Here is a 60,948-nt window from a genome sequence, read left to right as displayed (position 1 = left end):
GTCGTAAGCAGATTGTTAAAATGTAGTGAAGGTCCAGTGGTATAAAGCGCTACAATTCACTGAGTTGCTCTGTAAAGATTACGTGGTCTAATCCCGATTATAACCTTGGTTTGTCAACACCATACCCATACTCGTTGGCATTACCAAAGAAATATATGTCTACGCTCTTCACGGTGTCCTTAATCCAAATCATTCACTAAAGCACACCCTTCTCATACATAATACATACTATCTAACATGCTTAATCTACTTTTCAGTATTATTCTACAGCTATGTATGCATTTGTCTGTGTTACCCTCGCAGCCCTCGTGGGGTCAACCTTTGCTCAAAATGGCAACGGCATGGGATTCGTAAGTAATTCAATTTGTTTTTACCGTATTCGACATAATAAGCGCCCTGGGCGCTCTCAAACTGAGAAATATGGGGCTCTGATCAGAATTTTATTTGGTGAAAAACAACAGAGTTGAAAGATCGTAAATTTCGTGGTTTATGCTGACAGCCTGAAATGTTTATATACAACAGATATATTTTTCCAGAATTTTATTTCCTATAATTAAGGATGTATATAACACACGTAATATACAAGAATATATAAGTCTTGTGTACATTGATCAATCGGAAGGGGTGCTAATCTGGATTGTTCACTAGCCAGTATATTAGCAAATATCGCCATCGGCGCTTATTTGAGCGGGGCGCTTATTACGTCGAATACGGTAAGCAAAATTCCTTTTTCCAACCTTGAAATGTTGCTGTTGTTAGCCAATAAACGCGGCATACAGCAGAATTCCAGCTACAATACGATAATGGAATCTGGACCAGTCACTGACAGATAAAAGTCACTCAACCTCAACCAAGTAACCGAGTCCTACCATTTGATTCATTTGGTTTCCTCTTATAACCAGTATTGGTGGCCTAGACCTGTTTGAACCAAGACTCCAAAAGGGGACAGGATTTTATGTTGTCTAAATTTATTTATTATTGATATATACATTGTTCTTGTACCAATATGGCTGACAAAGTGCCGATGTGACTTTAAACTCACTCATATGTTTAGAACGAAGAACGTTAATAAAACATATCATTTCAGTGTCTGAATCAAGGTCAAACTTGCAACTTGGCTGGTGGTAGAAGTTGTTGTACAGGTTTCTCCTGTCAGAATTCTATGGGGAACATGCGAACATGTCAGAGAAACATCAATGGAGGAAGTCTGGTAAGACCTCTCACTGGTTGTCCAACCCACTTGAACATAACGATCTTGCCATTAATAATGATAAAAAGTCAAAATCTAACCATAGGATTAACAATGGCGTGTAAGCCTATTGAAAGAATGTTTAGTTGAAGCAATATGTAGCATCGGCGTTTCCTTAAATAGATTTGCCAAGTTTAAAAGATACCGTTTACATTTGCATTGAAATGAAAGTGTACCACTTGGTGGTACACTAAAACATACAACTAAACTGTTACTTCGCAAAATCTACAGACTTGTCTTATACTGTTGATAACGGTTATCTCGATAATTCAATAATACTTCATATTGATGTTAATGCAATATCATTTGATCGACGATAAGTATTTTCATACTGTACATGTCTTTACCATTTTAGTGTCTGAATCAAGGTCAGACTTGCAACTTGGCAGGAACTAGAAGTTGCTGCACAGGATTCTCCTGTCAGGCTTCAGTCGGAAACATTCGCACATGTCAGAGAAACATGAATGGAGGAAACAATATGGTAGGACATCGGGCTGGTTGTCAAGAATAGCTCCTTTTTGCAGATAATAATTTCATTGCTACAAATATGATAAGTCTATATAGAAGTATTGAGGTAACAGTAGTGTGTAAGCTAACTGAATGATATTAGATTACGCATTTTAAAATAATAACATCCTTGTTTCCTTTAACCAGATGTGCTAAGGATTATGACATAAGGTTGACATTTGTAACCGCCCTTTAAACTGGTATGAAAAAGACTCAATGTTGTAGTTCGCGACGTATGTGAGGAGAAAGGATATTTGAAGTTTGAAATTACATAGATGAGAAATAAATATATTCAACTTAATCACTCTTTATTTCTAAAATGCGTTACCTGATGTTACACATTTGTGGATATTTATATGAAATCTACTCGCAGTTCTTGAATTATGAAATAATGCATATACGTAAATTCGAGGGTTTCATTCTTGCAAAAAAGTTATTTCATTTATTGCATTATAAATGTTGTAAAAATAAAATAAAAAAATATCAGTAATAACATAGCATAATTTGGTTTCCTCATGACATATCCTTGTATAATTCAGTGTCGATCATATGGTCAAGAGTGCTGGAAGACAGGAGCCCAGGAGATGAGATGCTGTAATAACATGATGTGCGTTTACAACCAATATTACCAGCTGGTGTGTCAGTAACGACACATTTGTACCAGATGTGTTTAGCTAATAAAGGAAATGACTAAAGCAAGTATGTTTGTTTTGATTGAATGGTCATTTGGTTTTATAATAATATTGACTTACGGTTTTATGCTTGCCTGTGAACTTATCTCAAAGGCTTATCCACATGTACATGCATATATAGCCCTTCTGTGAGAATAATATGCATCGAAATATAAGACGTCAATGCAAGAGAATTGATTATCCAGTATTGATTATCCGCCGAAACACGTTTCATTTGGCGTAAAGGGCCTGTAAATTAACTAGACAACCAAATTATTGCATATGTTTCACAACGTTCGCATAAACGCTGAAACAGTCACTCTCAAAGGTTAAAGGATTTAATCAGATTGAAAACTACATGTCCACTAATGATGCAATCGGTCTGTGGTTGAGGCGGGTAGATGCGAAGCAGCTGTTTGTAGGAACTGCAGTTTGCCATATAGAGTTCTCTTCTTTAACCATGTCAGGATTCAGTTGGACTGAGGTAAAAGTGAGATATATTCTACGCCGTTTCAGCAATATTGTAGCAATACCAGAACGTGAGACAACAGCCAAATGCAATGGTTTCATTTATTGTACCCATGTTGGATATCAATCACAGTTAGACGTACATGTAACACTACGCGACCTAATCTCCAACTCCGACATTTAGGTTACATCTCAGACCCGCCTCTGAGGTTTTCAATGGGCTATCACTGTTACATCATTCGTGAATGTTGGCACTTTTCTCTGTGACATAGCGTCCATTTTTACACACGTACATATATTAGTATGTTCCCAGAAGAAGGCGATGTTTTCGCCTCGAGGGCGTTTAACTGTAATTGAACGTTTATTTTTATCACTTTAAACACAGTTAATAACTGGGTGAAACATTATTAATGTAAATTTTGCACAGGATTGAACCTTTTATGTCACATAGCCAAATTATAATAGACCATGTTCTGCAAAGTCGTCTTTCTATTTTTTTTAATGTGATCAGTTGAAGTACAAAGACAAAGGTCAGTGAAGGCACACAATCGCGTCAAAGCCGTTAAAATGATGTGTTTGTGACACTCCTAGGTAAACATGTACTTGACACTGGAACGGTCAAGCTGTGAACAGTTGCCCAAGGGCGGTTGATGAATAGGCATTAATTAATCCTAAGCTCTGTAGCAACTTAAGCTCTGGGAAACTCTCGGCAAATGAATACATGTTCTTAATATTGTCAGCATTGTTAAAACTTACATTATATATATTTTTATACATGGGATATTAAGATGATGCAATAAAATATTATTATATCGTATTAGAAATTACGGAAATTAAAGTAATCGTACTTTTCACGTGACATTGTAATCTGATGTATTATGTTTACAACTTGAATGTCTAGTCTGTTCAATACAAACTAAATTGAACGCCCTTAGTGTGTTCATGTAATGGGATTCTACTAGCTTCAATACATCCCGGTTCTTAGTGCGGACGACATTGGAAGGAATATTACAGTGTGGATTATTTCAATGCTGACATTATTACGGCAAGTATGGGTTGCTGAAGACCGATTCTACCCCGGAATCTCCACGGGTCTAACAATAAGTATCCATTAGTATCCATATGTATATGACATATGGCACGTGTTTCGTTATACATATATCCAGATCTAGATGTGTTATGTTCTTAGCTTGATCATGAATGGCCGTACAAAAATGATACGTACATGTATATGACATGCATGATTTACAGGTGGTATTTTCAAAACGAGTGAAACGGATTTCCGCTAGGGTGGACTTCTTTGTCCTCGTTATCACCTTCGTCAACATCTACATTTAAATATTCATCTTCATCTTCATCTTCATAATTGGGCTTTCCTCCACATCAATCTGAAAAACCATGATAAAACTTGAATATTGTTCAAAACAGAGTTGAATCCAACTCACACACTCAATCGTTAGTATACATAAGTATACATAATTATACATCCTATCTATAACTTTATCATCATCATCATCATCATCATTGTGTAATAAATTTAAAGTCAACGTATTACTTCACTGATCTTAGTGTGTTACACTGTCGCAGCAACTGTGGATGTGTCAGGTAGATGTGATGTGTAACTTATTGTTGTATAACGTGTGATATATACATACATCCGAAACACAAAGAACACCGACTGTGCTATGCTCCATGACAAAGGGTATCGCCTATCAAGGGAAATGAAACACTTCAGCAGCATGTGAGTGCGTCATAAACAACAGATGCATACCCGTTATATAAACCTTATTCGTTATTGGTTCTCCACTCTGAGAATCATGGACTTCATGGACGTTTCATCTTCACCCTCATCCCTAATGGACTCGAGTTTGATGGACGCTCTTCACGGGATTCAACCTTTGTCAGTCTCGACGCCAACACCGACACCGTCAAACCCCCTTCAACCACCACAACCAACCCCGCAACTACCTGAACAACTGTCTCCACAACTACCTCAACGGCAGCCTCATCCTCCGCCTCTTCATCCCAATCTACAGCGACTAGTGGAAACAGTGCTGTGTAGGACCTGTTTCAAAGCGGCGCCGTCAACAAAGATGGACTCAGTGCCTCATTCGGCGCACTACACGTGTATGTACTGTGGGGATATTGAAATGAAGTGTTTCGCTGACAAGCACAATATTTTGTGTTCGGGCATGGCTGTCTTCCGGGCATTTGATCTCTGTTGTGACTGTCATCTATAAATGCTGCGGATTTCTTTTATTTTTAGGTCCTTATCAGGGCCGCCCTAACGTTCCAAACGGAAACTTGTAAACTCGAAATTAAAATTCATTTTATAACAAATATTCCTTCTATGTATGTTGAATATGTGTTTCTGCTAGATGCTGTCGTGACACATCTCTATGTTCAAATATGTCGGGATATGTCGCGACCGTAAGATGCGACAAAAAGGATCAGAAGATCTCTAGCTGTGATTACTTGTCATGTTAATCCGACGACGTGGGTCACAGCTCATGTCAATCACATTCTCGATAATATGCAGGCGCTATACCTGTAATATTTATTAGTGAGGCCTTAAACAACGGACTAACAAAACAAACAGACAGACAGTTTGTGTTGTTTTACTTCAGGTATTATAAAGGATATTTTGGAGTGAGTGAGTGAGGTTTGGTGGGATTGAGGTGAGGTGGGGTGAGGTGAGGTGAGGTGAGGTGGCCAAAATTATTGCACTTATATAGCACTAGGCCGGACTAATGCCGATTTTATAGTGCTAGCCCACTGAGATACCATGCCGTAATGCAACATGAATACCCCACTCAGACACAATAAACTGTCGACCAGTCCTTGTTTTAACCCCTAAATGCCAAGCGTCAGGCAGGGTAACCAAAAGCACCATCTTTTAATGTCTGTTGGTATGATGCGGCCGGGGATCGAACCCCATATTTTTCACCCTGCGGGCGAACGCGCTACCACTAGATCACGGAGTCGAGTCGAGTGAGTGAGACGAGTGTGTGAGTGAGTCGATTGTGTGAGAGAGTGCGTGCGTATGATACAAAAGGACAGACAGAAAACACGTTTTGTATGATTTCATAAAGCCATTTTATTTCCAACAACGGTCTGTCGGCAGGGACAAGGGTACAAGGTATATCAGATGCAATCTACTGACACATCATCTTGTTCATGTATCCAGGCATACAGCGGAGTGAGCCACAGCATTTCATGGCATCGATGCCATTAATTTTGCATTCGTCGTTACGGAGGCGACACTGTAAAATACAGACGAATACATTTACACATCCACATGAAGACGACGCTGTCAAATAGAAACATGATGAATGTGTTACAAACTATTCATATCAAATTCAGTTCTTTGCTTGCTAAGTGGTGCGGAGGATAGGGTGTGTGGGGGGGGGGGGGGGGGGGGGGGGGGAGGCTGCAATTGGCATAATGTTGACAAATAGGAATGCATGTACAGTTCAAAAATGGACAATCACTTTTGAATGAAAATTAAACTAAAGTATTCAAAACGCTTTCCACAGTGTTTTTTTTGTGTTTTTTAAAGTATTTTTGTCCCATTTCTGTATACATCGTGTACATACATGTAACGATATAAACAGTACATGTAACAAAGCGATATCTGTTTCATTTTAAAGCAGTATATACCATGTCTATTGATACTATTTGAGTTTTATATCCTCAATATTACATAATGCAGCGGACCAAGTCATTATTTCATGTTATTTCTCATTATATATTATGTATAAAATTCAGACATGCTGAACACTTACATCCTTTAATTGTGTATGCAATGATGACCAAAACATTAAGAACTGTGCCTGGTTACAATTTGAAGAAGAGATGGCTTGAGTTGCTTTGTAGTGTTTAAGGCTTTCTCTTTATATTTGCTTAAAATGTGATCTTATTAAATATCTACTTTGTCTGTAATAAATTTGTTTTGTAATCAAGGTTTAGGCATCCTTTAAATCAAAACTTAACATTTTACTTTATACAGAGCTTCTACCATTATATGTCCAAACCAACAGGTCATTTCCATGTCCTTCCATATCTTTACTGACTGAGATATGATATAATTCAAGTTACAGTCTGGCAGAATGTACCATACTGGTACAATGAACATTCAGGTAAGACTGGGGATAATATACGGATTTCGGGTTTCTCCCAGCACCTAAAAGACAATACTTGCTTCTTACGGGTTGGGTTAAATTGTAATCTTTAGATTCTTGTTATTCACTTACCCCAGCACCACTGCCGGCACTTCTCTTGCATATTCTTGTGTTTCCTATGCCAGACTCACACATCAGGCCATTACAGCATGTTTTACCATTCATCACATTGCAGGTTTGTCCTTCTGTCTGGCACTGTAAAATAGAATACCTCTTATATTATGGCCCCAAACCATACATATGTATGTCGTATCAATATGTATTAGCCTTTAACATAGACGTCATATGATAATATTTAAGTGATGCCCATCTTAAAATCAGAGAAAAAATAAACGCAATGTATTCCGAAAGCAAAAAATAAATTGTAAACACGATTATGGAAAGCTCTATCGAACAAAACATTTCATTACTTGCTAATGAAAAGCAAGGGTCAGGCATGGTCCTGCTATGTAACAAGCCGCAAATCGCTGTGCAGAATTGAGTTCTTTATACATGCCAGAAACCATGATAGTGGGTTCAATTCCAGATACGCCCCGACAGTTATGACTCCTTCTTTATTAACACCTTCCCAGTGCACGTAGGTTCTCAAAAAAGGTATATTTCTTGGATATGCAGTCGTACCCTCCTCACACATCAAGCAGACAAGCTGTAATATACACTGTAACTACAATATTCTCCAAGCGGCTTTAAACCCATCCTTATCGACATTACGTATGATAGTGATGTTTCAGACATTGAAATTTAATAAGAATAAATGTTTAAACTGTCGCTGGACTTAACAGTCAGTTTGATATTATTTGAGACTTACAAATCCATGCGAATCTTGAATCAGAGCGGATGCTACGAAGATTAGAGCAACGCACACTTTCAGCATCATTGTGATTGAGTAAAACTGGAAAGAAATTCATTGAAGTCATTTGTGATGGAATGTAAACTATCCAACCGTTCATAAAATAAACAACATCACACCCACACAAATTATATTGGGTTTAATTTTCAAACACATAATCTATACATAAACCTTCATAAGCAGACTAAGTTTAAATCATACTGTTAATGTAGATTAAGACTGTCATAACATTTGTGAAAAACAACATATTACCTCAAGTCTTGGGAAATATATAGCAAATGACTTAACCTATCCATTTTGGTGGAGCACTTAAAACTGTTGTGTTAACGAGTTGTGTTTCACATTAATAAATATAATGTTACCTGTTCAGCCGGGCAAATTTGAATGAGATGCCTTTTTGACTTAGCTGACATATTTATACCACTGAGACTCCAAACTTACGCAAAGCAAGATAAGGATGATAAATTAGCAGAGCAGGTGTTGCAATTGTTATCTTGGATCCGATGTCAGTCTGTCAGTCACAACCTCCGATAGGATCTGATTCCTACCTACACAGATAAATAATCTTCATTACAAATAGTTATCTTTAAATGTGATCATTTACATCTGTCATGCTCTTAACGAGCAAGGACAATTAAATGGAACAGAGCGAATACATAACGATTTGAAAAGACATCACAGAATGTACCTGCTGGAAATATTTTTAGATTTTACAAGCGGGTTTATACTGGATTGCAAAACTACAATTTGTTTTCTTCTGTTGATATTTAGTGTAGACAGGGACATTTAAGTACCCAAAGCAGCATGATCTATAGTAAATTTGGAAGTTTTAGCTAGCACAGTTAAAGTGAGTGAGTGAATGAGTATGGTTTTACGCCACTTTTAGCAATGTTCCAGCAATATCACGGCAGGGGGACACTCGAAATACGTTTCACACATTGTAGACATGTCGGGAATCGAACCCGAGTCTTTTGGCGTGACGATCGAACGTTTTTTACCACGAGGCAAGCCAACCGCCCCAGCAAAGTTAAAACAAACACGAACGTCAATATCGAAAAGTATTCTTAAGTCCACTATAGGAATATAGAAGAGTGAGTGAGTTTAAAACGTGGATGGAACAATATCAATGCAAAGCATCTTGCATTTGGTAGTGAAAACTCTCCGATAGCTACAGTACTAGTGGTATGGTACGTTCCCAAGAAGTAAACCCGACACCGTTTAATTTTAAAGCTCCAATAGAATACATTTTGAGCATGCTTCAAACAAAAGAGGATGCATCTTTTGAGAGCTTTTAATGTGAGGGATTAAATTCATGCAAGGAGAACTTACATTTCCCAGCAAGCTTTTCTTGTAGACATTACACAAACGTTAAAAGCGTGATTTTGAAATATATCTGACCTTCAACCATAGTGACCACAATTATTGTTTTTAAAAGTTGGAACGATACCCATCACAAATCAACCATGGATGTAATCTAAAAAGAAACTGATGAATTTGCATTTGGACAGTGATTTCATAACAAATGGAAAATAGTTTTAGATGATTGTGTTTTTCGGTGCAATCAGAATGGAGAAGATTTACAGTGTTTTACTTTTACTTCAGAGATGAACGATGAAAGTCTTTCTTTTCTTGATGTAATAGTTACAATATCAAACAATAAGATTGACAGAGATGCACATTACAGACCAACCAATTCCAAACAATACTGCAATTCCTTTCACCTTCTCATTTAGTGTCCCTTACTCATCAACACGTAGAATCTGCGCAATATAGACTCAATAAACTGGGGTAATTCCTTTCAGAAAGAAACTACACTGGACAATAGTAGAAGATGCCACAAACAAGGCTAAATCACAAAACCGTTGTGATCTTCTTAAAGAGTAAGATATTCAAAACGGGAGTATTCTCCCTTTTGTTACAACCTTTTTAATCCCCCAATCCGGAAATATTTTGAAATGTTTGGGAGACACTGTTTTCGTTAAACAAGTGTAAAGAACTGAAACAAATAAATAAACTTATTAAAGGTAAAAAACAGAGCAGTCGTCTTGAAAGGATTCTTACTAGGCTTCTTTCTTACGAGGAAAACAATAATGTAAAACAGTACAATAGTGTTACAGACCTAATTACTTACCCTCATGTTGTTCAATGTATTTCTTTTACATTCAAAGACGGAAAAACGTTCTGTTTCAGTGTAAATATGATTTGTACTTCCCCAAAATTGATCTATGCCATACAATGTGTCGTATGCGAAGCCAAAATCATTGGACAGAATGAGAGGGAGAGTCCATCGACGACAAATATGGGCATCTGATGAAACTTCAGAATATTCAGGATGAGAATACTGCCGTGATTGTAGGGACTATTGATTCAGTCAACAAGAGGCATAACTCTGTGACTGGTGCCACTTGTGGGACAGGATACGCTTACCTTTTCGCCAACACCTGCTATCATCACTATTTGACAGCGTTTCATTAACACATGCTCACGATATAGTCGGAATCGTAAAGTCGACTCATATTTTGGCAGATAAGTCTCATGAACATGGAAAGGCTTTTGTCGATTTTAAATTTTGAACACACGTATATTGAAAAAAATATAACACAGACCACTTGCAAAATAATCGGAAGATGAGGATAATACTGTACAAACATGTACGTGGTGAATATTCAATCAGATTCGACCAAAGAGCAAAACACACCCTCATTTTTTGTTATTCCTTTACCACTCTTCAAGCACAATGAAGCATCAACAACACATGCCATGTGAATCTTGATAACATATCAGCATCTACAGCTGATCAAAGTAACGTCACATGTCAGATCGCCGTCAGATCATTAACTGTTCCAACAGATTTGTGATATTAAATGCAACACATTTTCTGCGTATTATTGAATATGCAGTTCAGGAAATATTATCGATCAACGGGTATAAATACATGTAATGCTAGGCACTGTATATTCTCCATTCGATCTTACAGTTGAACAGGTATGTACAGGTATGCATAACGAGTGAGTTGAACTTCACGGCTCTAGGAACAGTAAACTAGTTTTATTACAGCGTGTCAGCTTAATCGTGAAAGAAAGCTCGCAGGGATGCAGGCTTTAGACATTAACAACTTTGATGAAAACCAAGGGCACGGGCATGGTGCTAAGAAACCAAATCATAATCTGTGATTTGAAGTCACGATAAACATATTTTGCATGGCTAAGAGAAGCAACTCTGCACAATTGCGGCGTCTCAGACGACAGAAACAACCATACTTAGTTCCAATATATATCATTACTATTCATCATGAGGATAATATTTTATGAATTTTCACATTGTGTTTCAGTATTGTTTAACATAATGGTGTCATTACTACAAGTACATCTGTGTTCACACAATACTAAAGTTGTACATATGAAGTACTGAGCATTGTTCAGAAGTATTAGGATTTCAAATGCATCACCTTCTGTTTGCTTCCAGGTGTACCCTATCATTACAATGATGTTCAAAGTGTGTCTTGCTTTGCTGTTTGTGGTATCACTACTGGGTCAAGATCTCTTTGCGGCAGGGTTTGGAGTAAGTGCTGTCATATCACTTAATCTTGATTTATGATACATGTATACTATCTCTCTGTGGGGAAATATGTGATCAAAAGCTGCATTTGCAATCAGTTGATTCTTTTAAATTTCCTTCATGTTTTAAAAGACAAAAGGAACCGAAAATCATATACCACATCAAGTCTTATGCTCCATGGTCCATAAACTATATAGTCTAATATCGTGATCCAGCCATCCCTTGTTCTGTTATAAATCATTTTCAAATGTTTATTTACAATCGTGTCCCCCTGTATATTAATGCCATTACTTTAGTCATTTGCCAATGTGATTATTGGCATGCATCACAATACGGCAATGATTCTAATTCTGCATGAATATGCCCCATGTTTTACTGTATTTTTCTTTAAATGTAAAAGGAGAAATATTATTGGCATGTTTATCCTACCACTGTTTTATATGTCCATAGATAAACAGTGTTGCTGAATTCTAAATAATAGCAACAAATGTAACATATTGTTGGGTTACACGATACAAATGCAAAACCTGCTTCATTTTGTTCATGCAGTGTCAGAACGAGGGACAAACATGCAATTGGATGAATGGTAACACCTGCTGCAATGGCTTGACGTGTCAGTCGGGTTTGGGTAACATTAATATATGCAAGAGGAACATTGGCGGCGGTATTGGTGGCGGTATTGGCGGCGGTATGGGGGTAAGTTAACGTGCCAGACATCGACTACTGCCATGGGATAAAATATTAAATTAGGAAATGTAGCACTGTACTATATCCGTGTAAATGTAACTTTACAAATGTTCCCTTTAAACAAGGATTTTGAATGATGACAAGTGGTCCGGACTGAAAGAATATTGGTGGAATATTTTACATGTATTACTCTCTTTACATGTGATTGGTTGCAAATTAGTATAATTCATGTGCCATTTCCACCTACATAACATATGTCCAAAGAAATTAGCATTGCCATTACATGCTCGACAGCATACATGTACAATGCAGTTACAATAGAGTTCTTTCAGAAGCATCGTTTCATGGGCTTTCCAATTCATATTCTTAAACATGATTATTTTGACTATATGCTTATGCCTGTCGTATCACACAAAATATGTTTTGTAATACTCGGTGCAATATTGCTATTGATGTACGCAGATGATAATTTCATTTGGATGTGTAAATGCATTCGTCCATATTTTACAGTGTCGCCTCCGTAACGACGAATGCAAGATTAACGGCATAGGTGCCATGAGATGTTGTGCATCCCTCCGCTGTATGCCTGGATACATGAACAGGATGACTTGTCAGTAGATGTAAACTGATACTTTGACATCCCTCGGTAGCTAGATATGTGTGCACGAATTGCTTGACAATAAAAGTGATTTCAAACATTTTACATTGTTTTTGTTGCCCAATGTTTATTGCAGTTGTTGCTGACTGAATATATGTCATGCTTAGGAGACATGATCGGACTTTCCTCCCATATCAAGCTGACACAGCATTATATGTAACTGGCCTTATAGCAAATTCATTCTCTTAATCACTGCAGATGAGATATGTTACTCATTATTGCATTGTTATATTGACTTTTGTTCAACGAACTCTATTTTAAAACAGTTCAACATATATACATCAAAAGCTTATTGCCCCAAGAAAAAGGTAATTTGGACACAATGAACTAAATATCTTCTAAAATAATTCTGTTTTAGCACTTGTGTTGTATTGGACAGAAAATTTGTTTGAAGGAAAGGAGAAAAAATCCACTTCAAATTCTCCCACGCAATGTTTGGGTTATAGTTATTGACAGTCGTCAGTTGTTATTTTCAATTCACATTCCAAGAGACGAAACATGTAAGGTGTCAGTTTCGTTTTGATACCAACACACATTAAAACGGCATCAAGATACCCTAGTCAGCCTTGACATTTATGAGAAGAATAATTTGTAAAATCCATAGCATCATAATTATGAAAATAAAAGCGCAACACCCTTCCATATTCATAAGAAATCTCCGCCAAGAACAGAGGCGATTTTACGCATTCAACTATATATCATAAGAAATCCAGGTATAAAGCAAAATGAACACACGTCAACACTTGTAGGTTAATATAATGTTTTTATTATGCAAAACTGAACGATTGTCTTCGTCGAGGCTGTTGTTAATTATAATACACACTTTTATCCAGATGTATTACACTTTTATCCAGATGTCAAAATCAGTAAGTATTTAAAAAATATGTAATAAATTCATGTTTTTAACAAAAGTCTTATAGTCATCCATTGGGAAAGTTTTAGACATTAGACAATTATATACATATTGAGATGGGGTTTGAAAAATATCATCTGTGTATTCCGTCAATGTACCTTCCTAATTTGAACTCTTACCATTGCTTTCTCTTGGTCAGCAACCATTTTGCCAATATAAATATCCCTCATCATCATATACCCCTGATAAAGCCTCGGTATAACATATATGTCGAATCTATTTGTAAAATTTAAGCCAAAAGTTATTGTTCTGAGACAGTGAAAATTGTATTTGGTATTTGGTATTGCAACTGCAATTTATGCAATTTACGTCGCGAAAGCAGTCCAAGCAATACATATTCTTTAGCATTGTAACATATTCTAGTATTCGACCCATTGTGTTTAATGTGATTACTTATTCGAGGAATTTTACCGACCACAGTCGGACCTAAACGAAATCAACACTACAATAAGGAAAATAAAACATCCAGTCATAAATTGTAGGAGCTTTACATTGCTGTTTCCCCATCTATGTTACAAACTGACGTTCAACTTTCAAACCAAATCGGCAATGTATATAATTATATGATCATTGAGTTACCTTTGATTTTAGTACTTAAGAGGAGAAATTATTAAATAACGAGGAATAGTAAGGAAATCTACATAATTTATGAAATGATCTGAATTTTTGAAATTGTTTTGAAAGTTATCAGATGTGTTCATATTTATGATACATAGTCGTTGTCCTTTTTAACATTTTAGCATTTTATGACTTTAAACAGGAAGTGTGGTGATAAGGCTGTCATGAAGTCCTATTCTCATATTTGAATATGAACATGTGATTGCATGGCTGACAGTTTTTTAAATAAAAGTTCCCGTGACACCAATATTTTAGTGTATTTTTCAAACAAATAAAGTTTGGTTTTCAATATTGTAGTACATGTATGGAATCAAGTCACAAAAACGCAACTACTACGGAAAAGCATGCTTTCCATGCAAAAGTTGACTTTTATACAAGCCCCATGCATTTAACTACCCAAGAATGGGTGTGAAAACATGTGCGTTAACGGGATTCCATATGCATTGTTTAGCATCGTGCTGATAACAATCACTCAGAAAAACAACAAAATTACGCAATTATTCAACATTACGAAATGCCACGCCTATCCGAAAATCAGCGTCTGCGAGCCATTCGTATGCTTGAAGCAGGATCGAGTCAACGTGATGCTGCAAGACAATTTAAAGTCCACAGAAACACCATTTGGTGTTTATGGCAACGCTTGCAACAGACGAATGCAGTCAGAGACCATCCTCGGAGTGGCAGGCCACGCGTAACCAATAATCGAACTGGATTCGAACAACACACCTACGAAATCGATTCCAGCCAGCAACAGAGACTGCAAGAAGCATCCCTGGCCTTCGACGAGTCTCTTCACAAACCGTACGTAGTCGCCCCTGATGTGCAGGGGTTGTCACCAGAAGACCCGCCCGACGTCCCATTTTGACAGGAAACCACCGTCAAGCCCATGGACGGCTATGCAGTGGGGACAAGTTCTATTCACTGACGAGTCTCGTTTTCACCTCAGCCACAGCGATGGACGGATTCGAGTGTCCCGACGTCGAGGTGAACGTTACGTCAATCATTGTGTCATGGAAGAAGATCGGTTCGGGGGCGGCAGCGTCATGGTATGGGGTGGGATTACAGCAAGACAGAGGACCCGTTTGATAGTGGAAGAGGGAAATCTCAATGGACAGCGCTACCGCGACGAGATCATCGGGTCTGTTGTTCTACTGTTTTTGCGTCGTAATGGCACAGGCATTACCTTTCAACATAACAACGCCCGGCCTCATATTGCTCGACTTGTTCAGGATTCATCTTCAACAAATAACGTGAATGTCATCCCGTCGCTCCCCTGATCTCTCACCAATCGTGCACATGTGGGATGAGATGAATCGGTGCCTTCGACGTCAACCACGTGTTCCACAGACACTCCAGGAACTTCGAAACATGCTCCGGCAGATATGGACAGATATCCCGCAGGACTTTGTGAGACGCCTGGTCCATTCCATGAGACGAAGATGTGTTGCTTGCATCGCACCCAGAGGTGGACACAGACGCTATTGATTTGTAAATGACATTTTGGCATGTTCATGGGGTGTTTTTTATGAAATCTCGCATTTTCTGATTTCAGTTTGGCAAATTAAACCATTTGAACACTTACAGGAGTCTTCTATCTGTTACAAACCGAAATTGTTTCAGATTTGGTAAAAACATAACTTTGCAATAAATCTTATTCAATGTCACAGGAACTTTTGTTGTTCAGTATATTATTACTGAATACATGTGCTAGTGACACTATGGCTAACATATTGCCAAGGTGACTTTTAATTCACTCACTCCAAACTGAAAAGAAAGTATTTTGGATTACGACCTTGCTCACAGTTAGATTTTTCTTGTGAAGTATGATAAATCATCACTGTCTTTTTGCTTTTAGCCATAGTTATCTTCCTCATCATATCCTGAACTTGTAGCTAAAGAAATAAAAAAAGGACATTTATCAGTCGCATGTATATATATCCGATAACGTTTATGTCAATATTTACAATACTACGGTAGCATCAAAATTTCACATTTCCAGTGCCCTTGAAAAGCAGTACCCTCGTGATTCTATGGGTGTTTATTGTTGGCAGTACTAGTATTATTGTTTTTCGCTTACCCAAATACCACCTTGACCTTTCTCTTGCATATTCTTGTGTTTCCTGTATCCGGCTCCCACATGAGACCATTACAGCATGTTACACCGTTTATGTTCATTGCCCTTCTGTCTGGCACTGTGAAATTACATAATGTGCAATATACACACAGACGATGATATGGAAAATCATACTCCATACTGATGATCGGGGATATTTTGGAACCACACTTTGAAGAACGCTAAATGGAAATCACTGTGTTGACAGATTAACCAAGGATACACACATGGGTATATGAACAACAAGAAAACACAATTCATTATTTTTTTACAGTAAATATATATTGATGTTTGACTTACAAAACCATGCGCATCTTGAACAAGAGCTGAAGCAATAAGGATTACAGCAACGCACACGTTCAACATAATTGTAGGGATGGAGTATACGGACAATAAACTAACCAACCCGTATACAGAATAATATTTTACATGTTCTGATGTCAAGAGTCATGTTACTTCCAATACACAATTACATTAATCCTGTTTCACAAAAATCTACAAAATTACTTCAATCCTACTCGAGATAAATGGTGCTTCTCGCGTCAAGGATCTGTAACGTCACACGTGATGAGTTCATGAGCATCAATACACATAATATACCAGTACATTCGTTTGTGCATTTAACCAATCTAATATCTCTTGAATATGAGTAAGTCTTCACATGTAAACATGGCGGTGAGCATATATACAGTTAACTACGGTTATAGCGAACTCAAAGGGACCATAAATTCTAGCTCGTAACGTTATAACCGTAATTCGTTATAAGCATATGTACAGCAGAGACACAGCAAATGGCAGGGGCCTAAAACCCAGTTCGTTATATCCTCCAGTTCGTTATAAGCGTGTTCGTTATAACCGTAGTTTACTGTATTTCTGTAGCTTCATACATCATACAAACATACAGACACCTGATCAACTGAAGGAAACTGGAATGACGGTATTTCGTTAACTGGAAGCAGCCCATTCATACGTTACACAATCCAAGATGAGGAGCAATTAACATGCCACATGTGACATATCTTATCTGATTCCGGACAGTCACCACGATATGGTTTCATTCAAACTTATCGCGATCATTTATGATAATTAGGTACGCCAGTTAGGGCTATCACTACTAAAATCATTTTCTCTCTCTCACTGTTTCGCTGGTCCAAAATCGAAGCAATGAAACGAAATGAGGACCTGCATATTGCAAAAACTGTTACGTTTGTTGTTTAGCTCCACGCTCAGGAATATTCCATCAATGTGACGGGCTCGACAGGAACTCTAATATACAGCTGGGTAGTATATAATATATAGCTGAAATATTGCTAAATGCGGTGTTAAAAAATTAAAAAAACAAATACGTATTGTGCTCAAACCCAATTACAAATAAATACACATTCAAATACACATACACAGACGATCTTCCGATGACATGAGTGAGTGATCTAATCTCGAGTTCATAAAAGGCATGACAAAGCATTAATTGCATGTCATCTTCATAATATGAAGATAAGTATATATCAACACCTTTTCTAAAACCGAGTCATTTACTTAATACACTTTATATGATAGTAAGGAAAATGAACTCATGACATCACTATATATATATGGTTCCTATTTAGGCCAATTAACTGTAATTAAACTTTACAAATGTTTGCATGACGATAGGTCTAATTCTTTTAGCTTAACATTTGTGGAGCTGGGAAAAGACTTTGTAAAATATTCTGCGCTCAAATTGTTTGTTAGGCATTACTTAGAATTTGACGGATGACAAAGTAGATACAATTTATGGACAACAATTTCTTTAATTACTGTAACGGCGACGTTTCGGAATAGATCCTTATACTGTTGTCTATGACGACGATTAAAACATTACCTTTACAAAGAGCTACATTAAAAATCGAAACTACAAAAAATGAACAGAAGTGTGGAGCAGCGTTTAGCTCTCGTGTATATGTCTATGTTTCGAGGAGGGCATATATGTTACTTCGACGTGAATTCCAAAATTAAACGCAAAGGTTAACCCAGAAATCAGCGCTTACATAAATAAATTGTCAAATCAGTATATGAGCACACACGATCAATGAATATCAGTCAAGTATTTCGAAGCACACAGATTTAGGTTTACAATAAAACAAGTCAAGCCTCTGGATGCAATAGGAGACAGAAGCAACAAGTAACGTTTGATTGATGTTAGCACAATGGCGAATGTTCAGAATTTTCAATTGTCGAATTTCTTGAAACAAATCCTCGTTCTTGAATCCAGAATACTTTTGGAGACTAGTGGGAATTCGGTGTTTACAAAAGGTGTCCAGACACGACTTTACAAGTAAATGTAAACATGACTCAAGTCCGCTCGAAAAGGCATCCAATCGCCCACTTCTCATGTAAGGGACATCCAGCCTCCTTCTAGAAACAGTCCCATCCCGCACTTCTCGATCGACCAAGTCTACCATGTGCATGTGCACAAGGTCAGATAATTCTAAGACAAGTTATTTTTTTTTAAAAACTCTGGAAAGATCCACTCCTTGATGTTGACTGTGGTTCAACTCCGTCCACGACAGCACTTGTGTTTTACTTTTAATGTTCAATTTCTTTTGCACTAAAAGTGCTTACAAATCTGACAGTCCTTAAGAGGCTGCATGCCCACTTTCGAAATCTGCGAGTATACGGTCCCGCTAACATTATGTACATGTAGATTTACTGTTGATTTCCGCCACTGTCAATGAAATCAGGACTCTATCATCAAGGTTACCTGATAGCTGTTCCAATTTCACAGCAGAAACAAACATTTGAACCGCCAGATTCTCTTTCGTGCCTCACGGCTATTAATAAACACCAACTTTTAAACGAAATTGTGGAATAACATTATGAACTTGCTACTGGCCAATACGACATAATCTTTGTTGGTTACACAGCCATGTTGAAATCACTGGTAACCCAATGGCTCAAGCTGCAGCTAAAGCAGGACTCAACAAAACTAGGCCACCACTACTGATTCCATACAATGATATTAAGCCTGTAATTAGATGTTACAATAAAGATCTACTGCAAAAGCAGTGGGACACCCAAGTGGGTGTAAATAAATTATATCAAATCAAACCAACTATAAGTTACATTTCCTGTCAGTCCAGATTTAAAGAGGATATGTTACGGCGATGTCGCATTGCCTATTCTCGTTATTCACATGTATAATTGTTCTAAGATGAGGATCATCCGTTCTGTATTTCTTGTGATGAGCGAATCACAGTCAAGCCTTTTCTGCTTGACTGTGTTTATCACAAGGGATAACTATTTCAAATCATCATCTCTTAAGGATCTTTTTAATAGAGTTATTTCTCATTTAATTATTGGTTTCTTAAACGAAATTGAGCATTTTGATAAATTCGTAATTGTGTCGAAAGTTTAAGTTAATATTATTGGGAGTGTTTAATTTGTAACTTAGACGGCTGGTGTGCTGGGGCACCGTGTAGTTAGCCGGGTTATCTTAAGCCCACCATCGGCCCTTGTGTTGTGGCCTAACGTCGGCTGCTGGTGATCATTTGCCTATTTTCATAATGTCTTGTTATGTACCTAATCTATTAATCTAGTTATATTGCTGTCTTTTGTTGACTGGTTTTTATATTGTCTAACAATATGTTGCTTTCGTTGTTCTTGATTCGAACACCAGAAAAGTCCAGATAATGTTTCAACTCTTGTCAGCACCATACCAGTGATCGCGTTTTTAACCAAAACAATTATTATTACTAAAGATTCTCTACAACACAAACCGGACACGCCCGTACATATCTACACAGATGCCATTTTAAGAAATATCAACAAACATTATATTTTATGCCTATATTAAGATTTCGTAGAGTTATCGAGAGTGTATTGTCTCTTTTTATCGTTGTTTTGTTGAAAGTGTCCCATTCAGTGCTGGTATGGACTCTTTCTGTTCCAAACAAATCACGCTAGACCAGATTAGCAGCGGATAAAATAGCTGGTGTGCCATTTGAAAGTTTAGATAATTTACACGAAAAGCATGTCTTAATAAATTGTAGCTGACCCCGACCATTATAAACAAAGAGTAACTATGTATTTCTACCCTCTGACCGGTGATATTTATTGCCACGTTTTAAAAAAACAGGGTTCTTAGATCTTTTATGCGATCAAGAATTTGTCTCTTAAATGATTACTACGATCTGTACAATATTAGTCTTTTTGTTTGTCAGGTCATTTTATACATACAAACTGTTTGCACTTTCATATGTACTATGAATTAGAATGCGTGTAATAAATCATTGTCTTGGGTATTGTCATTGCTAAACGAAATACTGATAAAAGTTGTTAAACCAAACTTACTTACAGACTTGCTTTTATAGTTCCCTCAGTCATAACCCCACCCTAACCAACCCAACCCAACCCTTTGCCACCCCACCCCACCCCAACCCACCCCACCCTACCCGACCCCACCAACCAAGACCTTCGTATACCTACCAATACTTACTTTCTCTGCAATGCAAACTCGATCACAGTAATACATGAATCTTCTCGTTTGAACCAACATTTTCTACAGCATGTGTACGCGCCGATAACCAGTCTTCTGAGATGCATCCATTTGTCATGCGAGAAACCAGTGATCTGAATCCGGGTTCGCCCCGGTTATGTTTCTAAGTTTGTCAGTGCTACGAGTAGTAACATGTTTTCATTTACACAGTGAGACAGGACCTTCACATTATTTGCAAGATCATGTACCCATATTGAGAATCACCCATGCTACCTTGTGTTGCGACGCACACGTTCCCTACTAACATGTCTCAACCATTGACCAGTATGTACACAGAGCTCAGAGAACTCATAATGCAAATGGACATTTTAATTTCCATTCTGAATGTGTTTAAGATAAATCTAAAGATAGACGAAAGAACACATAGATATGTTCACATTGATATTTGAAAGTTTTATTCGGAATACAATCAAATGACAAATCAAATGACTAAGTCGATTAATATGCAAGAATCAATACGGGATCAAGCATGAGAAGACAACTACTGACACATCATCTTGTTCATGTATCCAGGCATACAGCGGAGTGAACCACAGCATTTCATGGCTTCGATACCATTTATTTTGCATTCTTCATTTCGGAGGCGACACTGTCAAATAGAAACATGAATGTGTTATAAACTAATCATATCAATTTGGCATGATTGGCATTATGCTGACAAAAAACAATGCATACACATAAGATCAAATATAGACAATGATTTGTGAATGAAAATTTAACGAAAGTAACGAAAACGTTTTAATTCTTCATATTATTCACACATTATTTATTTCTTAAAGAATATTACTTACATTGTTGTTTGTATTTTATTTATTTTTTCCGATTTCTGTTTACATCGTGTACCTACCTATATAAACAGTAATGTAACCAAATCTGGTTCATTTTAAAGCAGTATATATCGATACCATTTGCATTTTATATCCTCAATATTACATAGTGCAGCGGACCAAGTCATTATTTCATAGCATTTCTCATTATATATCATATATAAAATTCAGACATGCTGAACATTTACATCCTTTAATTGTGTATGCAATGATGACCAAAACATTAAGAACTGTGCCTGGTTACAATTTGAAGAAGAGATGGTTTGAGTTGCTTTGTAGTGTTAAAGGCTTTCTCCTTAAATCTGCTTAACATGTGATCTTATCTCATATCTACTTTGTCTGTAATAAAATTGTTTTGTAATCAAAGTTAACGCATTTCGTGGATTGTTGTGTTTTCCTTTAAATCCCAATGAATGTGTTCCTTTGCACATATTTCCAACCATTATATGTCCCAGCCAACTGGTCATTTCCATTTCCTTTACTGAAGAGATATAATTCAAGTTACAGTCTGGAGGAATGTACTATACTGGTACAATGAAAATTCAGGTAAGACTGGGGACATTATACGGATTTCGGTTTTCTCTCAACACCTAAAAGACAATACTTGCTTCTTACGGGTTGGGTTAAATTTTAGATTCTTGTTATACCCTTACCCCAGCACCACTGCCGGCGCTTCTCTTGCATATTCTTGTGTTTCCAATGCCAGACTCACACATCAGGCCATTACAGCAGGTTTTACCATTCATCACATTGCAGGTTTGTCCCTCTGTCTGGCACTGTAAAATAAAATACCTCTTGTATTATGGCCCCAAATCATAACCTGTGTTAAGGAGCCGCAAATCGCTGTCCAGAATTGATTCCCTTAGCCATGCCAAAAGCCTATGATCGTGGGTTCGAATTCCAAATACGCCCCGAAAATTATGACTCTTTGTTTATCAACACCATACCCGTGCACGTAGGTTCTCAATGAAATGGTATATTTCTTGGATATGCAATCGTACTTTCCTCACACAACTAGCAGACAAGCTGTAATATACACTATAACTACAATATTCTCCACAGCGGCTTTCAACCCAGCCTACTCGACATTTCGTATGATAGTGATGTTTCAGACATTGAATTCTAATAAGAATAAATGGTTAATCTGTTCCTGGATTAAACAGTCAGTGTGAAATTATTTGAGACTTACAAATCCATGCGAATCTTGAATCAGAGCGGATGCTACGAGAATTAGACCAACGCAAACTTTCAGCATCATTGTGATTGAGTGAAACTGAAAAGAAATTCATTGAAGTCATCTGTGATGCAATGTCACACATTCAAATTATATTGGGTTTATTTTTCAAGCACATAATCTATATATAAACCTTCATAGACATTCTAAGTTGAAATCATACTAGATTAAGTACATTGAAGACATGTAGATTAATTATGTTATAACATTTGTGAAAAACAACATATTACCTCAAGTCTTGGGAAATATATAGGAAATTACTTCTCCCGTGAAACAGGATTTGCATTTTTGTGGAGTACTGTAAACTGTTGTGTAAACGAGTTCACAATAAATATAATGTTACCTGTTCAGCCGGACAAACAGCAATGATATGCCTATTTGACTTAGCTGACATATATATACCACAGACTACACACTTACGCAAAGCAAGATAAGGATGATAAATTAGCAGAGCAGGTGGTGCAAAATGTTATCTTGCATCCAATGGCAGTCTGTCAGTCACAACCTCCGATAGGATCAGATTCCTACCTACACAGATAAATCATCTTCATCACAAATGGCTATCTTTACATATGATCATTTACTCCTGTCATACACTGAACGGGGAAGGCAGCCAAGGCAATTAAATGGAACAGAGCGAATACATAACGATTTGAAAAGACATCACAGAATGTACCTGTTGGAAATATTTTCAGATTTTATAAGCGGCCTTATACTGGATTGCAAAACTACAATTTGTTTTCTTCTGTTGATATTTAGCTTATACAGGGACATTTATGTCCCCAAAGCAGCATGATCTATAGTACATTTGGCAGTTTTAGCTAGCAAAGTTAAAATGAGTGAGTGAGTATGGTTTTACGCCGCTTGTAGCAATATTCCAGCAGTTTCACGGCGGGGGACAGTAGAAATGGGTTTCACACAATGTACCTATGTCGGGAATCGAACCCGAGTCTTCTGGCGTGACGCTTTAACCACGAGGCTAGCCGACTGCCTCAGCAAAGTTAAAACATACACGACCGTCCATATCGAAAAGTTTTCATTGGTCCACTATAAGAATATAGAAGAGTGAGTGAGTGAGTTTAAAACGTGGATTTATAAGGAGGAACAATATCAATGCAAAACATCTTGCATTTGGTAGTGAAAACTCTACGATAGCTGCAGTACTAGTGTTATGGTACGTTTACAAGAAGTAAACCCGGCACCGTTTAATTTTAAAGCTCCAAAAGAATACATTTTGAGGATGCTTCAAACAAAAGAGGATGCATCTGTTGAGAGCTTTTTATGTGAGATAAGATTCATACAAGGAGAACTTACATTTCTTAGCAAGCTTTTCTTGTAGATCTTGAAATATATATCTGACCTTCAACCACAGTGACCACAATTATTGTTTTTAAAAGTTGGAATGATACCCATCACAAATCAACCCTGGATGTTAATTCAACATGTAATATAAAGAAAATTGATGAATTTGCATTTGGACAGTGATTTCAAAACAAATCAAAAATATTTTTAGATGATTGTTTTATTCTGTGTTATCAGAGTGGAGAAGATTTACAATGTTTAATAGATATTTTACAGACGCTCCATCCAAGTTTTACTTTTACTTTAGAGATGAACGATGAAAGTATTTCTTTTTTGGACGTAATAGTTACAATATCAAACAATAAGGACACAGATGTATATTACAAAAAACGATTCCAAATAATACTGCAATTACAATTCCTTGCACCCCCCTCATTCCAAACAGCAATGTCCCTTACTCATTAGCACGTAGAATCTGCGCGATTTTGACTCAGTGAACTGAGGTATTTCCTTTCAGAGAGAAAATTACACTGGAAAAATAGTAGAAGATGCCACAAACAAGGCTAAATCACAAAACCGTTGTAATTTTCTTAAAGCGAAAGATATACCAAACGGGAGTCTTCTCCCTTTTGTTACAACCTTTAATAACCCAAAGCCGGAAATTTTTTGAAATGCTCAGGAGACAATGTTTTCTTTAAACAAGTGTAAAGAGCTGAAACAAATAAATAAACTTATTAAAGGTAAAAGACAGAGCACTCGTTTTGAAAGGATTCTTACTAGGGCTTCTTTCTTAAGAGGAAAACAATAATGTAAACAGTACAAAAGTGTAACAGACCTAATTACTTTCCCTCATGTTGTTCAATGTATTTCTTTTACATTCAAAGACGGAAAAACGTTCTGTTTCAGTGAAAATATGAATTGTACTTCCCCAAAATTTATCTATGCCATACAATGTTTTGGATGCATCAGATACATCAGACAGACAAGGATACCCTAAGAATGAGGGTGAGAGTCAATCGATGTCAAATACGGGCATCTGATGAACCTTCAAAATATTCAGGATGAGAATACTTCCGTGAATTTGGGGACTATTGATTCAGTCAACAAGAGGCTAACTTTTTCGCCAACACCAGTCCTGGTATCATCACTATTTGATTCGGGGCGATCGGGTAGCCTAGTGGTTTAGGCGGTCGCTCGTCACGCCGAAGACCCGGGTTCGATTTCCGACATGAGTACAATGTGTGAAGCCCATTTCTGGTGATCCCCGCCCTGATATTGCTGGAATATTACTAAAAGCGGCGTAAAACCATACTCACTCACTCACTCACTCACTATTTGATTGCGTTTCATTTACACATGCTCATGACATAGTCGGAATCGTTTAGACGACTCATAATATGGCAGAAAATTCGTATGGAATGGCTTTTGTCGATTTTATGTTTTGAACACACGTATATTACTATATTACTTTGAAAAAAATATAATACAGACCATTTGCAAAATAATCGGAAGATGAGAAAAGAATGTACGAACATGTATTTGGTGAATATTCAATCAGATTCGACCAAAGAGCAAAGCAAAGTGAAGCGTCAGCTACACATTCCATGTGAATCCTGATAACATATCAGCATCTACAGCTGATCAAAGTAACGTCACATGTTGCCGTCAGATCATTAACTGTTCCAACTGATCGGTGATATCAGATGCAACACATTTTCTGCGTATAACTGTATATGCAGTTCAGGAAATGTTTTCTATCAACGGGTATAAATACATGTACTTGTTGGGCACTGTATATTCTCAATTCGATCTCAGAGTTGAACAGGTATGTACATGTATGCATAACGAGTGAGTTGAACTTTACGGCGCTTTGTACAGTAAAATAGTTTTCTCACGGCGGGCAAGCCTAATGGTGAAGGAAAGCTCGCAGGGGTGCAGGCTTCAGACGTTTACAACTTGGATGAAAAAGAAGGGCTCGGGCATGGTGCACTGAAACCAAGTCATAATCTGTGATTTTTGAAGCGACGATAATCCGACTCTGCACGGCTAAGAGAAGCAATTCTGCACAAGTGCGGCGTCTAAGGCGACTGGGACAACCACATCCCGTTTCAATATATAGCATTACTATTCATCATGAGGATAATATTTTGTGAATCTTCACATTGCTTTTCAGTATCGTTTAACATAAATGGTGTAATTACTACAAGTACCTCTGTGTTCACACCATACTAACGTTTTACGTATGAAGTACTGAGCATTGTTCAGAAGTATTAGGATTTCAAATGTATCGCCTTCTGTTTGCTTCCAGGTGTACCCTATCATTACAATGATGTTCAAAGTGAGTCTTGCTTTGCTGTTTGTGGTATCAGTACTGGGTCAAGATCTCTTTGCAGCAGGGTTTGGAGTAAGTGCTGTCACATCATTTAATCTTCATTTATGATATATGTATACTATCTCTCCGTGGGGATATATGTGATCAAAATCTGCTTGTGCAATCAGTTGATTCTTTTAAATTTCCTACATGTTTTAAAAGACAAAAGGAACCGAAAGTCATATACCACATCACGTCTTATGCTCCATGGTCCATAAATAAGATAGTCTAATATCGTGATCCAGCTATCCCTTGTTCTGTTATAAATCATATTCAAATGTTTATTTACAATCGTGTCACCCTGTATATTAATGCCATTACTTTAGTCATTTGCCCATTTGATTATTGGCATGCATCACAATGTAGCAATGATACTATTTCTGAAATGTAAAAGGAAAAATATTATTAGTATGTTAATCCTACCACTGTTTATATGTCCATAGTTTAACAGTGTTGCTGAATTATAAATAGTAGCAACAAATGTGACATATTGTTGGATTACACACTACAAATGCATAACTTACTTCATTTTGTTTATGCAGTGTCAGAACGAGGGGCAAACATGCAATTGGATGAATGGTAACACCTGCTGCAATGGCTTGACGTGTCAGTCTGGTCTGGGTAACATTCAAATATGCAAGAGGAACATTGGCGGCGGTATTGGTGGCGGTATTGGCGGCGGTATGGGGGTAAGTAAACGTGCCAGACATTGACTTCTGCCATGAGATAAGACATGAAATTCGGAAATGTAGCACGGAACTATATCCATGTAAATGTAACTGTACAAATGTTCCCTTTAAACAAGGATTTTGAATGATAACAAGTGGTCTGGACAGAATATTGGTGGAATATGCTACATGTATTACTCTCTTTACATGTGATTGGATGCAAATTATTATATGTGTAGTTTCCACCTACATAACATACGTCAAAAGAAATGAGCATTACCAGCACATGCTTGATATCATACATGTACAATGCAGTTACCATAGTTCTTTCAGAAGCATCATTTCATGGGCTTTCCAATTCATATTCTCAAACATGATTATTTGACTATCAGCTAATGCCTGTCCTATCACACGAAATATGATTTGTGATACTCAGGGCAATATTATTGTTGGTGTACGCATATGATACATTTTACGTGGATGTGTAAATGTATTCTTCTATATTTTACAGTGTCGCCTCCGTAACGGCGAATGCAAGATTAACGGCATCAGTGCCATGAGATGCTGTGCATCCCTCCGCTGTATGCCTGGATACATGAACAAGATGACTTGTCAGTAGATGTACACTGACACTTTGACATCCCTCGATAGCTTGATATGTATGCACGAATTGCTTGACAATAAAAGTGATTTGAAACATTTTACATTTGTTTTTGTTGCCCAATGTATATTGCTGTTGCTGCTGACTGAATATATATCATGCTTAGTGGACATGATCGGACTTTCCTCCCATATCATGCTGACAAGGCGTTATATGTAGCTGGCCTTATAGCAAATTCATTCTCTTAATCATTGAAGATGAGATATGTTCCTCATTATTGCATTGTAATATTGACTTTTGTTCAACGAACTATATCGTAAAACAGTTCAACATATATACATCAAAAGCTTATTGCCCCAACAAAAAGGTTATTTTGGACACAATTAACTTAATATTTTTAAAATATTTCTGTTTTAGCACTTGTGTTGTATTGGACAGAAAATTTGTTTGAAGGAAAGGTGAAAAAATCCACTTCAAATTCTCCCAAGCAATGAAAGTCGTCAGTTGTTATTTTCAATTCACAGTCACCAAAACGCATTCCAAGAGACGAAACATGTAAGGTGTCACTTTCGTTTTGATGCCAACACGCATTAAAACGGCATCAAGATACCCTAGTCAGCCTTGACATTTATGAGAAGATTAAGTAGTAAAATCCATAGCATCATGATTATGAAAATAAAAGCGCAACACCCTTCCTTGTATTCATAAGCAATCTCCGCCAAGAACAGAGGCGATTTTATGAATCCAACTATATCATGAGATTTCAGTTAGAAAGTAATATGAACACACGTCAATATTTGTACAGTTAATGTATAGTCTTATTATTATGCAAAACTGAACGATTGTCTTCGTCGAGGTTGTTGTAAATTAAAAGACACACTTTTATCCACACAATCAAAATCAGTCAGTATTAAAAAAAATATATAATAAATTCATGTTTTCTACAAAAGTCTTTCTAGTCATGCTTTGGGGATGTTTTAGACATTAATGAATTATATACATATTGAGATTGGATTAACAAATATCGTCTGTGTATTACGTAAATGTACGTTCCTAATTTGAACTCTTACTATTGTTTTCTCTTGGTCAACAACCATTTTGCCAATATAAACATCCCTCATCCTCATATACCCCTGATGAAGCCTCGGTATAATATATATGTCGAATCTATTTGTAAAATTTAAGCCAAAGGCTATTGTTCTGAAACAGTGAAAATTGTATTTTGTATTTGGTATTGCAACTGCAATTTCTGATGGTTATTATTGACAGCAATTTATTGAGGCGCTCATAAAAGGCGAATAGTAATGCTCTCTTTGCCTCTGGTGATACCCCCACCTGTTTGCGATGGTGTTAAGGTGGTACCCCATATATAGACTTTTCTACCTGTTTTCATCACTCCTACTCCTGGATTCCAGTCTGACGTCGCGAAAGTGCCTCATCCAAGCAATACAAAATTGCAGCAACATGTTCTTTAGCATTGCAACATATATTTCATGATTTCATGATTGAATATTCGAGGAATTTCACCGACCACAGTCGGACCTAAACAAAATCAACACTACAATAAGGAAAATAAAACACCCATTCAACAGTCACAAATTGCAGGAACTTTACATTGATGTTTCCCTAGCTATGTCGAAAACTGACGTTCAACTTTTAAACCAAATCGGCAATGTATATAATTATATGATCATTGAGTTACCTTTGATTTTAGTACTTCAGAGGAGAAATTATTAAATAACGAGGTATAGTAAGGAAATCTACATAATTTATGAAATGATTTGAAATTGTAAAATTGTTTTGAAAGTTATCAGATGTGTTCATATCTATGATACATAGTCATTGTCCTTTTTAACATTTTAGCATTTTATGGCCTTAAAGCAACAGGGAGTGTGGTGATAGGCTGTCATGAAGTGCTATTCTGATATTTGAATATGGACATGTGATTGTATTGCTGACAGGTTTTTAAATAGTATTATTGAATAACGTGTGCTTGTCACACTATGGCTAACATATTGCCCGGGTGAATTTTAATTCACTCACTCCAAACTGAAAAAGAAAGTATTTTTGATCACGACTTTTCTTTTTCCTTTTAGCCATAGTTATCTACCTCATCATATCCTAAACTTATAGCTTAAGAAATAAAAAAGGACATTTATCAGTCACATGTACATATCCGATAACGTTTATGTCAATATTTACAATACTACGGTAGCATAAAAAATTCACATTTCCAGTGAGCCAAACAGGGTTGATTCCATGCAAAAGACATTCACGCGTTACGGAAATCTCAGGTTGTATTTGCTACCCTTAAAAAGCAGTATCATGAGCATCAATACACACAATATACCAGTACATTCGTTTGTGCGTTTAACCAATATAATATCTCTTGAATATGATTAAGTCTTCACATGTAAACAAACTTGTATGGTATTCGCGTGTCTATTGGCGATGAGCATATATATTTCTGTAACAAACAGAGATGCTTCATACATCACACAAACATACAGATACCTGATCAACTGAAGGAAACTGGAATGACGGTATTTCGTTAACTGGAAGCAGCCCATTCATACGTTACACAATCCAAGATGAGGAGCAATTAACATGCCACATGTGACATATCTTATCTGATTCCGGACAGTCACCACGATATGGTTTCATTCAAACTTATCACGATCATTTATGATAATTAGGTACGCCAGTTAGGGCTATCACTACTAAAATCATTTTCTCTCTCTCACTGTTTCGCTGGTCCAAAATCGAAGCAATGAAACGAAATGAGGACCTGCATATTGCAAAAACTGTTACGTTTGTTGTTTAGCTCCACGCTCAGGAATATTCCATCAATGTGACGGGCCCGACAGGAACTCTAATATACAGCTGGGTAGTATATAATATATAGCTGAAATATTGCTAAATGCGGTGTTAAAAAATTAAAAAACAAATACGTATTGTGCTCAAACCCAATTACAAATAAATACACATTCAAATACACATACACAGACGATCTTCCGATGATATGAGTGAGTGATCTAATCTCGAGTTCATAAAAGGCATGACAAAGCATTAATTGCATGTCATCTTCATAATATGAAGATAAGTATATATCAACACCTTTTCTAAAACCGAGTCATTTACTTAATACACATTATATGATAGTAAGGAAAATGAACTCATGACATCACTATATATATGGTTCCTATTTAGGCCAATTAACTGTAATTAAACTTTACAAATGTTTGCATGACGATAGGTCTAATTCTTTTAGCTTAACATTTGTGGAGCAGGGAAAAAACTTTGTAAAATATTCTGCGCTCAAATTGTTTGTTAGGCATTACTTAGAATTTGACGGATGACAAAGTAGATACAATTTATGGACAACAATTTCTTTAATTACTGTAACGGCGACGTTTCGGAATAGATCCCTATACCGTTGTCTATGACGACGATTAAAACATTACCTTTACAAAGAGCTACATTAAAAATCGAAACTACAAAAAATGAACAGAAGTGTGGAGCAGTGTTTAGCTCTCGTGTATATGTCAAGTAAATGTAAACATGACTCAAGTCCGCTCGAAAAGGCATCCAATCGCCCACTTCTCATGTAAGGGACATCCAGCCTCCTTCTAGAAACAGTCCCATCCCGCACTTCTCGATCGACCAAGTCTACCATGTGCATGTGCACAAGGTCAGATAATTCTAAGACAAGTTATTTTTTTTAAAAAACTCTGGAAAGATCCACTCCTTGATGTTGACTGTGGTTCAACTCCGTCCACGACAGCACTTGTGTTTTACTTTTAATGTTCAATTTCTTTTGCACTAAAAGTGCTTACAAATATGACAGTCCTTAAGAGGCTGCATGCCCACTTTCGAAATCTACGAGTATACGGTCCCGCTAACATTATGTACATGTAGATTTACAGTTGATTTCCGCCACTGTCATTGAAATCAGGACTCTATCATCAAGGTTACCTGATAGCTGTTCCAATTTCACAGCAGAAACAAACATTTGAACCGCCAGATTCTCTTTCGTGCCTCACGGCTATTAATAAACATCAACTTTTAAACGAAATTGTGGAATTACATTATGAACTTGCTACTGGCCAATACGACATAATCTTTGTTGGTTACACAGCCATGTTGAAATCACTGGTAACCCAATGGCTCAAGCTGCAGCTAAAGCAGGACTCAACAAAACTAGGCCACCACTACTGATTCCATACAATGATATTAAGCCTGTAATTAGATGTTACAATAAAGATCTACTGCAAAAGCAGTGGGACACCCAAGTGGGTGTAAATAAATTATATCAAATCAAACCAACTATAAGTTACATTTCCTGTCAGTCCAGATTTAAAGAGGATATGTTACGGCGATGTCGCATTGCTTATTCTCGTTATTCACATGTATAATTGTTCTAAGATGAGGATCATCCGTTCCGTATTTCTTGTGATGAGCGAATCACAGTCAAGCCTTTCCTGCTTGACTGTGTTTATCACAAGGGATAACTATTTCAAATCATCATCTCTTAAGGATCTTTTTAATAGAGTTATTTCTCATTTAATTATTGGTTTCTTAAACGAAATTGAGCATTTTGATAAATTCGTAATTGTGTCGAAAGTTTAAGTTAATATTATTGGGAGTGTTTAATTTGTAACTGGTGGTGTGCTGGGGCACCGTGTAGTTAGCCGGGTTATCGTAAGCCCACCATCGGCCCTTGTGTTGTGGCCTAACGTCGGTTGCCGGTGATCATTTGCCTATTTTCATAATGTCTTGTTATGTACCTAATCAATGAATCTAGTTATATTGCTGTCTTTTGTTGACTGGTTTTTATATTGTCTAACAATATTTTGCTTTCGTTGTTCTTGATTCGAACACCAGAAAAGTCCAGATAATGTTTCAACTCTTGTCAGCACCATACCAGTGATCGCGTTTTTAACCAAAACAATTATTATTACTAAAGATTCTCTACAACACAAACCGGACACGCCGGTACATATCTACACAGATGCCGTTTTAAGAAATATCAACAAACATTATATTTTATGCCTAAATTAAGATTTCGTAGAGTTATCGGGAGTGTATTGTCTCTTTTTATCGTTGTTTTGTTGAAAGTGTCCCATTCAGTGCTGGTATGGACTCTTTCTGTTCCAAACAAATCACGCTAGACCAGATTAGCAGCGGATAAAATAGCTGGTGTGCCATTTGATAGTTTAGATAATTTACACGAAAAGCATGTCTTAATAAATTGTAGCTGACCCCGACCATTATAAACAAAGAGTAACTATGTATTTCTACCCTCTGACCGGTGATATTTATTGCCACGTTTTAAAAAAACAGGGTTCTTAGATCTTTTATGCGATCAAGAATTTGTCTCTTAAATGATTACTACGATCTGTACAATATTAGTCTTTTTGTTTGTCAGGTCATTTTATACATACAAACTGTTTGCACTTTCATATGTACAATGAATTAGAATGCGTGTAATAAATCATTGTCTTGGGTATTGTCATTGCTAAACGAAATACTGATAAAAGTTGTTAAACCAAACTTACTTACAGACTTGCTTTTATAGTTCCCTCAGTCATAACCCCACCCTAACCAACCCAACCCAACACTTTCCCACCCCACCCCACCCTACCCGACCCCACCAACCAAGACCTTCGTATACCTACCAATACTTACTTTCTCTGCAATGCAAACTCGATCACAGTAATACATGAATCTTCTCGTTTGAACCAACATTTTCTACAGCATGTGTACGCGCCGATAACCAGTCTTCTGAGATGCATCCATTTGTCATGCGAGAAACCAGTGATCTGAATCCGGGTTCGCCCCGGTTATGTTTCTAAGTTTGTCAGTGCTACGAGTAGTAACATGTTTTCATTTACACAGTGAGACAGGACCTTCACATTATTTGCAAGATCATGTACCCATATTGAGAATCACCCATGCTACCTTGTGTTGCGACGCACACGTTCCCTACTAACATGTCTCAGACATTGACCAGTATGTACACAGAGCTCAGAGAACTCATAATGCAAATGGACATTTTAATTTCCATTCTGAATGTGTTTAAGATAAATCTAAAGATAGACGAAAGAACACATAGATATGTTCACATTGATATTTGAAAGTTTTATTCGGAATATAATCAAATGACAAATCAAATGACTAAGTCGATTAATATGCAAGAATCAATACGGGATCAAGCATGAGATGACATCTACTGACACATCATCTTGTTCATGTATCCAGGCATACAGCGGAGTGAACCACAGCATTTCATGGCTTCGATACCATTTATTTTGCATTCTTCATTTCGGAGGCGACACTGTCAAATAGAAACATGAATGTGTTATAAACTAATCATATCAATTTGGTATGATTGGCATTATGCTGACAAAAAGCAATGCATACACATAAGATCAAATATAGACAATGATTAGTGAATGGAAATTTAACTAAAGTAACGAAAACGTTTTAATTCTTCATATTAATCACACATTATTTATTTCTTAAAGAATATTACTTACAGTGTTATTTGTATTTTATTTATTTTTTCCGATTTCTGTTTACATCGTGTACCTACCTATATAAACAGTAATGTAACCAAACGATATCTGGTTCATTTTAAAGCAGTATATATCGATACTATTTGAATTTTATATCCTCAATATTACATAATACAGCGGACCAAGTCATTATTTCATAGCATTTCTCATTATATATTATATATAAAATTCAGACATGCTGAACATTTACATCCTTTAATTGTGTATGCAATGATGACCAAAACATTAAGAACTGTGCCTGGTTACAATTTGAAGAAGAGATGGTTTAAGTTGCTTTGTAGTGTTTAAGGCTTTCTCTTTATATTTGCTTAACATGATATCTTATTAAATATCTACTTTGTCTGTAATAAATTTGTTTTGTAATCAAAGTTAAGGCAATCGTGGATTGTTGTGTTTTCCTTTAAATCCCAATGAATGACATTGTGTTCCTTTGCACATATTTCCAACCATTATATGTCCAAGCCAACTGGTCATTTCAATTTCCTTACATTTCCTTTACTGAAGAGATATAATTCAAGTTACAGTCTGGAGGAATGTACCATACTGGTACAATGAAAATTCAAGTAAGACTGGTGATATATTACGGATTTCGGTTTTTCTCTCAACACCTAAAAGACAATACTTGCTTCTTACGGGTTGGGTTCAATGTCAGATTCTTGTTATACCCTTACCCCAGCACCACTGCCGGCGCTTCTCTTGCATATTCTTGTGTTTCCTATGCCAGACTCACACATCAGGCCATTACAGCAGGTTTTACCATTCATCACATTGCAGGTTTGTCCCTCTGTCTGGCACTGTAAAATAAAATACCTCTTGTATTATGGCCCCAAACCATAACCTGTGTTAAGGAGCCGCAAATCGCTGTCCAGAATTGAGTCCCTTAGCCATGCCAAAAGCCTATGATCGTGGGTTCGAATTCTAAATACGCCCCGGTAATTATGACTCTTTGTTTATCAACACCATACCCGTGCACGTAGGTTCTCAATGAAATGGTATATTTCTTGGATATGCAATCGTGCTTTCCTCACACATTAAGCAGACAAGCTGTAATATACACTATAACTACAATATTCTCCACAGCGGCTTTCAACCCAGCCTACTCGACATTTCGTATGATAGTGATGTTTCAGACATTGAATTCTAATAAGAATAAATGGTTAATCTGTTCCTGGATTAAACAGTCAGTGTGAAATTATTTGAGACTTACAAATCCATGCGAATCTTGAATCAGAGCGGATGCTACGAGAATTAGACCAACGCACACTCTCAGCATCATTGTGATTGAGTGAAACTGGAAAGAAATTCATTTGTGATGCAATGTCACACATTCAAATTATATTGGGTTTATATTTCAAGCACATAATCTATATATAAACCTTCATAGACATTCTAATATAAGGTTAAATCATACTAGATTAAGTACATTGAAGACATGTAGATTAATTATGTCATAACATTTGTGAAAAACAACATATTACCTCAAGTCTTGGGAAATATATAGGAAATTACTTAACCCGTGAAACAATATATGCATTTTTGTGGAGTACTGTAAACTGTTGTGTAAACGAGTTCACAATAAATATAATGTTACCTGTTCAGCCGGACAAACAGGAATGAGATGCCTATTTGACTTAGCTGACATATATATACCACTGAGACTCCACACTTACGCAAAGCAAGATAAGGATGATAAATTAGCAGAGCAGGTGTTGCAATTGTTATCATGGATCCGATGTCAGTCTGTCAGTCACAACCTCCGATAGGATCTGATTCCTACCTACACAGATAAATCATCTTCATCACAAATGGCTATCTTTACATATGATCATTTAGTCCTGTCATACACTGAACGAGGAAGGCAGCCAAGGCAATTAAATGGAACAGAGCGAATACATAACGATTTGAAAAGACATCACAGAATGTACCTGTTGGAAATATTTTCAGATTTTATAAGCGGCCTTATACTGGATTGCAAAACTACAATTTGTTTTCTTCTGTTGATATTTAGCTTATACAGGGACATTTGTGTCCCCAAAGCAGTATGATCTATAGTACATTTGGCAGTTTTAGCTAGCAAAGTTAAAATGAGTGAGCGAGTATGGTTTTACGCCGCTTGTAGCAATATTCCAGCAGTATCACGGCGGGGGACAGTAGAAATGGGTTTCACACATTGTACCTATGTCGGAAATCGAACACGGGTCTTTTGGCGTGACGAGCGAACGTTTTAACCACGAGGCTAGCCGACCGCCTCAGCAAAGTTAAAACATACACGACCGTCCATATCGAAAGGTTTTCTTTGGTCCACTATAAGAATATAGAAGAGTGAGTGAGTGAGTTTAAAACGTGGATTTATAAGGAGGAACAATATCAATGCAAAGCATCTTGCATTTGGTAGTAAAAACTCTCCGATAGCTGCAGTACTAGTGTTATGGTACGTTTACAAGAAGTAAACCCGGCACCGTTTAATTTTAAAGCTCCAAAAGAATACATTTTGAGGATGCTTCAAACAAAAGACGATGCATCTGTTGAGAGCTTTTTATGTGAGATATTAGATTCATACAAGGAGAACTTACATTTCTTAGCAAGCTTTTCTTGTAGATCTTGAAATATATATCTGACCTTCAACCACAGTGACCACAATTATTGTTTTTAAAAGTTGGAATGATACCCATCACAAATCAACCCTGGATGTTAATTCAACATGTAATATAAAGAAAATTGATGAATTTACATTTGGACAGGGATTTCAAAACAAATAAAAAATATTTTTAGATGATTGTTTTATTCTGTGTTATCAGAGTGGAGAAGATTTACAGTGTTTGATAGATATTTTACAGACGCTCCATCCAAGTTTTACTTTTACTTTAGAGATGAACGATGAAAGTCTTTCTTTTCTGGATGTAATAGTTACAATATCAAACAATAAGGACACAGATGTATATTACAAACAAACCGATTCCAAATAATACTGCAATTACAATTCCTTTCACTCCCCTCATTCCAAAAAGCAATGTCCCTTACTCATTAGCACGTAGAATCTGCGGGATTTTGACTCAGTGAACTGAGGCATTTCCTTTCAGAGAGAAAATTACACTGGTAACAATAGTAGAAGATGCCACAAACAAGGCTAAATCACAAAACCGTTGTAATTTTCTTAAAGCGAAAGATATACCAAACGGGAGTGTTCTCCCTTTTGTTACAACCTTTAATAACCCAAAGCCGGAAATATTTTGAAATGTTCGGGAGACACTGTTTTCTTTAAACAAGTGTAAAGAACTGAAACAAATAAATAAACTCATTAAAGGTAAAAGACAGAGCAGTCGTCTTGAAAGGATTCTTACTAGGACTTCTTTCTTACGAGGAAAACAATAATGTAAAAAGTACAAAAGTGTAACAGACCTAATTACTTTCCCTCATGTTGTTCAATGTATTTCTGTTACATTCAAAGACGGAAAAACGTTCAATCTGTTTCAGTGAAAATATGAATTGTACTTCCCAAATATTTATCTATGCCATAAAATGTTTGGGATGCATCAGATACATCAGACAGACAAGGATACCCTAAGAATGAGGGTGAGAGTCAATCGAGGTCAAATACGGGCATCTGATGAACCTTCAGAATATTCAGGATGAGAATACTACCGTGAATTTGGGGACTATTGATACAGTCAACAAGAGGCTAACTTTTTCGCCAACACCAGTCCTGGTATCATCACTATTTGATTGGGGGCGGCCTAGTGGTTTAAGCGGTCGCTCGTCACGCCGAAGACCCGGGTTCAATGGGTACAATGTGTGAAGCCCATTTCTGGTGTCCCCAGCCGTGATATGGCTGGAATATTGCTAAAAGCGGCGTAAAACCATACTCACTCACTCACTCACTATTTGATTGCGTTTCATTTACACATGCTCATGACATAGTCGGAATCGTTTAGACGACTCATATTATGGCAGAAAATTCGTATGAACATGGAATGGCTTTTGTCGATTTTATTTTTTGAACACACGTATATTACTATATTACTTTGAAAAAAATATAATACAGACCATTTGCAAAATAATCGGAAGATGAGAAAAGAATGTACGAACATGTATTTGGTGAATATTCAATCAGATTCGACCAAAGAGCAAAGCACAGTGAAGCGTCAACGACACATGCCATGTGAATCTTGATAACATATCAGCATCTACAGCTGATCAAAGTAACGTCATATGTTGCCGTCAGATCATTAACTGTTCCAACTGATCGGTGATATGAAATGCAACACATTTTCTGCGTATAACTGTATATGCAGTTCAGGAAATGTTTTCTATCAACGGGTATAAATACATGTACTTGTTGGGCACTGTATATTCTCCATTCGATCTCAGAGTTGAACAGGTATGTACATGTATGCATAACGAGTGAGTTGAACTTTACGGCGCTTTGTACAGTAAAATAGTTTTCTCACGGCGGGCCAGCCTAATGGTGAAGGAAAGCTCGCAGGGATGCAGGCTTCAGACGTTTACAACTTGGATGAAAAAGAAGGGCACGGGCATGGTGCACAGAAACCAAGTCATAATCTGTGATTTGGGAGAAGCAACTCTGCACAAGTGCGGCGTCTAAGGCGACTGGGACAACCTCACCCCGTTCCAATATATAGCATTACTATTCATCATGAGGATAATTTTTTGTGTATCTTCACATTGCTTTTCAGTATCGTTTAACATAAATGGTGTAATTACTACAAGTACCTCTGTGTTCACACCATAATAAAGTTGTACATATGAAGTACTGAGCATTGTTCAGAAGTATTAGGATTTCAAATGTATCGCCTTCTGTTTGCTTCCAGGTGTACCCTATCATTACAATGATGTTCAAAGTGTGTCTTGCTTTGCTGTTTGTGGTATCAGTACTGGGTCAAGATCTCTTTGCGGCAGGGTTTGGAGTAAGTGCTGTTCATATCACTTAATCTTGATTTATGATACATGTATACTATCTCTCCGTGGGGATATATGTGATCAAAAGCTGCATTTGCATTCAGTTGATTATTTTAAATTGCCTTCATGTTTTAAAAGACAAAAGGAACCGAAATTTATATACCACATCGTCTTATGTTCCATGGTCCATAAATAAGATACTTTTAGTCTAATATCGTGATCCAGCTATCCCAAGGTAAATTTGCACTGGTACTAATTCTGGTATGTTCTGAACCTTGATCTGTTATGATTCATATATTTCCAATCGTGTCCCCCTGTATAATAATACCATTACTTTAATCATTTGCCAATGTGATTATTGGAATACATCACAATATGACAATGATACTAAATCTGCATAATTTGCCCCATGTTTTACTGTATTTTTCGTGAAAGGTAAAAGGAAAAATATTATTAGTATTTTCATCCTAGCACTGTTTATATGTCCATAGTTTAACAGAGTTGCTGAATTATAAATAGTAGCAACAAATGTAACATATTGTTGAGTTAGACGATACAAATGCACAACTTACTTCATCTGTTCATGCAGTGTCAGAACGAGGGGCAAACATGCAATTGGATGAATGGTAACACCTGCTGCAATGGCTTGACATGTCAGTCTGGTTTGGGTAACATTCAAATATGCAAGAGGAACATTGGCGGCGGTATTGGTGGCGGTATTGGCGGTGGTATGGGGGTAAGTTAACGTGCCAGACATTGACTTCTACCATGGGATAAGACATGAAATTAGGAAATATAGCACTGTACTATATCATGAAATTAGGAAATATAGCATTGTACTATATCTATGTAAATGTAACTGTACAAATATTCCCTTTAAACAAGGGTTTTGAATGATGACAAGCGATCTGGACTGAAAGAATATTGGTGGAATATTCAACATGTATTACTCTCTTTACATGTGATTGGATGCAAATTAGGTATATGTATCATTTCCACCTACATAACATACGTCCAAAGAAATGAGCAATTCAACTACATGCTCGATAGCATACATGTACAATGCAGTTACCATATAGTTCTTTCAGAAGTTCCAATTCATATTCTCAAACATGATTATTTTGACTGTCGTATCAAACGAAATGTGATTTGTGATACTCAGTGAAATTTGCTATTGATGTACGTGGATGATACTTTTCATGTAGAGGTGTAAATGTATTCTTCTATATTTTACAGTGTCGTCTCCGTAACGACGAATGCATGATTAACGGCATAGGTGCCATGAGATGCTGTGCATCCCTCCGCTGTATGCCTGGATACATGAACAGGATGACTTGTCAGTAGATGCACACTAATATTTTGACATCCCTGTGCCCCATGTGCACGGATTGCTTGACAATAAAACTGTTTTCAAACCTTATATCGGTGTTTGTGTTGCTGAATGTATAAATGTAGCTACTGTTAAATGAATATATATCCTGCTGAATGGACAACGTCTAAGACCTGCATCAGATCGGGCTTTCCTACCATACCAAGCTGACACACCGTTATGTAACTGACCTTAAACCAAATCCATCCCCTTAATCACTGCAGGTGAGGTACTTTACTTGTTATTGTATTATAATACTGGCTTTTGTTCATAGAACACCGCTGTAAAAAAAGTAACATATGTTTACATCAAAAGCTTAACGCCCCAACACAAAGGTTATTTCAGACACAATAAATATCTTCTGAATTAATTCCTTTTGAGCACTAATTGCTTTTTTGACAGAAGATGCTTTTGAAAGAAAGGAGAAAAAGTCCACTTCAAATTCTGCCAAGCAATGTTTGTGTTATAGTAATGGAAAATGTCTTCAATTGTCAGTTTCATTCCACGGACACTAATTTGCATTCCAGGGGACGAAAAGTGTAAATGTCACTTTCGTTTTGATGTCAATACACATTCCCAACGACAGCAAGCTCCTCTCGTCAGCCTTGAGAATTGGGAGAAGATCAATTAAGTTGTAAAATCCATAGTATCATAATTATAAAAGAAATTCAGTCATCAATGAAGTTATATGATTACACCTTAGCATATTCATAGTTCATATATTGTGCTATAAGTGAGTGAGTGAGTGAGTGAGTGAGTTTGGTTTTACGCCGCTTTTGGCAATATTCCAGCAATATCACGGCGGGGGGACACCAGAAATGGGCTTCACACATTGTACCCATGTCGGGAATCGAACCCGGGTCTTCGGCGTGACGAGCGAACGCTTTAAACACTAGGCTACCCGACCGCCCCTGTGCTATAAGTATTCAGTACTGAACGATTGTCTCCGTCGAAGCTGCTTTCGTGTACAATGTGCTCGTTTGACCAGCAGTATTACAATTATTTAAGTCAGTAATTATTAATACTAGATATTCAAACCTGGCACATATGTTGGAAACAAAGTAGCTCTCACGTAGCCACGAATAAAATGATTACAAAACGACATAAAAGAGCAGTCAGACTTGTATCTATTCTGAAAAACGAAATTGCCCTGTGGTATACTTAGTGTTTAGTTTGCATTCTTTATCTTGTTCTATTCTAGTCATCACATTTCATTCAAGGTTATGAAGTTCATAACAACAGATAATTGTGCAAGCATACACACGACCTCAACTGTTGCCCCATGGCCGCGTCAAACCAATATACCTTAAGAGATGGGATGTCTCACCCGCGGCATTAATATAAGGGCAACGCTATGTTTTAGGGCATTATCATTTGCAGAAGCCCGTGGTCTTCCATTAACTGCCCGGCGAAGGAGTGCAGTTGAAAAGACCGAGGGCTTCTGCAAATGATAATGCCCTGAAAAATAGCGTTACCGTTATTATTGCTAAAATGGATATCATTTGTTTTCAAAGAATTAAAAAACCAATATCGGTTTTGAAACAGCTTCTGCAATCAACAAAGAACGAAAGCCACTGACCCACTTTTACAAATATGGAAACGTCATTGAAAAAACCAGATGACGTCACTATTGAAATTCAATATGACCTCGCTTAACAACGGGAGTGATAATGGCCCGTCGTCAAGTAATATATGGACATTATCTAGTTAAAGTGGCCAGATCATTTCTGATAAAAAAGGGCGGTTTAATGATAATTCTATCCATTTTAACTACAAGGGACTTTCACCAGGACTGGTCGGCTCGCAGTCAGTATACTATCTCTCAGTTGGGTCTCCATGTTAAACATATTAACACACGAGGTTAAAGCCCATTCAACTCAGCTCGCTTCTCCATAGCTGTTACACGATGATTCCCCAAATTGAAACTTACCAAGAAATCGGCGCAGACAGAACTTGATTGTGAAATCAGTCAATAACCACACACAATCAATGTACAATTATCAAGTTCCTTGATTAAGTAAGGTTTGCAATCATATAAGGCCATACAATGGGTCAAATATATGTTACATTGCTAAAGAATATGTCGCAGCAATCTTGTCTTGCTTGGATGAGGCACTTTCGCATGTACAGAGTTGAATCCGGGAGTAGGAGCGATGAACACAGGTAGAAAGGTCTTCATGTGGGGCACCACCTCAACACCATCGCACACAGGTGGGCGTATCACCAAAGACAAAGAGAGCATTTGGCCTTTTATGAGCGCCTCAATAACTTGCTGTCAACAATAACCATCATAAAATGCAGTTGCAATACCAAATACAAAATACGATATTCACTGTCTCAGAACAATAAATTCTGGCTTAAATTTTACAAATTGATTCGACATATATATTATACCGAGGCTTCATCAGGGGTATATGATGATTAGGGGCATTTATATTGGCAAAATGGTTGTTGACCAAGAGAAAACAATTATTTTTTGGTAAGAGTTCTAATTGCGTACATTGACGTAATACACAGATGATATTTGTTAATCCCATTCTTCGTGTTTATCTCATTGAGTGACGTGACAAGGTTGAAGCTTTCATTATTAGCGCAGCGAGTGCAAAGTTTGTCAATTTGTCATCAGAATATATCACTGCAAAATAAATTATGTAATAAATTCAAGTATTCAACATAAATTCTGTAGTCATCATTTGGTAAAACACCTGTCACACTGAATATATATTTTGCGTTCTGTCGTTTCTCCTTTGATTTATCCCAAACAAATTTAGAATGGAAATTTAAATGCCCATTTCAATTATGAATTCTCCTCACTCTGTTCACATAATGGGCAAAAGGTTTGACATGTAAGTAGGAACAATCTTTGCCACAGCACATGGGCACATGAGTGATACTCAGTATGGATACATGTTCATGCAAATGGTGTGAAGGTCCTGTCTCACTGTGTAACTGATGACATGTTGCTGATAGCACTCAATATGTATATAATTCATTAATGTCTAAAACTTCCCCAATGGATGACTATTAGACTTTTGTTGAAAACATGAATTTATTACATAGTTTAATACTGATTGATTTTAATGGTGTAATACATCTGGATAAAAGTGGGTATTATAATTAACATCAATCGTTCAGTGTTGCATAATTATAAGACTATACATTAACTTACAAATGTTAACGTGTGATCATATTACTTCCTACGTGAATTTCTCATGATACAGTTGGAATTCTACAAACGACTCTGTTCTGGGCAGATATTTCTTATGAATATGGAAGGGTGTTGTCGCTTATATTTTGATAATTATGATTATTTGGATTTTACAACTTAATCTTCTCATGAATGTCAAGGGTGACTAGGGTATCTTGATGTCGTTTTAATCTGTGCTGACATCAAAACAAAAGCGAAGCCTTACATGTTTCGTCTCTTAGAATGCGTATTGGTGTCTGTGGAATGAAAATAAGGACTGACGACTTTCTCCATAGCTATAGCCAAAACACTGCTCGGAAGAATGTGAAGTGGATTTTTTCTCCTTTCTTTCAAACACATTTTCTGTCGAATACAACTCAAGTGCTAAAACAGAATTATTTTAGAAAATATAGTTAATTGTGTCCAAAATAACCTTTGTGTTGGGGCAATAAACTTTTGAAACGTTTTTACAATTCGTCCGTTGAGTTCGTTGAACAAAAGAAAATATTACAATGCAATAATGAGTAACGTATCTCATCTGCAGTGATAAAGAGAAAATAAATTGCTAAAAGGCCAGTTACATATAATGCCGTCTCAGCTTGATGTGTGAGGAAAGCCAGATCTGATGCAGGTCTTAGACGTTGTCCATTCAGCAGGATATATATTCATTTAACAGTAGCTACGTTTATACATTAAACAACACAAACATATATATAATATTTGAAATCACTTTTATTGTCAAGCAATTCAAGCACACGGAGCACAGGGATGTCAAAATATTAGTGTGCATCTACTGACAAGTCATCCTGTTCATGTATCCAGGCATACAGCGGAGGGATGCACAGCATCTCATGGTACTGATGCCGTTAATCTTGCATTCGTCGTTACGGAGACGACACTGTTAAATATAAAAGAATACATTTATACATCTACATGAAATGTATCATCTACGTACATCAATGGCAGTATTGCACTGATTATCATAAATCACATTTCGTGTGATACGACAGGCATGAGCTGATAGTCAAAATAATCATTTTTGAGAATATGAATTGGAAAGCCCATATAACCATGTTCCTGAAAGAACTATATGGTAACTGCATTGTATATGTATGCTGTCGAGCATGTTATGGCAATGCTCATTTCTTTGGACATATCTTATGTAAGTGGAAATGACACATGAATTATACTAATTTGCATCCAATCGCATGTAAAGAGAATAATAAATGTAAAATATTCCACCAATATTATTTCAGTCCAGACCACTTGTGATCATGGGTATATGGAACATGTGTATAGTTACATTTACACGGATATAGTTCAGTGCTACATTTTCTAATTTAATGTCTTATTCCATGGCAGTAGTCGATGTCTGGCACGTTAACTTACCCCCATACCACCGCCAATACCGCCACCAATACCGCCGCCAATGTTCCTCTTGCATATTTTAATGTTACCCAAACCAGACTGACACGTCAAGCCATTGCAGCAGGTGTTACCATTCATCCAATTGCATGTTTGCCCCTCGTTCTGACACTGCATGAACAGATGAAGTAAGTTGTGCATTTGTATCGTGTAACTCAACAATATGTTACATTTGTTGCTACTCTCTATAATTCAGCAACTCTGTTAAACTATGGACATATAAACAGTGCTAGGGTGAACATACTATTAATATTTCTCCTTTTACCTTTCAGGACAAATACAGTAAAACATGGAGCAAATTTATGCATAATTAATATCATTGCCAAATTGTGATGTATTCCAATAATAACATTGGCAAATGACTAAAGTAATGACATTAATATTCAGGGGGACACGATTGTAAATAAACATTTGAATATGAATCATAATAATTATAAACAGCTTTAGGATAACAGCATGAATGCTGAGATGAGCATACATTATGATAATACTTTATTTCTACTTTAACCTTTCACGAAATATACAGTAAAACATTTAGTAAACGTCGTACTGTATTCCAATAATCACATGGTTATCATGTCCATAGTATGACGTATCATAATAATCACATGCGTATCATAGTTGTATAGTGACATATTCTTACTATCAGAGAGGCACTGTGCAAAGGTGAAAACATTAATGTACAGGTGAACATGATTGTACTTTCGAAATTGATTTTGTTATGAATCATGATCGATAATGGTGCACGCCATTTCAGAATAAGTACCAATGCCAGTTTACCTTGGGATTATTGGATCAGGAAATTGTGACTATCATATTTTGTAATCATGGAATATATGGCGGCAAATGGAATACATTTCTTTCCTTTTGTCATTCAGAACAAGACGCAAATTTAAAGCAACCAACGCATTGCAAAATCAGCTTTGGATTATCACTGTCCGGAGGGAGAGACAGTATACATGTTTTATAAATGAAGATTAGCTTGTATGACAGCACATACTAGGCCTACTCCAAAGGGATCTTGGGCTAGTACTGATACCACAAACAACAAAGCAAGACACACTCCGAGCATCATTGTCGTGTTGGGGTACACCTGAAAGAAATCAGAGTGCAAAACATTTTAAATTTCAATACTTCTGCCTAGACGTTCGCATGTAACAACTTTGTACGTTGTGATCAAACAGTGAAATACAGTAATTATATCATTTATGTTAAACGATACTGAAAAAATTAACTTAACTTAAATGACATCCTCCTGATGCGAGTAATGATAAATTCTAGTCCCGATTGATACGCGTAGACATGAGGACGGCACGCTGAAATTCGTTGTGCAGATTAATGTCTCTTAGCCATGCAGAATCTGATGCTAGTCGTTTCAAGTCAGAGATTATGACTTGGTGTGTCGGCACTACAGATTTGCACTTGAATTTCCTCAAACGTCTTAAGCCTGCATCAATTCCCGGCTTTCTTTCACCATTAGGCTGAAAAGCTGTGATAAAACTATAATACTGTTCAAAGCGCCGTAAAGTTCAACTCACTCGATATACATAGATGTACATACCTGTTCAACTGTAAGATCGAATTGAGAATATACAGTGCCCAGTAAAGAACATGTATTTATACCCGTCAACTGAAATCATTTCCAGAATTGTATATACAATGATATGTAGAAAATATGTTGCATTTCGTATCACAAATCTATTGGAACCGTTAATGACGGCAACGTGTGACGTTACTCTGAACAGCTGTAGATGTTAATACGTTATCAAGATTCACATGTCACATGTATCGTTGACACTTCACTGAGCTTTAAAAGTGGTAAAGGAATCGTAAACAACTGAGGGTGTATTTTGCTCTTTGGTCGAATCCGATCAAAATAAATGCGATAAAAGCTTTTCCATATTCATACGAAATTTCGGCTACAATCTTACAAAAAGGCTCTTAAAAGATGCATCCTCTTTTCTTTGAAGCATGCTCAAAATGTATACTAATGATGCTATAAAATTTAAAGGTGTCGGGTTTACTTTCTGTAAATTTATCATTACATTACAGCTGTCAGAGATATTTTTCACTACCTAACGCAAGATGCTTTGAATTGATATTTCCTCCTCATAATATCTGCTTTTTAAACTCTCTCACTCTTCTATATTATTATAGTTGACTATAAAATACTTTTCGATATATTCATACATGTATATATTAACTTTGCCATCTAAAACTGCTAAACATACTTTAGGCTATGCTTGTTTGGGGGCTTGGATGTTCCTTTATAAGCTCAATATCAACAGAACAAAGCACACTTCAGTTTTCAAACCAACTATAAGGCCTGTAAAATCTGGAATATTTCCAGGAGGTATATTGTGTCATGTCTTTTCAAAATCGTTGTTATTTATTCGCCCCGTTACATTTATTTATCCTGGCGTTCTTCCACGTTGAGAACATGACATGAGTAAATAATCATATGTAAAGATAACCCTTTGTGATGAAGATGACTTATCTTTGTACGTTGGAATCAGATCCAATCGGAGGTTGTGACTGACAGGCTCGGTTGGATGCAAGATAACAATTGAAACATCTGCTGTACTAATTTGTCATCCTTATCTTGCTTTGTGTAAGTGTCGAGTCTCAGTGGTATAAATATGGTAGCTAAGTCAAATAAGTATCCCCATTCCTGTTGGTTCGGCTAAACAGGTAACCCTATAGTTAGTTATGTGAACAATAACTCGTTTACAGAACAGTTTACAGTGCTCTGCAACATTGGATGTTTTGTTTCATGGATTAAGGCATCGTTATACATTTCCAAAGACCTGAATTAACATGTGTATGTTTTTAAAATTCAACAGCATAATCAATATTACCTCAACAGTAAACAGTATAATGTTTATTAAGATGAATAGTTTATTTACTATGATTGAAAGTTAAGCTCAGTTATGCCTGTATGGCTGTTGTTTATATGAAAAGGTCCGATGGCTTAAATTGTATCACATAGTGTGACTTCAATTGATTTCTTTTCAGTTTTACTCTATCACAATGATGTTCAAAGTGTGTGTTGCTCTCACCCTCGTAGCATCAGCTCTGATTCAAGATTCGCATGGCTTTGTAAGTCCTAAATTATCTTATACTGACTGTTGATGTCCAGGACCAATTTTATCATTTATTCTTACAGTATACAAACCTGTATGTACATATACTGACTGTTGATGTCCAGGACCAATTTTAACATTTATTCTTACAATATACAAACCTGTATGTACATGTATGTCGTAATGAGAATAAATATGTTCTTTCAATGTAAACGTATTGCGTATGTAAACGCATAGTATGATGATCATACGCTATTCATTTAGTTGGCGAACGAGTAAGTTGTGTGAGTAGCTGCTTGTATTGTAGTTACATTGTCTACATCACTGTAGAGATGCTTGTCATAGATGATTAACACTGTCATGAGAACGTACGTATATGGTGCTGGTAAATAAAGAGTCTTTGGAGTCTTACTTATTTGGAATTCGAACCGCGATCATGGTTTTCGGCAATACGATTCCCCAACTTTTTATTAATATGCAAAGCAAACTTTTCTTTTGTTGGAGCCTTCCACACACGTGTTCCTGATTTCATTGCTGGTGAGATATGCATGACTTCAATATTATCATCATTATGCCGTTTATGGTAAAGGCTAGTACATACTGATATGACCTGTGGTTCGGAGTCATAATGTAAGAGGTATTCTATTTTACAGTGCCAGGGAAGAGGGACAAACCTGCAATGTGATGAATGGTAAAACATGCTGTAATGGTCTGATGTGTGAGTCTGGCATAGGAAACACAAGAATATGCAAGAGAAGCGCCGGCAGTGGTGCTGGGGTAAGTAAATAACCAGGTTTTGTCTTTAAGGAATAGTGGAAAAAACGGGAATCGGTTGGATTCCTTTCCTGTATAATATATTCCCCCAAACAGTAACTTGAATTTTCTTACACACCTGTGGGTGAGAAACCCATTTGAGATAACTGGTATCAAACATATGTGTGAGATCAAATTCCAGGCCCGTGATTGGCTACTCCATGGTGATGACCTGGGGTCAGATGATGACGGACTACTTTCCTGGGTGTAAGTCATTCATAAGTAGCTCGTGCTTCAGTCGAATGTTCACCTACGTCTGTATTGAACAGCAAGACCGTGTAATTAATAATCAAAATAAACAAACTCGTCTTCGTCTGCGAGTTTGTTTGTTATTATTATCAGTTACATTGTTTGTTGTTATGGCAACATTATCGTTTTTTCAGAGTGTAAACACCCTGGATGCCACAGCGACACATATGTCCCTTCTCTTCAACCCTCACTTCGAAATCGAATAAATTTCACAATACATCACGCAGAATCTTATTAGAGTCATTTTAGGCAATTCAAAATTACTGAAAGTGACTGAAAGTTAGGTACATTGTAATTACAATCTCGCCAAATCACAATTCACGGCGTTATATAAATATTTACTGTGTGTTTAGAAATCTAAATATCGGATATAAACTCGAATAATTAAAGTAGAAAAATAGCATATTAGTGATCACGGGTATCACATCACTAATGACAATTCTGAAACGTCGCTGATAAGCCTAGAATCGTTTAGAATGTTTTGGAAAATACGCTTATCCGAACGCCGAAGTGTACGTTCCGCCATATTGGATTGTTTACAAAATGCCGGTTGTGAGACGCCTATTCGATCAGGTATATTTCAAACTCAGCTGCTATACATGCATCCCTGAATTCCTCATACTTTTTCGAAACAACGGATAAATGGTCTTTGTCACCAATGCAAATTATCTAGATGAAATCATGCGAAATAAATTAGGTATGGAAACGAAAACTGTGCTCGGAAAACTGTACTTGCTGAAATGTAAACAAAGCAAAATTCAGATTTTACACTGTGTAGCATTTTTAGAGGTACTTTCGACTAACTGTTGCACACATTGGCTCAATCACGCGTTTGAGAATATTCATGGGAAGAGTATCGTTGCTCTTATTATGGAATTACACATGAATACAATACAATGATGTGGTAAATTCAACAGAAGCCGTAAAAGTTTCCGTCCTGTGTGACGCCATGACTGACGCTAAATCACACACAACGATGACGGTAGTTGTCTGCATTTCTGACTAATTCTCTTTGATACATTGGAAAACATGGTAAACAAATAACAGTACGCAGATTGTCAGAATGTTTCTGATTACCTACGTGACACATTTATGTGTATACGATCCCTCAATCAACGAAAACCTTCTCTGGAAATCCCGCGTACTGTTGTCAGTGAACACGCCATTTTATAAAAGTCGGTCACCGATAGTGATGTCATACGGAAGTAAACATTGTTGTACATATTTGGTAATTTCTTTGAGGTGTAAACTTTCAACTTGGCACCCAGCGTGTTCTTGGTTTTTGTCTAGTATGCATTTTCATCATCGCCTTGATAATCCACAGATATGACGGAAACCCTTTTTGTGTAGGGTCACATTGTTTATGAGTAGTAAGCAGCAAATAGGATGACGTCACTTATGACGGAGGTGTCATGTATTAATGCACTACTGCAATCATGAGAATAGACAAAATCCATCGGTTCGATGCTAAAAAGGTGCGATTTTAGGGTGTGTAAGAAACAGATTACTGCACTCGTGCCTGTCAGATACCATTGATCTTACAACTCGTTGTTACAAAGCGTATCTAACTCGACTTTCGCTCGTTAGATACGTTTTGAAACAACTCGTTGTAAGATCAATGGTATCTGACAGACACTCGTGTAGTAATCTCTGTATATCACTTGACGAGTATTACAGTTACATGTATATTCTACGTGTATATGATAAGTATATGAATATATATTGGAACGTTAGTGTTCGAGAGTTCGTGACATGCTAACATTGAGCAAAACAGTAAATATGAATCTTAAGAATACAAATTCGGACAAATGAGGTAACGTGTGTAGTTTCCTTTATTTTATTATAGGTTTCATACAAGTATGATTGTCCTTGTTCTCATGTTGCACTTATTCCTTATAATCATACCCGCGGCACATCCCCCATCCCTACCCCTATGCTGAGCATTAATATAATTGATACGATTAGTTTACAACATACTCATTATTTTTTGTTCACAGTGTCGTCTCCGAAATGAAGAATGTAAAATTAATGGCATTGACGCCATGAAATGCTGTGGTTCACTCCGCTGTTTGCCTGGATACATGAACAAGATGATGTGTCAGTAGATGCCATCTGATGCTTGATCATGTACCCATGTTCCTGTACATTGAGCAACTAGGTCACTTGATTTGTCATTTGATTGTATTCCGAATAAATTTATCAGATATCAAATTGAATATCTCACGTGTTCTTTCTTTTTTCTTCTGATTTATCTAAAACAAATGTAGAATGGAAATTAAAATGTCCACTTTAATTATGAGTTCTCCTCACTGGGTGTACATACTTGGCAATGGGTTAGACTAGACATGCTAGTAGGTAAGTGTTCGTCAATGCACATGAGTACATGGGTGATCCTCAACATGGATACATGTTCATGACAATAGTGTGAAGGTCCTGTCTCAATGTGTAACTGATGAACTGTTCCTGAAGGCACCTCACTCTGTATATGTACATAATAAAAACAATTGCCCACTTGATGAGTGAGTGAGTGAGTTGTGTTTAACGTCGCTTTCAACAGTATTCCAGTTATATCGCGGCTTGTCAGCTTAATAAAGCCCGAAGTGATGCAAGTCTCAGACGTTTATCACGTCGGTGAAACAAACGAGCACGGGAATGGTGCTGACAAACCTAGAAACATAATCGGGGGGAACCGGGATTCGAACCCACAATCATAGGTTTAATTTCTGACGTGTCAACATAACTTCTATAGTCATCATTTGGAAAAACACCTGTCACATTGAATATATATTTTGTGTTCTGTTGTTTCTCCTTTGATTTATCCCAAACAAATTTAGAATGGAAATTTAAATGCGCATTTCAATTATGAATTCTCCTCACTCTGTTCACATAATGGGCAAAAGGTTTGACATGTAAGTAGGAACAATCTTTGCCACAGCACATGGGCACATGAGTGATACTCAGTATGGATACATGTTCATGCAAATGGTGTGAAGGTCCTGTCTCACTGTGTAACTGATGACATGTTGCTGATAGCACTCAATATGTATATAATTCATTAATGTCTGAAACTTCCCCAATGGATGACTATTAGACTTTTGTTGAAAACATGAATTTATTAAATAGTTTAATTCTGATTGATTTTAATGGTGTAATACATCTGGATAAAAGTGTGTATTATAATTAACAACAATCGTTCAGTGTTGCATAATTATAAGGCTATACATTAACTTACAAATGTTAACGTGTGATCATATTACTTCCTAAATGAATTTCTCATGATACAGTTGGAATCCTACAAACCACTCTGTTCTGGGCAGATATTTCTTATGAATATGGAAGGGTGTTGTCGCTTATATTTTGATAATTATGATTATTTGGATTTTACAACTTAATCTTCTCATGAATGTCAAGGCTGACTAGGGTATCTTGATGCCGTTTTAATCTGTGCAGACATCAAAACAAAAGTGAAGCCTTACATGTTTCGTCCCTTAGAATGCGTATTGGTTTCTGTGGAATGAAAATAAGGACTGACGACTTTCTCCATAACTATAGCCAAAACACTGCTCGGAAGAATGTGAAGTGGATTTTTTCTGCTTTCTTTCAAAGTCATTTTCTGTCGAATACAACACAAGTGCTAAAACAGAATTATTTTAGAAAATATAGTAAAATTGTGTCAAAAATAACCTTTGTGTTGGGGCAATAAACTTTTGAAACGTTTTTACAATTTGTTCGTTGAGTTCGTTGAACACAAGTCAATATTACAATGCAATAACGAGGAATGTATCTCATCTGCAGTGATTAAGAGAATAAATTTGCTTTAAGGCCAGTTACATATAATGCCGTCTCAGCTTGATGTGGGAAGAAAGTCAGATCTGATGCAGGTCTTAGACGTTGTCCATTCAGCAGGATATATATTCATTTAACAGTAGCTATGTTTATACATTGAACAATACAAAAATATATATAATATTTGAAATCACTTTTATTGTCAAGCAATTCAAGCACACGGGGCACAGGGATGTCAAAATATTATTGTGCATCTACTGACAAGTCATCCTGTTCATGTATCCAGGCATACAGCGGAGGGATGCACAGCATCTCATGGCACCTATGCCGTTTATCATGCATTCGTCGTTTCGGAGACGACACTGTTAAATATAGAAGAATACATTTACACCTCCACATGAAAAATATCATCTACGTACATCAATAGCAATATTGCCCTGAGTATCACAAATCACATTGCGTGTGATACGACAGGCATGAGCTGATAGTCAAAATAATCATTTTTGAGAATATGAATTGGAAAGCCCATGAAACGATGATTCTGACAGAATTAAATGGTAACTGCATTGTATATGTATGCTGTCGAGCATGTAATGGCAATGCTCATTTCTTTGGACATATGTTATGTAGGTAGAAATGACACATGAATTATACTAATTTGCATCCAATCACAGTTAACGAGAATAATAAATGTAAAATATTCCACCAATATTCTTTCAGTCCAGACCACTTGTGATCATGTGTATATGGAACATGTGTATAGTTACATTTACACGGATATAGTTCAGTGCTACATTTTCTAATTTAATGTCTTATCCCATGGTAGAAGTCAATGTCTGGCACGTTCACTTACCCCCATACCACCGCCATTACCGCCACCAATACCGCCGCCAATGTTTCTCTTGCATATTTGAATGTTACCCAGACCCGACTGACACGTCAAGCCATTGCAGCAGGTGTTACCATTCATCCAATTGCATGTTTGCCCCTCGTTCTGACACTGCATGAACAGATGAAGTAAGTTTGGCATTTGTAGCGTGTAACTCAACAATATGTTACATTTGTTGCTACTATTTATAATTCAGCAACTCTGTTAAACTATGGACATATAAACAGTGCTAGGATGAACATACTATTAATATTTCTCCTTTTACCTTTCAGGACAAATACAGTAAAACATGGAGCAAATTTATGCATAATTAGTATCATTGCCGAATTGTGATGTATTCCAATAATCACATGGGCAAATGACTAAAGTAATGACATTAATATTCAGGGGGACACGATTGTAAATAAACATTTGAATATGAATCATAACAGAACAATTATAAACAGCTTTAGGATAACAGAATGAATGTTGGGATGAACATACATTATAATAATACTTTATTTCTACTTAAACCTTTCACGAAATATACAGTAAAACATTTAGTAAACGTCGTACTGTTAAGTATTCCAATAATCACATGGTTATCATGTCCATAATGTGACGTATTATAATAATCACATGGGTAATGTAAAATATGCGGGTGTTGTTCTTAAAAATAACCTTTCTTTCAAATTATATATTGAAGAGAGGTGCACAAAAGCAAGGTGGACTATTAATTCTCTCCTCTCTGTTGGTCTAAATAGTAGTGACTTACATCAGTATGCAAGTATTGAGATATGGAAAAGAATGATCTTAACAACAAGTTGTTAGGGATGTGAATTACTACCTCCTCTGCATGGTAAATATCTTGAATTAGGTGAAAGCACCCAGCGTTACTTTGCAAGGATTGTACAAGGTTTTGACAAACGTTCCCCCACTGATGCCTCTATTGCTAATCTAGGACTTCGGAGCATGGTTGGCTATATAGATAAATGTAGACTTCAGCTGCTGGGGTGTCTCTGCAACAACTCATGTGTCTCAATTTGTAAAACTGTTTTCTGCGCATCAACTTCACTCTATTTCTTTCATAACAATAATTTACACAGTTTATGTGGAGTGTTGCTCTCAACAGCCAAGAAATATAACCTACTTCATCATGTATTTCATTACGTTCCCACAGGGGAATTCCCTGTGAAAACTAAGTGGAGAAAAATTGTGTTAAATGAAATAACTACCCTCGAGGAAGAAGTATGGAAATATAAACTTTCATGTAGAGCTGACCTATCTCGATATTCTAAAATTCACACAACACTTACTCCTCATGTGTTATACAGCAATGTAATGTTATATCCAGAATTGAGAGAAGAAATACAGTATGTAATAAGGATTGAATCCAGAAGCAAAATATCAAAAGAATGTACAAAATGTAATACTTTTGTTCATGATTTTTATCACCATGTCATTTTAAACTGTGAATGTCTACTTTCAGAGAGAGATTTATTCTTTTAACTCCAATTGATAATCTTGATGTTGAAATGTATGTTACAATAGAGATGATGGAAGACCATAGTATGTTAGCATTCTTTCTTGGTGCAGATAACAATAACATTGATGAAATAACGTGGCATTTCACAATTATTGAATTTTCAAAGTATGTCTATGAAATTAAACATATCCTAAACAACGTGTGGTAACCTTACCAATATTTCTAACTGTTTTAGCCTGTAAATATGCTGGACATTGATATGTATATATGTGTGTATATATGTTTGATTATTGTGTTGTTTGATTATTTAATTACATAATTTTGATGCTTTGAGAATCTTCGGATTTATCATCCATTCATCCAATCACATGTAAAGAGAATAATACATGTAAAATATTCCACCAATATTATTTCAGTCCAGACCACTTGTGATCATGGGTATATGGAACATGTGTATAGTTACATTTACATGGATATAGTTCAGTGCTACATTTTCTAATTTAATGTCTTATCCCATGGCACTAGTCGATGTCTGACGCGTTAACTTACCCCCATACCACCGCCAATACCGCCACCAATACCGCCGCCAATGTTTCTCTTGCATATTTGAATGTTACCCAGACCCGACTGACACGTCAAGCCATTGCAGCAGGTGTTACCATTCATCCAATTGCATGTTTGCCCCTCGTTCTGACACTGCGTGAACAGATGAAGTAAGTTTGGCATTTGTAGCGTGTAACTCAACAATATGTTACATTTGTTGCTACTATTTATAATTCAGCAACTCTGTTAAACTATGGACATATAAACAGTGCTAGGGTGAACATACTATTAATATTTCTCCTTTTACCTTTCAGGACAAACACAGTAAAACATGGAGCAAATTTATGCATAATTAATATCATTGCCGAATTGTGATGTATTCCAATAGAAATTTATTTTTTTATGAATCATGATCGATAAGTACCAATGGGATTATTGGATCAGAAAATTGTGACTATCATGTTTTGTAATCATGGAATATATATGGTGGCAAATGGAATACATTTCTTTCCTTTTGTCATTCAGAACATGACGCAATTTTAAAGCAACCAACGCATTGCAAAATCAGCTTTGGATTACATTAGTCCCGAGGGAGAGATAGTCTACATGTTTCAAAAATGAAGATTAGCTGGTATGACAGAACATACTAGGCCTACTCCAAAGGGATCTTGGGCTAGTACTGATACCACAAACAACAAAGCAAGACACACTCCGAGCATCATTGTCGTGTTGGGGTACACCTGAAAGAAATCAGAGTGCAAAACATTTTAAATCTCAATACTTCTGCAGAACGCGTAGACGTCCGTATGTAACAACTTTGTACGTTGTGATCAAACAGTGAAATACAGTAATTATATCATTTATGTTAAACGATACTGAAAAAAATGTGGAAAGATAACTTAAATGTCATCCTCCTGATGCGAGTATTGATAAATTCTAGTCCCGATTGGCACGAGGACGGCACGCTGAAATTCGTTGTGCAGATTTACATCTCTTAGCCATGCAGAATCTGATGATAGTCGTTTCAAGTCAGAGATTATGACTTGGTTTGTCGGCACCACAGATGTGCACTTGGATTTCCTCAAACGTCTTAAGCCTGCATCATCAATTCGGGCTTTCTTTCACCATCAGGCTGACAAGCTGTGATAAAACTATAATACTGTTCAAAGCGCCGTTATGTTCAACTCACTCGATATACATAGATGTACATACCTGTTCAACTGTAAGATCGAATTGAGAATATACAGTGCCCAGTAAAGTATATGTATTTATACCCGTCAACTGAAATCATTTCCAGAATTGTATATACAATGATATGTAGAAAATGTGTTGCATTTCATATCACAAATCTATTGGAACCGTTAATGACGGCAATGTGTGACGTTACTCTGACAAGCCGTAGATGTTATTACGTTATCAAGATTCACATGTCACATGTATCGTTGACACTTCACTGAGCTTTAAAAGTGGTAAAGGAATCGTAAACAACTGAGGGTGTATTTTGCTCTTTGGTCGAATCTGATCAAAATAAATGCGATAAAAGCTTTTCCATATTTATACGAAATTTCTGCTAAAACCTTACAAAAAAGGCTCTCAAAAGATATATCCTCTTTTCTTTGAAGCATGCTCAAAATGTATACTAATGTTGCTATACAATTTAAAGGTGTCGGGTTTACTTTCTGCAAACTTATCATTACATTACAGGTGTCAGAGATTATTTTCACTACCTAACGCAAGATGCTTTGAATTGATATTTCCTCCTCATAAAATCTGCTTTTTAAACTCTCTCACTCTTCTATATTATTATAGTGAACTATAGAATACTTTTCGATATATACGTTCATGTATATATTAACTTTGCCATCTAAAACTGCTAAACATACTTTAGACCATGCTTGTTTGGGGGTTTGGATGTTCCTTTATAAGCTCAATATCAACAGAACAAAGCACACTTCAGTTTTCAAACCAACTATAAGGCCTGTAAAATCTGGAATTTTTCCAGGAGGTATATTGTGCCATGTCTTTTCAAAATCGTTGTTATTTTTTCCCCCCGTTACATTTAATTATCCTGGCGTTCTTCCACGTTGAGAACATGACATGAGTAAATAATCATATGTAAAGATAACCCTTTGTGATGAAGATGACTTATCTTTGTACGTTGGAATAGGATCTAATTGGAGGTTGTGACTGACAGGCTCGGTTGGATGCAAGATAACAATTGAAACATCTGCTGTACTAATTTGTCATCCTTATCTTGCTTTGTGTAAGTGTCGAGTCTTAGTGGTATAAATATGGTAGCTAAGTCAAATAAGTATCCCCATTCCTGTTGGTTCGGCTAAACAGGTAACCCTATAGTTAGTTATGTGAACAATAACTCGTTTACAGAACAGTTAACAGTGCTCTGCAACATTGGATGTTTTGTTTCATGGATTAAGGCATCGTTATACATTTCCAAAGACCTGAATTAACATGTGTATGTTTTTAAAATTCAACAGCATAATCAATATTACCTCAACAGTAAACAGTATAATGTTTATTAAGATGAATAGTTTATTTACTATGTTTGAAAGTTAAGCTCAGTTATACCTGTATGGCTTTTGTTTATATGAAAAGGTCCGATGGCTTAAATTGTATCACATAGTGTGACTTCAATTGATTTCTTTTCAGTTTTACTCTATCACAATGATGTTCAAAGTGTGTGTTGCTCTAACCCTCGTAGCATCAGCTCTGATTCAAGATTCGTATGGCTTTGTAAGTCCTAAATTATCTTATACTGACTGTTGATGTCCAGGACCAATTTTATCATTTATTCTTACAGTATACAAACCTGTATGTACATATACTGACTGTTGATGTCCTGGACCAATTTTAACATTTATTCTTACAATATACAAACCTGTATGTACATGTATGTCGTAATGAGAATAAATATGTTCTTTCAATGTAAACGTATTGCGTATGTAAACGCATAGTATGATGATCATACGCTATTAATTTAGTTGGCGAACGAGTAAGTTGTATGAATATCTGCTTGTATTGTAGTTACGTTGTCTACATCACTGTAGAGATGCTTCTCATATATAGATGATTAACACTGTCATAAGAACGAACGTATATGGTGCTGGTAAATAAAGAGTCATAATCGGTACGTATCGGTACGTATTTGGAATTCGAACCACGATCATAGGTTTCAGCAATCCCCAACTTTTTATTAATATGCAAAGCAAACTTTTCTTTTGTTGGAGCCTTCCACACACGTGTTCCTGATTTCATTGCTGGTGAGATATGCATGACTTCAATATTATCATCATTATGACCTGTGGTTCGGAGCCATAATGTAAGAGATATTCTATTTTACAGTGCCAGACAGAGGGACAAACCTGCAATGTGATGAATGGTAAAACATGCTGTAATGGCCTGATGTGTGAGTCTGGCATAGGAAACACAAGAATATGCAAGAGAAGCGCCGGCAGTGGTGCTGGGGTAAGTAAATAACCAGGTTTTGTCTTTAAGGAATAGTGGAAAAAACGGGAATCGGTTGGATTCCTTTCCTGTATAATATATTCCCCCAAACAGTAACTTGAATTATATTTCTTGACGAGTATTATAGTTACATGTATATTATACGTGTATATGATCAGTATATGAATATATTGGAACGGTAGTGTTCGAGAGTTCGTGACATGCTAACATTGAGCAAAACAGTAAATATGAATCTTAAGAATACAAATTCGGACAAATAAGCAACGTGTGTAGTTTCCGGTATTATATTATAGGTTCCATACAAGTGTGATTGTCCTTGATCTCATGTTGCAATTATTCCCTATAATCAAACCTGCGGCATCCCTACCCCTATGCTGAGCATTAATATAATTGATACGATCAGTTTACAACAAACTCATTATTTTTTGTTCACAGTGTCGTCTCCGAAATGAAGAATGTAAAATTAATGGCATCGACGCCTTGAAATGCTGTGGTTCACTCCGCTGTATGCCTGGATACATGAACAAGATGATATGTCAGTAGATGCCATCTGATGCTTGATCATGTACCCATGTTCCTGTATATTAAGTAACTCGGTCACTTGATTTGTCATTTGATTGTATTCCGAATAAATCTATCAGATATCAAATTGAATATCTCACGTGTTTTTTTTTTCATTTTATTTATCTAAAACAAATGTAGAATGGAAATTAAAATGTCCACTTTAATTATGAGTTCTCCTCACTGGGTGTACATACTTGGCAATGGGTTAGACTAGACATGCTAGTAGATAAGTGTTCTTCAATGCACATGGGTACGTGGGTGATTCTCAACATGGATACATGTTCATGCAAATAGTGTGGAGGTCCTGTGTCTCACTGTGTAACTGATGAACTGTTCCTGAAGGCACCTCTCTCTGTATATGTATATAATAAAAAAACCTTCCCCACTTGATGAGTGAGTGTGCTTAACGCCGCTTTTAACAGTATTACAGTTAATTGGGGCGAACCGGGATTCGAACCCACAATCATAGGTTTCTGGCGTGTCACGGGACGCAACTCTGCACAGCGAATCGCGGCGCCTTAGACGACTGGGCCACCCGTGCCCCTCCCCACTTGATGACTATTACACTTTTGTTGAATAGACACACG

The 60,948-nt window shown here is 36.7% G+C and overlaps 4 protein-coding genes across 4 annotated transcripts; 3 read left to right on the top strand and 1 right to left on the bottom strand.

Annotated features, from left to right (window-relative positions):
* The first annotated feature begins 272 nt into the window (after positions 1-272).
* On the top strand, positions 273-2,403 carry LOC139449616 (egg protein CP422-like). Its single transcript, XM_071231093.1, has 4 exons — positions 273-350; positions 1,088-1,210; positions 1,605-1,730; positions 2,296-2,403. Exons 1-4 carry the CDS (start codon positions 273-275, stop codon positions 2,401-2,403), a joined length of 435 nt encoding a protein of 144 aa, XP_071087194.1.
* An 8,463-nt stretch (positions 2,404-10,866) lies between these two features.
* LOC139449625 (uncharacterized) lies at positions 10,867-12,789 on the top strand. Its single transcript, XM_071231105.1, has 4 exons — positions 10,867-10,911; positions 11,392-11,487; positions 12,034-12,180; positions 12,682-12,789. Exons 1-4 carry the CDS (start codon positions 10,867-10,869, stop codon positions 12,787-12,789), a joined length of 396 nt encoding a protein of 131 aa, XP_071087206.1.
* A 13,355-nt stretch (positions 12,790-26,144) lies between these two features.
* LOC139453734 (chorion class high-cysteine HCA protein 12-like) lies at positions 26,145-40,849 on the top strand. Its single transcript, XM_071235203.1, has 5 exons — positions 26,145-26,195; positions 26,679-26,774; positions 27,284-27,430; positions 40,095-40,241; positions 40,742-40,849. The coding sequence occupies exons 1-5, from the start codon at positions 26,145-26,147 to the stop codon at positions 40,847-40,849; spliced, it is 549 nt and encodes a 182-aa protein (XP_071091304.1).
* Positions 40,850-53,671: 12,822 nt separating this feature from the next.
* On the bottom strand, positions 53,672-57,036 carry LOC139449607 (chorion class high-cysteine HCA protein 12-like). The gene is made up of 4 exons (XM_071231082.1): positions 56,962-57,036; positions 56,321-56,467; positions 54,271-54,417; positions 53,672-53,779 (listed from the first exon to the last, which is right to left on the bottom strand). Exons 1-4 carry the CDS (start codon positions 57,034-57,036, stop codon positions 53,672-53,674), a joined length of 477 nt encoding a protein of 158 aa, XP_071087183.1.
* Positions 57,037-60,948: the final 3,912 nt, after the last annotated feature.

This window comes from Haliotis cracherodii, unplaced genomic scaffold (assembly GCF_022045235.1).
Source record: "Haliotis cracherodii isolate W230 unplaced genomic scaffold, xgHalCrac1.p SCAF_10, whole genome shotgun sequence".
In the NCBI taxonomy this organism is placed as follows: Eukaryota; Metazoa; Mollusca; class Gastropoda; order Lepetellida; family Haliotidae; genus Haliotis; species Haliotis cracherodii.
This window is presented reverse-complemented; position numbering and strand designations above follow the sequence as displayed.

Excerpts from the sequence above, each read along its gene's own strand:
- LOC139449625 (XM_071231105.1), top strand. The coding sequence starts at position 10,867 with ATGCTAGGCACTGTATATTCTCCATTCGATCTTACAGTTGAACAG. Across the intron at positions 10,912-11,391 it reads TCGATCTTACAGTTGAACAG|GTGTACCCTATCATTACAAT; the intron begins GTATGTACAGGT and ends GTTTGCTTCCAG. Across the intron at positions 12,181-12,681 it reads GTATTGGCGGCGGTATGGGG|TGTCGCCTCCGTAACGACGA; the intron begins GTAAGTTAACGT and ends CATATTTTACAG.
- LOC139453734 (XM_071235203.1), top strand. The coding sequence starts at position 26,145 with ATGTACTTGTTGGGCACTGTATATTCTCAATTCGATCTCAGAGTTGAA. Across the intron at positions 27,431-40,094 it reads GTATTGGCGGCGGTATGGGG|TGTCAGAACGAGGGGCAAAC; the intron begins GTAAGTAAACGT and ends CTGTTCATGCAG. Across the intron at positions 40,242-40,741 it reads GTATTGGCGGTGGTATGGGG|TGTCGTCTCCGTAACGACGA; the intron begins GTAAGTTAACGT and ends TATATTTTACAG.
- LOC139449616 (XM_071231093.1), top strand. The coding sequence starts at position 273 with ATGTATGCATTTGTCTGTGTTACCCTCGCAGCCCTCGTGGGGTCAACC. Across the intron at positions 1,211-1,604 it reads ACATCAATGGAGGAAGTCTG|TGTCTGAATCAAGGTCAGAC; the intron begins GTAAGACCTCTC and ends TTACCATTTTAG. Across the intron at positions 1,731-2,295 it reads TGAATGGAGGAAACAATATG|TGTCGATCATATGGTCAAGA; the intron begins GTAGGACATCGG and ends TGTATAATTCAG.
- LOC139449607 (XM_071231082.1), bottom strand. The coding sequence starts at position 57,036 with ATGATGCTCGGAGTGTGTCTTGCTTTGTTGTTTGTGGTATCAGTACTA. Across the intron at positions 56,468-56,961 it reads ATCCCTTTGGAGTAGGCCTA|TGTCAGAACGAGGGGCAAAC; the intron begins GTATGTTCTGTC and ends CTGTTCACGCAG. Across the intron at positions 53,780-54,270 it reads GTAATGGCGGTGGTATGGGG|TGTCGTCTCCGAAACGACGA; the intron begins GTAAGTGAACGT and ends TATATTTAACAG.